The following is a 72,089-nucleotide window of genomic DNA, read 5'->3' as shown; positions in this document are numbered from 1 at the left end:
ATAGTTACAGAAGAATCTCTCTGGTCTTCATTACCTTCTGCAAAGCTATCTGTGCACCTCCTTGCCATCCTTGAATGCAGAACAAAATTTGTCTTTTTTTCTGATTAAAATTAATGTGTTTGTTTTAGAATATGTTGAAAATATAGAAAATTATTTTTTTAAATATTTTAGTTGTAGATGAACATGATACCTTTATTTTGTTTATTTGGCTTTATATTCTGCTGGGAATCGAACCCAGGGCAAGTGCTAGGCAAGTACTCTACCACTGAGCTACAACCTCAGCCTGAAAATAAATTTTTAATAAATATAATCCTTAATGTTCACAGAGATGGTTTTGTTTCTGTCTTTCAGATCAGTTTCCCATATGTAAATATTCAAAATGAGGATCAGAAAATTATGTATTTTAACCTGCCTTTTCCTTAAGCACTGCATTGTGATAGTTTTTCATGGCAATAAACCCTATAAAACATGATCTTTGAGTTGTAAATAATTTATATTAATTCTGTAGAACTTCCATAAATGATAAGGAATCAGTTAATGACCTTTAGTGTGACAGCATCCTGACTTTGAAATAAGTCATGAAGATTGGTCTGACATTAGGTTAACAGAAAAAATCTTCAGTAGTCTAAATTAAAGGTTATCATGCAACTACGGATCATTTTTACCTGTATGTTACCAACATCTCAGATTCTAACAACATTTCTCAACATTAGAAGTAGTTTAAGAAAAAGCCACTGTTATTAGTGAACATTTGCATTTTTTAAATTTACTTTTAAATTTACTGTTATTTAGTTCTCTGAATTTGGGGTCAGGTTACTTGTATTTCTATAAATTTTCAAAAAGACTCACTCATCCTAGTAAATTAGAAACTCACTGGTGCAGGTCCTCTATCTGAAAAATTCAAGAGGCATTTGGTTTATTCAAGATTCTGTTGCTGTTAGACAAATCATTTTAAGTACTGAGTGGAGAAGGTTACAAATAATCTCTAAGCAATTTCTACATGTCATCTCATTTACTCTACACATATCCAGTAAGATAAGTAATATCATCATCGCCATTTTCTTATAGACAGAGTTTCTATAAAAAAGACATCTGGCAGAGTTTAGGTGAAAAGACATTTTATCTCAATATACTTACATTGAGTGGTAGAAAATTTGATTCCCTTTAATGACAACAGAATGTTCTTTAAGAATACTTTTCTGGTTGGTTTCAAAGAAACTTAAGTTCATACAATTAAATTATTTTAACTATGTAGTCACAAACTTTTATGACTTGTGCTCCCAAATGTTAATGATTTGTGCCTACAGCATCTTGAGAGTTAAATCTAATTGTTACTAAATATCTGATCTTTCACTTCAATGTGTTTATTTAAATAATAAAGATCCAATGCAGTTATCATTTGCCTGTCCAAATGAACATTAAAGGTTTGTGTTTGTATTACTAAGGATACTATTCCACAGTTTAGGTTAAGTCAGTCAATTAAAATGTTTGGTAAAATTGTGGGGATAATCATTATGTAAATGTACCTAATTGCCACACTGTATCCTATCAATATATATAATAATGGTCAATTGCAAAATAATTTTTAAAAAATTTTCAGGTTATTGGCTGGGAGTATAGTTCAGTGGTAGAGCACCTGACTAGCATGTGCAAAACCCTGGGTTTGATACCCAGTAAAATACACAAAAAAATATTCAATTTTAAATTCAAGGAAAAAAGTTAATTTTATCATTTGAGTTCTTACACAAATTATAGAAACCAAAATCATAAATAAAATACTGTGTTTAAACCTAAAAGTATATATTGTATATTTATTCAAACATATACTTTATTGATTATCCTGGCCTATAGAAAAAATATACATTCTAATTTTAAGTTTGGAATGTAGTACCTTTGTACTTTAGTTTTAATTGATGTCCTCACTGCTTGTGAACTACTGTGGATATTTTCTGTGGAAGTAGCCAACAAATTAGATGAAGGTTTAAATTTCCATAATATAGTATCTCACACTGTTACTAGAACTAAATGAATTCTCTAATACAATTTTCACTCAATCCAAGATTCCTGTTCTCTAACCCATCTCTTTTTCTTTTCCTAATATCTTCCTCCCCTTACTCATTTTTTTAACATTTACTTCTATTCCTGGGAAACCCTTTCTGCTAATTTTAGTCAACAATTATATGGTAGTATGTACTAAAGATAAAATAAGTATTAATGTATAAATTATATATGATGTATATGATATACATTATTTATACATTATAAATTTTAGCCATATAATGTGTAAATTATATGGCTAAAGACAAAGTGTACTAAAGACAAAATTTTAAAAAAAAACAGAATTTAACCATATCTCTAGGAATGTACACATTGAAGATTATGCATAATTTTAAAAATATCTAATAAAAACTATAATAATTATTTTAAAGTAGAAAATAGATAGGATAGACTAGTATGGAACCTAGTTACCAAAAATTTCCCAGAGAAAATATGACTTGAAATCTCAATAGTAAACAGGAATTAAGTAGTTAAGGCAAGGTGAATGTAGAAAACTTTCCATATACAAATAAGAACATATGCACAGGTCCTGAGGTTGGAGTAATGTGAGACCTAAAGGAAATCCAAGAAGCCTGGAAGGACAGGAGCAAGGGCAGGAGGCTGCTCTAATAAGGTAAGAATCATCTGGAGCAACTGGAATCCATTTCAAGATTGTGAAATATTCTATTAGAATCTAAGAGCAATTGGAATATATTTCAAGGATGTAAGATGTCTATGTTCTAAAAATGTTCTTTCTGGAAAATGTGTGGGCAATAAAATAGAAGGAAGCAAGAATGAGCAAGACAAGCTCATTGAGTTCTCTATTTCAGTCAGACAAAAGGTCATGGAACTTCACACCAGAGTGGTGAGACCTGGGTTGGAAATGATCGGAGGCATTGGAAGATGTTAGGAGATACAATCTTTAAAGTTCTGGTATGAAATGAGAAAGAGGGATGAATTAAGAATAATCATTATTACTGACGTATATTAAATGCTTGATATGAAAAAAAATCTTATTTCTTCAAATTCTCTCTCTTCTCTCTCTCTCTCTCTCTCTCTCTCTCTCTCTCTCTCTCTCTCACATACACACACACACACACAGAGAAAGAGAGAGAGAGAGAGAGAGAGAGAGAGAGAGAGAGCAAATATGAAGTAGAAATATTATGCTCATACTACAAGAAAAAACTAAATGAGGAGATTTTAACCTTAATGGGTGCACTGTGCTGATCTTAATCCTAGTTTGAATGAGTAAATGCTTAGTAGAGTCACTCACTGAGATAAGGAAAGCAGGAAAAAGTTGAGATCTAGAGATAGATCAGAGGTTCAGTGGTGGTCTCAGTGAACTGGAGGCATCTTTGAGATGTCCAATAAAATGTCTCAAAAAGCAGTTGCTATTTGGACCTCAGGACAGAAGTATATACTAGAGACATACATTTTTAACACATCTGTGAATAAAAGGTGTTCAAAACTATGATGTAGATGGGAGTGAATAGAGTAAGAAATAAGGGAACACAAAATCGAACATTCTTAAGTGCTGTAAAATTAATTTTGCTATATGGAAAAGCCAAAAAAGAAGATGGAGACATAAAATAATAATATGAAGAAATCCAAAGAAGCATCAAATCAACAATAATGCAAAATATAAAAATACAAAAAAAATTTTTTTTACCCAACTGTTACTCATAAAAAGACATCCTGCTGATGATAGATGAAACACTGATCCAGCTGTTCTGCCTCCCTCTTTGCATGTATTACACACTCAGAGAAAGAACTGTTTTCTCCCAGGGATATCCTGATTCTTTTGTTTTGCCATTTAGGATACTTCCCAAGCCTACTGTGTCCTGAGATAATTCCTTCTCACTACAAAACACAATTTTCCTGTGTCCTAATCTATTAGGGAGCTGTCACATGGTAAAGTGACGAGATGGAATAATTAAAACAACTAATATGTTAATTCTCTAAGGTTATTTGCCTTGAGACAAAATACATTTTTTTAGAATATTCCTTTTAATTTTATATTCAACCTGCAAGTTTTTCTTCCTGCCCCCATTTCTATCTTCCAATCTTTATGTATTTTTTTCAAAGTTCACCTTAAAATCTACCTTTCTCATCAGTTGAAAATGATGTCTCTCCTCTGGGGAACTCTGAGGCTTTTGTTTAGATCTCAACTATGGCACTTAAACAAAACATATTGATTTTTTTGTAACTTATATTACTTATTTGGCCACAAATCATTTAAGTTTTCTTTAGGATTTGAGGCCAAAGGGATGATGCAGGGAATGTTTTCAGGGGTTTACATCATAGTAAGATCTCAAGGATGGCTGCTCAGGACCTACAGGAACAGATTCCCTGAAAATTCATGAAGTGTCTCAGTCTTGATGTTTTCACTTCTAAGAGACTCAATGCATCTTTTTTTGTTTGTTTGTTTTATTGACTCTTTGAAGTATGTTTACCCAGGGGTACTTTACCACTGAGCTATATACCCACTCCTTTTTTACAATGAGACAGGGGCTAATAAGTTGCTGAAGATCTCGCTAAGTTGCTAAGACTGACATTGAACTTGTGATCCTCCTGCTTTACCCTCCCAAGTACCTGGAATAACAGGCATGAGTCACTCTATCAAAGCTCAGTGCCCTTTATTGAAAAAATAATAATAATAAAAGGAAACTAAGAAATGTAAAATCTTTAAATTGCAAGGATTTCCTAAAAGTTTATTGTCCAATTGATTACTTACATCTGAAATCACATAGTAAGCATGTAAAATAGGCATAGCAAGCATGCATTGATGTTAGATCCCTATGAAAGATTGTTTCTTGTGAGAAAACAAGACAGTGTTTTCCTAATACTATTTTCTGAAATCCAGTGGTGTTTTATCTCATTGTTTTATATATAGTCCTTTATCCAGTAAAGAATCAGTAAGTTAGCACATGTCCACTCTGAGATACAGAAATTTCTCAAAAGGAAGGAATCTCCATGGTTCGCACACTCTCAATCTACTCCTGTCATTCAAAGCATGGGACAGAAAGTTTGAATTTTCCCCTCCCTGGGAAGCCCTTTGGTCATTACACTTCCATCTCCCCTCCACACATACACTTAGTGTGTCATCCAAAAAGCAAGGCAAAACATTATTTCTGAAAGCAATGAACTATAACTAAGCAATTAAAAACTACTTACCTGTGATCAAAACTACATAGCAAAGATTACCATTCAGCAACCTAGAGCCTGATGTGGAACTGCTTTTATGAACACAAGGAGTGGCACATAATAACTATCTCTGCAGACTCTCTGTCAGCTGACTTCCAGCTGAGTACAGAGAGTCTTCTCAACCCCTGCATGTCAGTGGGTGGGATGAGAACTGAGTAAGGACAAGGCCATATATATGTGAAAGATCTCCATATCTTGTGGGAATATTTCAAGGACCCTGAAGACACACTTCTGGGACCTCTGAGCACAAAAGTCCTGAAACTGATAACTCTGATTCCTGCTAAGTCCTGAGAATTTGTTTTATCTCTAGCCTCTTTGCTGCCATTATAGGTTTTCATCAGCTGGCCAGGCTGGCGGGATGAGCTGGGTTCAAAGGAGCTGGCTATATCAATAACTAAGAAGTTGGTGAAGAAACCACACATGAGTTTCTAAAGTCTAGGGCGGGACTGCTCAGTGACACCAAGGGTCAGCTGGGCAGCGCTGGAAAAGGAGTGTGCACCTGGATTCTTTTTATTTTATGAGGGAGACACACATAAGGGAGGTTCCATGGAATGTTCTTCACCAAATAAGGCAGGGAATCCACTGCACGACCAGCACGCAGCTTCATACAAGAGGTTATCAGCATAGAAGTTAACTAGTGAGATCAAAATAAACACACAAACTCAATTTACCTTTTTCTTTGACCAGGTCTGAGACAGCCCTCCCCTCTGGCTACTGCCTCAAGCCACCCTGTGGGGCAGCGAGGTTTACACAGGACTAGCAGGAGAGAGAGACAGAGCACACCAGGGAGTGGCCTTTTATTGGGGAACAAGAAATTCAGGGAGAAATTCCATCCAATGAAGGTCGAGGGGGACAGCATTCCAAGGTCAGGGTCAGTGATTGGTCTCAGGGTCAATGGTCAGTGACACCCCCACACGGATGGGCTCTCGCACCTAGAGAGGGTGGGGATTAGTTCCAACACAGTTTAGCCAGAATACCTCACACCCAATCAGGGAGGTGCCCAATCACGTGCGAGAATGGCTTCCCACAAGGGAATAAGGTTTCAAAGATGGACTCTTACTTTGTGATGTCATGTGGTCACCAGATTGACTGATATCTTGGCAAGTCACACCCATCTCATGTGCTGTGTGGGATCACAGGAAGAGCAAGAGGAAAGGCACATTTGCAGCACACTGCCAGAGCAGTCCCTTCCTAAGCTCAAATGCACATAGCTCACACACACAGCCTCACTACAATAGGTCTGTTTCAGGAAGTCTGTGAAATCAAAACTATCCCAGGTGGATCACACCTCTTTGGCCCATATCTGCCCAATGATAAGCAACCTGCATCCTTTCCCCATCATCAGAGCAAATGCAATTCTCTGGTTTCTTGCTACTTTGTACTCACACAATGCACTCACCTTTGGACTCTCAATTTTCAGGGGTAGATGTCAAGCTCTCTGTTTTTTTTCTTGTTGTTGTTTTGTTTTGTTTTTTTCCACCTTAAATTATATCCCCATTTCTTTTTTATTTTGGAATCACTTTCATTTCCTTCTGGAAGTGGGAAGAGATTACATAGCACACTATATATATATATATATATATATATATATATATATATATATATATATATAGAGAGAGAGAGAGAGAGAGAGAGAGAGAGAGAGAGAAAGAGAGAGAGAGAGAGAGAGAGAGGTATTTCAGCCACAAAGTTGGACTCCTAAATATCCACCTCTTTATAAGTTACATGTAGGTTGGTGAACTAACACTTTGCCTTTGGATAAACTTGCTAGTATCTCTATCTCTTGAGATCTCACTTGAAATGGAGGTGCGATATTTTTAACATCATGTAAGACTTTCAATTTATTGATAAGGGGTGCAAAAAATGTAACTAAAAGTTATTCTGAAGCATAATGTTTGTTGACCATTTATCCTTCCACCATCACTATCAATTCCCCTCTCTATCTTCTTGCTATGATTTTAAGCCATTTCAAAACAATTTAACTTCTAATGCCACCTTGACAGCTTTAGAATATAATTCTGTTATTTCTGAGTGCATATACTGGGGAAGTATATACCTGGGAAGCTATACCATCTATAGCTCAGTTGTGCTAGGGCAGTGAAATAGCTTACCAAGAGATCAAAGAAGCCACCAGGAAATGGGATGTGTGACATAAGATTTATCAAAAAATACTCACCAGGAAGATTCAGTGGTGAAGGGCTAGACAGGAGCTTTTCCATAAAGTCCAGAGGTGAAAGGCTGGACAGGTGCAACTCCATTTCACACAGTGTTTCACCTGAAAATAGTGTCCCAATCCCTCTCAATGTCTGATGGCCAACTGGACAAGCACTTTCCTGTCCACAGTGCCTTTCCACACCAGTTATCACAGGGGTGGGGAGGGAGGTTATGGGTTAAATTATTAGGTTACAGAAGCAGTAATATAATTAGCTTTGATTGCTTTGTCCAGTTTTATGACCAGCATCCCAAGGAACTTGGAATATATGCAAGAAAGTATCTTTCTACAGATAGCACAACTGGCCCTAATTTCTAGCATACTTGAGGGAAAGCCAGTGTCCTTCAAGATAATATTTATCCAGAAATTGTGGCCTAGGCTCATTCTTATGGCTTTCTTAATTTGGCTAGGTTCTTGAAACCAGAAAAGAGCATTTCAGGGATATGGTATTTTTGAAAAACATTTATCCTTTAGTTGTAGGTGGATACAATACCTTTAAATTTTTATATGGGCTGAGGATCAAACCCAGTGCCTCACTCATGCTGGGTGAGCGCTTTTCCTCTGAGCCACAACCCCAGCCCGGGATATGGTATTTTATTGTCCTCTTTTTCTCCAAAGATGACATGGAAGCTAAAAATAATATTAGGATTTTTATAACTATCTTCCAGCCTGGAAGTGCCTCAGAATCAGAGGACACTTCTTCAAAAGCAGAATCATAGAAAAAAATCAAATTTGGCTTTCAGCAAATGATGAATTATGTAAATTTAATCTTCAAAATCTAATCATCTTCTTCAATTGTATCTGTACCATCCCCAGTAATGTACAAGTTTACTAAAGTTACTTGGCATTATCCAATTTTCTAATTTTTGTCAATCTAATGAATATGAAGTAGTGACTCATTATTGCTTTATTCAGATTACCAGCAATGTTGAATATATCCAGAAGATTTTTTTTCAGTTATTTGGATTCCCTGGTGTTTTTTTTTTTTTTTTCTTGTTCTTTTGCAGGAATACCTTTTGACTACTTATAAGTTTGTGTTTCTAAATACTTTCCAGTAATCAGTCCTCTGTACATTATCTAGAATGTATTTCATAAAAAAGAAAATCTTAATTTTGTCATAATAAAATCCATAATTTCTTAGGTTATGAGTGATACTTTGAAGTTTGTTTAAAAGATTATCCCTAATGATAGGTTTAAAATACATACTTTTATGGATTTTTAACTTTATAATTTTAAATTTCAAGATGTTTTTTCTTCATCCATTTAGAGTTCATTTTAAGTGAATGAAGATTCTTAACCCTCAAGAATGTAATTTTATTTTTCTGTATTTAGTGATCTGATTGCTCCTAGCTACTCCTAAACATTGACCATTCATTGTGATATCCTTTTTATTAAACAATGATTTCTACACTTTTCTAAAATCTATTTTGCATGAACATGACTTCATATTAATAGCTTTTAAAATGTTAATGTCATATTCAAAAATTTTATCCTTTTAAATTTTTTTTCAAAATTAACCTAGAAAATTTTGAAAACTACTGCTTTCATAAAATCTTTAAATGCTCATTTCATGGAATTTATAAATTATTTGGAAGAGAAATTCACACATTTAAATGTCTTTCTGACCAAAATCATGGCATAACTCTTAATTTATTCAAATCTTCCTTTATGCCTTTTAAAATACTTAATACTTTCAACATAGAGGTCTATGTATCTTTGTTAAATTTATTCTCAATATTATGTAACTTTTGTTGCTACTATAAATTCTATCTTATTTACTATATCACTATCTAGCAACTTTGGTAAACACCTTTTATTTGAATAGTTTGTTGCCAATTCTTTTTTGTTTTTTCTAGATAAAGCCTCATGGCATGTACAAAGGTATTTTATCTATTTCTTTTTAATTCATACATTGCATATTTCTGAGTCCTTTCTGATAGAACAGATTAACACTTGCAAAGTACATGAAGTGGTAACAATGGTGGTGGACATTCTTTTTTTTTTTTTTTTTAATTTTTTATTGTTGGCTGTTCAAAACATTACATAGTTCTTGATATATCATATTTCACAATTTGATTCAAGTGGGTTATGAGCTCCCATTTTTACCCCATATACAGATTGCAGAACCACATCAGTTACACATCCATTGATTTACATATTGCCATACTAGTGTCTGTTGTATTCTGCTGCCTTTCCTATCCTCTACTATCACCCCTCCCCTCCCCTCCCCTCCCCTCTTCTCTCTCTGCCCCCTCTACTGACATTCGTTTGTCCCCCTTGTATTATTTTTCCCCTTCCCCTCACTTCCTCTTGTATGTACTTTTGTATAACTCTGAGGGTCTCCTTCCGTTACCATGCATTTTCCCTTCTCTCTCCCTTTCCCTCCCACCTCTCATCCCTGTTTAATGTTAATCTTCTTCTCATGCTCTTCGACCCTACTCTGTTCTTAGTTACTCTCCTTATATCAAAGAAGACATTTGGCATTTGTTTTTTAGGGATTGGCTAGCTTCACTTAGCATAATCTGCTCTAATGCCATCCATTTCCCTGTAAATTCTATGATTTTGTCATTTTTTAATGCAGAGTAATACTCCATTGTGTATAAATGCCACATTTTTTTTTATCCATTCATCCATTGAAGGGCATCTAGGTTGGTTCCACAGTCTAGCTATTGTGAATTGTGCTGCTATGAACATCGATGTAGCAGTGTCCCTGTAGCATGCTCTTTTTAGGTCTTTAGGGAATAGACCGAGAAGGGGAATACCTGGGTCAAATGGTGGCTCCATTCCCAGCTTTCCAAGAAATCTCCATACTGCTTTCCAAATTGGCTGCACCAATTTGCAGTCCCACCAGCAATGTACAAGAGTACCCTTTTCCCCACATCCTCGCCAGCACTTGTTGTTGTTTGACTTCATAATGGCTGCCAATCTAACTGGAGTGAGATGGTATCTTAGGGTGGTTTTGATTTGCATTTCTCTGACTGCTAGAGATGGTGAGCATTTTTTCATGTACTTGTTGATTGATTGTATGTCCTCCTCTGAGAAGTGTCTGTTCAGGTCCTTGGCCCATTTGTTGATTGGGTTGTTTGTTCTCTTATTGTCTAATTTTTTGAGTTCTTTGTATACTCTGGATATTAGGGCTCTATCTGAAGTGTGAGGAGTAAAGATTTGTTCCCAGGATGTAGGCTCTCTATTTACCTCTCTTATTGTATCTTTTGCTGAGAAAAAACTTTTTAGTTTGAGTAAGTCCCATTTGTTGATTCTAGTTATTAACTTTTGTGCTTTGGGTGTCCTATTGAGGAATTTGGAGCCCGACCCCACAGTATGTAGATCGTAGCCAACTTTTTCTTCTATCAGACGGCGTGTCTCTGATTTGATATCAAGCTCCTTGATCCATTTTGAATTAACTTTTGTGCATGGTGAGAGAAAGGGATTCAGTTTCATTTTGTTGCATATGGATTTCCAGTTTTCCCAGCACCATTTGTTGAAGATGCTGTCCTTCCTCCATTGCATGCTTTTAGACCCTTTATCAAATATAAGATAGTTGTAGTTTTGTGGATTGGTTTCTGTGTCCTCTATTCTGTACCATTGGTCCACCCGCCTGTTTTGGTACCAGTACCATGCTGTTTTTGTTACTATTGCTCTGTAATATAGTTTGAAGTCTGGTATCGCTATACCGCCTGATTCACATTTCCTGCTTAGCATTGTTTTTGCTATTCTGGGTCTTTTATTTTTCCATATGAATTTCATGATTGCTTTCTCTATTTCTACAAGAAATGCCGTTGGGATTTTGATTGGCATTGCATTAAACCTATAGAGAACTTTTGGTAATATCGCCATTTTGATGATGTTAGTTCTGCCTATCCATGAACAGGGTATATTTTTCCATCTTCTAAGATCTTCTTCTATTCCTCTCTTTAGGGTTCTGTAGTTGTCATTGTATAAGTCTTTCACCTCTTTTGTTAGGTTGATTCCCAAGTATTTTATTTTTTTTGAAGATATTGTGAATGGAGTGGTTGTCCTCATTTCCATTTCAGAGGATTTGTCGCTGATATACAGGAATGCCTTTGATTTATGCGTGTTGATTTTATATCCTGCCACTTTGCTGAATTCATTTATTAGCTCTAATAGTTTCTTTGTAGAGCCTTTTGGGTCTGCTAGGTATAGAATCATGTCATCTGCAAATAGTGATAATTTAAGTTCTTCTTTTCCTATTTTGATGCCTTTAATTTCTTTCGTCTGTCTAATTGCTCTGGCCAGTGTTTCGAGAACTATGTTGAACAGAAGTGGTGAGAGAGGGCATCCCTGTCTTGTTCCAGATTTTAGAGGGAATGCCTTCAATTTTTCTCCATTCAGAATGATGCTAGCCTGAGGCTTAGCATAGATTGCTTTTACAATATTGAGGTATGTTCCTGTTATCCCTAGTTTTTCTAGAGTTTTGAACATAAAGGGATGCTGTACTTTGTCGAATGCTTTTTGCGCATCTATCGAGATGATCATATGGTTCTTATTTTTAAGTCTATTGATGTGGTGAATAACATTTATTGATTTCCGTATATTGAACCAGCCTTGCATCCCAGGGATGAATCCTACTTGATCGTGGTGCACAATTTTTTTGATATGTTTTTGTATCCGAGTGGCCAGAATTTTATTGAGGATTTTTGCATCTAGGTTCATTAGAGATATTGGTCTGTAGTTTTCTTTCTTTGAAGTGTCTTTGTCTGGTTTAGGTATCAGGGTGATGTTGGCCTCGTAGAATGAATTTGGAAGTTCTCCCTCTTTTTCTATTTCCCGAAGTAGCTTGAAAAGTATTGGTATTAGTTCCTCTTTAAAGGTTTTGTAAAACTCTGCTGTATACCCATCCGGTCCTGGGCTTTTCTTAGTTGGTAGTCTTTTGATGGTTTCTTCTATTTCCTCAACTGATATTGGTCTGTTTAGGTTGTCTATATCCTCCTGACTCAATCTGGGCAGATCATATGACTTCAGAAATTTATCTATGCCTTCACTATCTTCTAATTTATTGGAGTATAAGGATTCAAAATAATTTTTGATTATCTTCTGTATTTCTGAAGTGTCTGTTGTGATATTGCCTCTTTCATCCCGTATGTTAGTGATTTGAGTTCTCTCTCTTCTTCTCTTCGCTAGCATGGCTAAGGGTCTGTCGATTTTGTTTATTTTTTCAAAGAACCAACTTTTAGTTTTGTCAATTTTTTCAATTGTTTCTTTTGTTTCGATTTCATTAATTTCAGCTCTGATTTTAATTATTTCTTGCCTTCTACTTCTTTTGCTGTTGTTTTGCTCTTCTTTTTCTAGGATTTTGAGATGAAGTATGAGATCATTTATTTGTTGGTTTTTTCTTTTTTTAAGGAATGAACTCCAAGCAATGAATTTTCCTCTTAGAACTGCTTTCAATGTGTCCCATAGATTCCGATATGTTGTGTCTGTGTTTTCATTAATCTCTAAGAATTTTTTAATTTCCTCCTTGATGTCTTCTATAACCCATTGATCATTCAGTAACCTATTGTTCATTCTCCAAGTGATGTATTCTTTTTCCTTCCTTCTTTTATCGTTGATTTTCAGTTCCATTCCATTATGATCAGATAGGATGCATGGTATTATCTCTACTCCTTTGTATTGTCTAAGAGTTTCCCTGTGACATAATATATGATCTATTTTTGAGAAGGATCCATGTGCTGCTGAGAAAAACGTGTAACTGCTTGATGTTGGGTGGTATATTCTATATATGTCAATTAAGTCTAGGTTATTAATTGTGTTATTGAGTTCTATAGTTTCCTTATTCAACTTTTGTTTGGAAGATCTGTCCAGTGGTGAGAGAGGTGTGTTGAAGTCTCCCATGATTATTGTATGGTGGTCTATTAGACTCTTGAACTTGAGAAGAGTTTGTTTGATGAACATAGCTGCACCATTGTTTGGGGCATATATATTTATGATTGTTATGTCTTGTTGGTGTATGGTTCCCTTGAGCAGTATGTAGTGTCCCTCTTTATCCCTTTTGATTAACTTTGGCTTAAAATCTATTTTATTTGATATGAGTATGGATACTCCTGCTTGTTTCCGAAGTCCATATGAGTGATATGATTTTTCCCAACCTTTCACCTTCAGTCTATGTATGTCTTTTCCTATCAAATGCGTCTCCTGTAGGCAGCATATTGTTGGGTCTTGTTTTGTGATCCATTCTACTAGCCTGTGTCTCTTGATTGGTGAGTTTAAGCCATTAACATTTAGGGTTATTATTGAGATATGGGTTGTTCTTCCAGCCATATTTGTTTATTTATGTTACTAAACATGGTTTGTTTTCCACTTTGATTATTTTCCCCCCTTTAGTGTCCTACCTCCCACTGTTGGTTTTCATTGTTATTTTCCATTTCCTCTTCCTGTAATGTTTTGCCAAGGATGTTTTGAAGAGATGGTTTTCTAGCTGCAAATTCTTTTAACTTTTGTTTATCGTGGAAGGTTTTAATTTCATCTTCCATCCTGAAGCTTAATTTCGCTGGAAACACAATTCTTGGTTGGAACCCATTTTCTTTCAGTGTTTGAAATATGTTATTCCAGGATCTTCTAGCTTTCAGAGTCTGTGTTGAAAGATCAGCTGTTATCCTGATTGGCTTACCCCTAAATGTGATCTGCTTCCTTTCTCTTGTAGCTTTTAAAATTCTCTCCTTGTTCTGTATGTTGGGCATCTTCATTATAATGTTTCTAGGTGTGGGTCTCTTATGATTTTGCACATTCGGCGTCCTGTAGGCTTCTAGGATTTGGGGTTCTGTCTCATTCTTCAAGTCTGGGAAGTTTTCTCGAATTATTTCATTGAATAGATTGCTCATTCCTTTGGTTTGAAACTCTGTTCCTTCCTGTATCCCAATGACTCTTAAATTTGGTCTCTTGATGTTATCCCATATTTCTTGGATGTTCTGCTCATGGTTTCTTAACAGTCTTGCTGAGCTGTCTATGTTCTTTTCAAGTTGAAATACTTTATCTTCATTGTCTGATGTTCTGTCTTCTAAGTGTTCTACTCTGCTGGTAGTATTCTCAATTGAGTTTTTAAGTTGGCTTATTGCTTCCTGCATTTCTAGGATTTCTGTTTGTTTGTTTTTTATAACCTCTATCTCCCTGTATAGTTGATCTTTTGCTTCTTGGATTTGTTTATGTAATTCATTGTTGAAGTGATCTTTCATTGTCTGATTTTGCTGTCTGATGTCTTCTTTGAGACTCCAGATCATCTGAAGCATGTATATCCTGAATTCTTTATCTGACATTCCATCAGCTGCAGCTATTACCTCTTCTAACGTTGAGTTGACCTGCAATGCTTGTGGTCCTTTCTTTCCTTGTCTCTTCATACTGTTCGCGTTCCTTTCTTCTTGGTGAAACTGTTGTGCTATTGAATTTTCCCCCTATATATTTATATTGGTCTTGTATAGTTGCAAAGTCTCCCTCGCAGGCGCGGGCGGCGGCTCTGCCCCTCCTCCAATTGGGGCAATGTGCCTACCACGCCGGCAGGCCGCTGGGCCTGCTCTGCCAGTCGGTAGCAGGTCCGCCGACCTTGCAGGCGCGGGCAGCGGCTCTGTCCCTCTGCGGGCCGCTAGGCTTGTTCTGTCGGTGGTCGCAGTTCTGCCTACTTTGCAGGCGCAGGCAGCGGCACTGCCCCTCTGCAGGCCTCTGGGGCTGTACTGCCAGTGGGTCGCAGGTCTGCCTACTTTGCAGGCGTGGGGGGGGGGCGGCTCTACCCTTCCTCAGGCCACTGGGCCTGTTCTGTCTCTCGGTTGCAGGTCTGACCTGTTCTGATGGTGGTCTCAGTTCCGACTACCTTGCAGGCGCGGGGGGGAGGGGGCGGCTCTGCCTCTCAGCAGGCGGCTGCTCCTCTTCTGCTGGTGGGTCGCAGGCCCGCCTACCTTGCAGGAGTGATTGGAAGCTCTGTCCCGCCGCGGGCCACTGGGCCTTTTCTGTCGGTGGTCACCCTTCCCCTACCTGGCAGGCGAGGGGGGTGGGGGGCGCCTCTGCCCCTCAGCAGGCCGCTGGGCCTGCTCTGTGTTTGGTCGAAGTTCCCTCTACTATGCCGGCGCAGGGGGAGGGGGTGGCTCAGCCTCTCAGCAGGCGGCTGCTCCTCTTCTCGGTGGTGGACATTCTTACCCTCTCACTCTCACTGGCCCAAAGGCAAGTCTCTGTGGTTTCTCATTACATATGGATGCTCAGTTTCTTTGGTATAAAACAATTAGTATCATAGTTAAATTTCCTTTTATTTCTATTCTACTAAAATTTTTGTCATATTAAACATGTGTTGATTTTTATTAATTCTTTTTTATGACAATTAAATCAATTATGACTTCTTCCTTGCAGTCTACTAGTATGTTGATAGATTTTTTTTTAATGTTGATCATAACTGCTCCTCCTCTGGACTTTCAAAAATGAGCTTTTTCGATTAACATTAAACAGATAGATGAGGTGGGATGGAAAGGGAGAGAAAAGGGAAATTGCATGGTAATGGAGGGAGACCCTCATTGTTATACAAAACTACATATAAGAGGTTGTGAGGGGAATGGGAAAATAAACAAGTAGAGAAATGAATTACAGTAGATGGGGTAGAGGGAGAAGATGGGAGGGGAGGGGAGGGGGGATAGTAGAGGATAGGAAAGGTAGCAGAATACAACAGTTACTAATATGGCATTATGTAAAAATGTGGATGTGTAACGGATGTGACTCTGCAATCTGTATTTGGGGTAAAATTGGGAGTTCATAACCAACTTGAATCTAATGTATGAAATATGATATGTCAAGAGCTTTATAATGTTTTTAACAACCAATAAAAAAAAAATAAATAAATAAATTAGAATTATATGCTCACAATAATTAAAAAAAAAAAAAAAAAAATGAGCTTTTTCCTTTCTCCAGGGTAATCAATGAGAGACCAATAACTGACTGACTGACTGACAGGGTGACAAAGGTTAGTTCCTGTACCTCAAGGTGAAACCAATTCTGAGATGCAGTATGCTCCAGAAATCCCACAGGGTGAGACCAAAGTTAGTCTCCATTCTTGCTCAACATCATTTCTTCTTCACTGTCCTCCCTTCCTCGTTCCACTTCTGCCAAGAATGCTGCCCAAATACAACATTTTTCCAAAAATTGTCCTTAAGATCCTCTTAATGCAAACTGACTGGAAGTAGTAGTAATCTTTTATTGAAGGCTAAGAATAAATTTCAGAAACCTCAACTTTATTCTTACCCTAGGTTGAGAATTAGCAGTACAAAATCTCCCCTAAGCCTCTCAACATAAACACATTTGATCCTCCTTTCCAGGTTTATAATCCCCATTTTGTCCTTCTTGGCATGTGGTATCACCATATGCTAATGATATTAAAATAAGGCTCCTCCTTGGGCAAAGCCTAATCTTATCACTGGGTGGGCAATAGAGGATCCAAAACAAGAGAAGTTACAGAATTTTGAACAGTTATGAGATGACAAAATACAAAGGCAGAGAGCAACTTGTCTAGGAAAAGAACTTATGAAACACTGTGTACAAATTAAATAGCTAGATACAAAAAAAATAGTTTACAAATTTAGGGATCTCTGCATAGATTTTTTTACATACATTTGAAAACTAACTATGGATATGAGAGATAAAAAGAAAATTTGAGGGGCTGGGGATGTGCCTCAAGCGGTAGCATGCTCGCCTGGCATGCCCAGGGCTCTGGGTTCGATCCTCAGCACCACATAAAAATAAAATAAAGATGTTGTGTCCACTAAAAACTAAAAAAAAAATAAATAAATATTTAAAAATTCTCTCTTTAAAAAAAAAGAAAAGAAAGAAAATTTGATTTTCCATGTAATTGATATCCAGTAAAATGATTTTTAGTGAACTAGAACACTTTCCTATTATAATTCATCATATAAATTACTTCTGATACTACATCAGTAATATCAAATATCCTTTTATAAATTGATATGTTAGGAAAAACTAAGTAAATGTATGATAAATTATTATATATGACAAATAAATGTAACTAAGACTGACTCCTTTGCAGAAGTTTTTTTTTTTTTTCCTTTTATATAGGTACAAATTAATTATTCAGAATAGTGGGTTTCACTGTGGTAGATATATAGATACATATATCATAATTTGATCAAACAAATTTATTCTTAAAAAATAATTTCAGCTCAATACTTTTTCTTTTCCTCATAAGAGTAGTATGGTAGACAGACTTTAAGTTGTTCCCCAATCATCCCCACCTCCTAGAATTCATCACTTTTTATAATGTCTAAACTTTGAGTACGGACTGTATTTATAATTTAACTTCTTTTGTGGGATGTGTTGCACCATTCCTGGAGGTACTGCAATATCAGGTCTATGCATGGAGTGGACAAAGCAAGCGCCTACTGCTCTAAAACTCCAATTACTATCATATCATATTTTAAATTGATAAGAATAAATGCTAAACTTGATCTTAGCCAAAAGGCCAAGAAGATCCTATTATCATTTAACTTCTAGCAAATAGAATATGACAGAAGTAGTTAAATGACATTTCAAAGGTTAGTTACAAAGACTATGGCTTCAATCTTGGGCACATTTTCCTGCTCAATCATTCTGAAGGAATTCAGTGTTATGTTGTGGGCCTCCTTCTGGAGAGGTCCAAATGACAAGGAACTGAGTCTCTGATCAACAACCAGAGAGTCTGAGGCCCAGTGACACCAATGTATTCTACCACTGAGTTTTGACATGATGTAGACATAGCCAAAACCTTTGAGGCTTGTGAGAAAACTCTGAGTCAGAAGCTACAGCTAAGTTGCACTCAGATTCCTGATCCCTAGATATTTTGAGATAATAAACATTTATTGTTTTAAACTGTAAAACTTGAGGAGAATTTGTTACACAGCAATAGTTAACTAATATAAATACAAGGTCTTTAAAAAATTTAATCTGAAAATCTATAATTCAGGGAAGTCATAGTAATGAACAAAAAAGAGGTAATACAGATTATATGTTCTACAATATATGTTGTGCTCATAGTACAAACTGAGTGTTTAGAGAATAGTTTATAATAAAGGTGTGTGTTCAGTAAGAACTGTTTTACAAACTGCTTTGCTACATTTAAATTTCCATAGCACTATGTAAGGCTAGGTGGTGCTCCACCTCTTTGTCAACACTTGAATTTTGTCAAATTTATGATTCCAGATCTTCTAGAGATGAGTAATGAGGATTTCTTTAGACTTTATTTTCATTTTTCTTTGTTGATAATATGTGCTGCAAATACTTTTTCCCACCATTTGGCTTGTTTCTTCACTTTCTTAGTGACAACTCTTGGTGAAGAGAAATTCATAAATGGAAAGTGGCTATCAGTATTTTCTGTGACCTCAGTAAGAAATATTTTCCTAAATGAGGATACTTCCCTGTGTCACTTTTGAAAGACCTTTATAATGCTTTAACACATTGAGGCGTACAATATTCCAGAATTGAGTTTTGTATGAGATGTGAGACTGGAATCATATACCCTTTTTATCAATTTACACATATTATTTTATTGATATAACTATATACATTAATGAGATTTGTTGTTATATATTCAAATGTGCACATTTGAACAATATAATCTTGTCAATTCCATTTCCCAGTGCCTCTCCTTTCCCTTCGCTTCCCTTGCTCCTCTTCTTTTACTCTAATTGTGTCATTTCTATTTTTATGAGCTCTTCCCTTGACCCTTTATATTTCCTTTTTTATTTTTTCTCTCTGGCTTCCACTTATGAGAGAAAGCAAGAATATGATCCATGACTTCCTGGGTATGGTTTACTTTGCTTAATACAATGCTCTCAAGTTCCATTCATTTTCTTGCAAAGGACATCATTTCATTGTTCTTTAGGACTGAATAAAACACACAAGCATGCCTAGCTATTGAGAATTGTGTTCAGATGCTGACTTTAATTCTTTAGAATAAATATTGAGGAGAGGTATAACTGGATATCATGTTTCCATTCCAAGGAGTCACCATACTGATTTCCAAAGTGATTTACTAATTTACAACTCCACTAATAATGTGTAAGTGTATCTTTTTCTCCACATCCTTTCCAGCATTTATTATAATTTGTATTCTTGATGGTTGCCATTCTAACTGGGGTGAGATATAATCACAGTGTAGTTTTGATTTACACTTCTGTGATTGCTAAAGATGTTGAACATTCTTCATATATTTGTTGATCATTTGTATTTTTTCTTTTAAGAAGTGTCTGTTCACCCATAGCACAAGAGTTAATAACAAGAATCAACAAATGGGACTTACTCAAACTAAAAAGTTTTTTTTTTTTTTTCTCAGCAAGAGAAACAATAAGAGAGGTAAATAGGGAGCCTATATCATGGGAACAAATTTTTACTCCTCACACTTCAGATAGAGCCCTAATATCCAGAGTATACAAAGAACTCAAAAAATTAAACAATAAGATAACAAATAACCCAATCAACAAATGGGCCAAGGACCTGAACAGACACTTCTCAGAGGAGGATATACAATCAATCAACAAGTACATGAAAAAATGCTCACCATCTCTAGCAGTCAGAGAAATGTAAATCAAAACCACCCTAAGATACCATCTCACTCCAGTAAGATTGGCAGCCATTATGAAGTCAAACAACAATAAGTGCTGGAGAGGATGTGGGGAAAAGGGTACTCTTGTACATTGCTGGTGGGACTGCAAATTGGTGCGGCCAATTTGGAAAGCAGTATGGAGATTCCTGGGAAAGCTGGGAATGGAACCACCATTTGACCCAGCTATTGCCCTTCTCGGACTATTCCCTGAAGGCCTTAAAAGAGAGTACTACAGGGATACTGCCACATCGATGTTCATAGCAGCACAATTCACAATAGCTAGACTGTGGAACCAAACCAGATGCCCTTCAATAGATGAATGGATAAAAAAAAAATGTGGCATTTATACACAATGGAGTACTACGCAGCACTAAAAAATGACAAAATCATGGAATTTGCAGGGAAATGGATGGCACTAGAGCAGATTATGCTAAGTGAAGTTAGCCAATCCCTAAAAAATAAATGCCAAATGTCTTCTTTGATATATTGAGAGCAACTAAGAACAGAGCAGGGAGGAAGAGCAGGAGGAAAAGATTAACATTAAACAGAGACATGAGGTGGGAGGGAAAGGGAGAGAAAATGGAAATTGCATGGAAATGGAAGGAGACCCTCATTGTTATACAAAATTACATATAAGAGGTTGTGAGGGGAATGGGAAAAAAAACAAGGAGAGAAATGAATTACAGTAGATGGGGTAGAGAGAGAAGATGGGAGGGGAGGGGAGGGGGGATAGTAAAGGATAGGAAAGGTAGCAGAATACAACAGTTACTAATATGGCATTATGTAAAAATGTGGATGTGTAACCGATGTGATTCTGCAATCTGTATTTGGGGTAAAAATGGGAGTTCATAACCCACTTGAATCTAATGTATGAAATATGATATGTCAAGAGCTTTGTAATGTTTTGAACAACCAATAAAAAAAATAAATAAAACCATAACAAAAAAGAAGTGTCTGTTTAGTTCCTTTGCCCATTTATTGATTAGGTTATTTGGAGGTTTTTGTGGTAAGTGTTTTGTTTATATGAAGGATATTAATTCGCATTGGAACAGAACTTAGTAAAGATTTTTTTCTTTTGCTATTCAGAAACTTGTTAATTTGATGTCATCCCATTTATTAACTCCTGACATTATTTCCTTAACTATAGGCCTGCACCTACAGAGTGTTGACCCTGTATTTTCTTCCAAAAGTTGCATAGTTTTTAAGTCTTTGACCCATCTTGAGTTAATTTTTATACAGGGTGAGAGATAGGACTCATTCTTCTACTATGGATAACCAATTTCTCCAACACCACTTGTTAGAAAGCCTGCCTTTTCTCCAGTGTATATTTTTTGGTGCCTTTGTGGGCCAGATGACTGTATTTGTGAGAGTTTGTCTGTGTGTCTTCAGTTCTATTCCATTGATCTGTATTTGTTTTTTATTCCATGAAGTTTTTGTGACTATAGCTCTGTAGTATAATTTGGAATCAGCTTTTGTGATACCTCCAGCATTGCTTCTTTTGCTTAGAATCCCCTTGAGTATTCTGGTCTTTTATTCTTGAGCATGAATTTTAGGACTGTTTTTACTAAGTCTGGGAAGAATGTCATTGGTATCTTGATGGATATTGCATTAAATCTGTAGATGATTTTTGGAATTTGGGTCATTTTAGCATTATTAGTTGTGCCTATCCATGATCATGAAAAATCTTTCCATTTCTTTCTTCAGGGTTCTATAATTTTTATTGGAGAGGTCTTTTACCTCCTTAGTTTAGTTTATTTCTACTTCTTTCTGAGGCAATGGTTGTTACTGGATGGCATCAGTACCAGCCTGGGGAGGAAAAGGCTAGGTTATAATTATTGGCATCAGATCAATATTGGTATCAGATCTGCCATTTTTAGGTTGGGAGCCATTTTTATCTCGGGACTCCTAAGTTTTGATTGAAGAGTCATTTTATTCAGGGATCCCAGGCTGTGGTGTCCTCAGCCTTCAGGTTATATCTTTCTGTTTGCTTTTCTGAATGTGCCTGATAAAAGGTTAACCCTACCCAGCTCATGACACAGCCCCTAGGCATGCTTGTGAAAGTCCCCTTGAGGTCTATCAAGCTGCTCTGTGAGTGCCGACAGGCTGCTACTCCCCTGAGAGGGACCCCCTCAAAGGGACAGCCTTGTCGGTTTGCTCCATGCTGCTGACAATACATCTGTTGCATGGGATTCTGGTGAGTGGTGTGGTCCTTGAAATTTGCGTGGACTTTGTGAGTGTCCTATATATAATGTTCACTGCTCCAGAAATATTTGAAATCAAATTGGTAGGAAAATGATTTTATTCAAAGCCAGTTTTGAAAGAAGACAAAATAAAACTATTATTTTAAAGGTTTCATCTTCAAAATCCCTGAAGATGAGCAGAACTTTTAAAGGAGAAGAGGCAGTAGTTACAGCAAAGTGAGACAGAAGGTAGGCATTGTGCATATGTAGATATGATTAGCATGTGCTAGATAGGTGGGGGCAGAGTGCAATCTCCACTCCCAACTTCTTGGCATCCATCAGGTCTTTGGGGCTTGGTTTCACTCTCAACAGGAACAAGTTTCTCTTCATTTAGAGGGACCCCAAATTTAGTCTAGTTCATGACTAGTTTACCTTGATACAGTATGTATTGTGTCAGAGCTTGAGGATCCTTTTTTTTTTTAATGCCTAACAAGTGTGGGGGCCTTCCTATAGGTCAGGCAATTGTGCTCTATACAGCAGGGTATATGAGATGCACAGTCTGCAATTGTTCTAGACTGCACAACTCTGTGCATACTCCAAAAGGATATGGGAAAATCTAGACTGAGTCCCCTTCATCAGCGTGGTGTCCTCAGACTTCAGGTTATTTCTTTCTGTTTGCTCTAGGAGTATGGGTGTCCATGAGTGGGACCTGAGGGCCCCTAGCCATTCCTACTTGAGAACTGGTCATCAGTTTGGAGTTTTTCTCTCCCCTATTGTTCATGTTGAAATATTCCTAAAATTTGAGTGGGGCTGGTTTTGTGTAGATCAAGGTGTGCTGTCTCTTGGCTGGGGTGTGGATGTATCTGGTTATGAGTGTAGCTCAGCAGCCAAGTTTCTACTCCATGAATTCAGTGTTAACAGTAGATTCCCAGCACCACACAGAAAGGGGGAAATAAACAGAAGCAACAACAGTAAAAAGAAGGAAAAAAACAATATACAACATTCAAATAAATACTAGTTTCCTACTATGAAATCAAATACACTAATGACCACAGAAACAGGAATGGTGAGTTCAACAATTAACAACAAAACTGTTGTTAATTGTCAAAACTGTTGACCAGGATGAATGTTCACTGCCTGTGCCAGACTGTTCTGCTTTCCATTTCTTTCTTGGCTATGTATCCCTTAGAAAGACAAAGGACTGGGGATTGTCAAACTCTCTCTCCTTTTCTGTTGGTCACCAACCTGCATGCTGGAGTGGCCTGAACAGAAACTGGCTGAACAATCTTGGCTTCCCTTCTCACTGGTGTAAAGTTGGACAGATAGGAAGTACTGTCAATTGGAGTTTTGCCCAGATAGTCTATCACCTTGAGGTTGATTCAAAGCTCAAAATGATAAGTTCCAGAGAGGTTTAACTCTAATCAAAATTTAGGAACTTTGTCAGGTGGTATCTACTCAAAAGAAATTTAGATCCACCCAACCCTGTGACTGGGCAGAGACCATTCTCTGGTGGAAGTGTGAATCTCAGGGTCCACCCAAGAATTCTCACAGGTTCTTTCACCCTCTGCCCTAATTATGGCCTTTCCAGGCTCAACTCCCAAGTGTAACCATACTCACCTGTTCATTTTCCTACCCTTCATCAGCTGGTAGTGTGAGCTCCCAGACTTAAAGGGAAGGCAAGTTGAATTCTCCTCCATGTCTCCAACGTGAATTCCCTGTGGGTACAATCATCTCGGTGCCTGTTTCAATTACATGCTGCCAGGTACATACATTCTAGGCCACACAGTAAAAACTGGTTGAGATAATGTGGCAACATTGGCCATGATCGCCTGGGTTTCTGCATCAAAAATCTCCAGTGTGACCTCCTCAAGATGGCTCCCTGCCTTGGCTCTCTGCTGACCAGTTGACAGACATGACGTAGTTTTCAAACACCAGCTCACTGTATAGCCTTTGATTTGACTGAATTTGTACTGTTTTTTCTCATCTACAAATTTTCCTACACCAAATTTGTCTGCTATGCTTCTCTATCTGTGCTACCCCTCTCCTCTGCAGTGACCTGCTGACATTGTCACTACTGACATGACTCCAATGTACTCTTTATTTTTCTCTATTAAAAATACTCAATTTTCTGGATCTCTTAGTCTCTGAATATCCAATATTGAATTTCTGTGAATTCTGTCTTTTCCATCTTGCTGAGAAGCAGTACAAATGCTGCTCAGCATGTGTTGAGTGTCAGAGTACTGGAACCAAGCTACAAAATTATTTCTAGACCTGCAGTAGGACAAAGGTCTAGAGCCTTCCTTAGGAGTATGAATAAGTGTTTCCTGGTGGGTCCTAAGCAAGTAGGAATGTTCTAAGTATGTAGTTGAAAGTGGCTACAGCCTAGTTACAGAGGATTTTCAGGATCTACAGTCAAATTGAGGTCATAAGACCTGTATTGGAGCATGGATGTATGTGTATCTCATCCAATTCCTGGCAGCTGAGAGATGCTGGAGCCAGGTCATGATGGGTAGCTCAGAGGTCCACAGCCAGTACCAAGGACAGTGCGACTGTTTCCTGGATCATAGTCTTGCATGATCTCTTGCTGGGTTCCTTGGCAGATGATGCTATTGGCAAAAACCAAGAATAAATAGGGCTATGGGATAGGGCTTTCTCCAGGTCTGTAGCGAGTCCTATAGTCAGTAATCCTGTGGTCATTTGGGCATAGGCCAGACATCTCAAAATAACCCCTTTATTTTTTTGTCTTGAGCTCAAAACCATCTTGGTCTCAAAGCTCCCACAAAAGCACTTGTATCCATGAATTACTTCAAATTAATATTGGTGAGGGGAGATACATGTCAGGGAACCAACTATTGTACTATCTTGGTGCAATCCTGATGACTCCATTTTCAAAGCATAAATTTCAAATGAAAATATACTTTATATATCAATATGTAATGTATTATGTAGTATAATATGTTATGTAATATAAAAATATATAAATGCATTATATATTATATGTCATTAAAATGTGACAAAAATTAGCAGTAATTTATTTAAAATCACTCAAAATATATGTATATTTTTTTCTCTCAGGCCTTTCATTGATGTGCAAAGAAACCAGAGTTAGGCAGAAATGGATATTTTATTATACATAAACATTTTCTTGTCATTCTAGTTCAGATACACACAGATACACTTAGTAAACAGATTCCTAGAAATCACATTTCTATGTCTTTACAAAGTCCTTCAACTTCAAAAATTAACTAGAAACTTCCACATCAGGTTATTAAAGAAATTTAGACTACAACTGTAAAAATGAGTATGGTTAATGAGACAAAGAGAAAGAGGTAGAAAGACAGAACTGTAAAACATTTAATTGTGTATGGATCGGTTGTCTATGTATGTAAAGATGATTCGACAAGTGTGTCTAAGAAATATCCAAAGATCAAAAGAAAATAATTGAAAAATTTCATACTTCCAAACATCAATGATTATTTTCACATCATTTATAATGTGGCACAGTATACTTGAGCTATGGTATCAACTGTCAAGTAGGATATTTCTTATGCTTTAGACAATTTGTATTCACTGTAGATTTCATCTTCAATTACCTTCTATAAAATATTCCACCTGCTATATTCTGACTTATTTTCTAATTATTTCTGTTCTTAGTTAATTCTTCATTGTAAAGTATATGTTGCCCCAGACAAAAAACAACATTTTACTATTCTTATGACCTTAAAAATTGAATATAATCATGCTCAGAAAAATCTAAATTATTACAAATAGATTGATAATTTGATAGAAATATTGTAAAGCCTTTAAAAACCATAAAACCTACATGCTAATCTGAAGATAAGTTTTAAAAATATATTATTCTAGGCATAAAAAGCATTAATTAATAGGAAGAAATAATTCCATTCAAATTATTCCCCTGATGTGCAAAGCTAATTCAAACCTATATCAATCATCCTTGTGCTATATTCATAGACTAATTTATTGATATCATTGTCATTTTTCCAGTTAATAAAGATAAATAAAAATGAACAATGATCTTTAGTGCCTCTTGAATTCACACAATATATCTAAGCTCTCAGCAGATACTGAAAGTTTTGTGTTCAAATTCATCCAGAATCTAACTACTTCTCCTATCTTCACCACCATCACCCTTGCCTGCATTACCTTCAATTCTTACCCAAAGGATTAAGGGCATTCTAACTGATTCTCTATTCTCCACATAGAATTTAATGTTATTGTTTAAATGTAGAAGTTATATCAAGTCAGCTCTTTGCTCAAATGCCTCACAGTCATCCAATATCGTGAACAGTAAATACCCAAATCCTTAAAGTGACTAAGATGCCTGTGTCCTGGGTCCACCAGCTGATTAACTTCATGTCTGGCCATTCTCCCCATTATCCACCAAGCTCCAGGCACACTGGCCATCTTGCTTTCCTCAAAAGCAACAAGCACACTCTGTCTCAATGCTATTTCACTTGCTTTTGTCTCCTCATAAAATGACATAACCTCACATATCTGTGTGACCCTCCACCTCATTTCTTTCAGTGTTGTGCCTAAATGTCACATTTTGGAAAGGCCTTTGTTGTTCCCTTACCTTCCATAATACATTCTACCTTCTGACAGAGGCACATTTACTTATTCAGTTATGTATTACCTGCCCTTTCAACAAAAATGTAAGATCCATGTCCTCATTAATGGCCTCATGGACCTTTTTCCACTGGGGTATGTTGTGCAAATGGATCAGGACTTACACAAGATATTTCAAATGATGATTAAATGATTATATGAGTAGTGGTTGAAATCATGTGAATGAAGAACCTGGTTACCAACTAAACAAATATCTAAAATGAAAATAAAATTTTAAGAAATATATTGAATTATTATAGGAAAGAAAATAAATGTCATAAAAATGGCATACAGTTTTCCCGTTTATTATTGTGACTGATTTTCCTCAGGCAAACAGCTTCAGCTTCTTCCTAAAAATTCTGCTCAGAGAAAACATCACTTCCTTATTTTTAAAGGTATATATCAGTAGGTTCAACACTGGAGTGACCATCATGTGTACGATAGCCATAAATTGTTCCTGTATTACACATGCAGCACAGGGAAGAGGGATATAAGTGAGCTCCACAGTTCTATAAAAGAGAACTACCACCATAAAATGGGAGGGACTATTGGACAGAGCCTTGTGGAATACACTGCAGGACTGTCCTTCAACAGAAGAAAGCCTCTTATATAGAAATAGGAAATGAGAGTGAGGAAGAAATCCACCATGGCTAAGCTGCAAGTGACAATGAAAATGAGCCACTCATTAAGACTTACATCACCACAAGCCAGTTCCAAGAGAGGCTTGATATCACAGAAGAAGTAATTGACTTTATGAAAGTGGCGAAAGTCCAGGCATACAGTCATGACAAAATGCATCAGAGCATAGAAGAAGCTAATGAGCCACAGCACATCTGCCAACGAGACACACAGCTGGGGGTTCATGATGACAGTGTAGCCAAGTGGGTTGCAAATGGCCACAAATCGATCAAATCCCATGATGATTAGCAAGACGCCTTCAGTGCAACCAAGAAAGTGGAAGAAGTGTAGCTGAGTGATACAGCCTAGGAAAGATATGACCCTGTGCGTGGAGAGGAGGTTCCACATTAGCTTGGGCATTGTCTCTGAAGAATAGCAAATATCCAGACAAGAACAATTTCTCAGGAAAAAATACATAGGAGAGTGGAGTCTTGGCTCTGAGATGATGATCACTAATATGGCCCCAACTCCAAATAGGTTTGTCATGTATATAATGAGGAAAATGATAAAGATTACAAGCTGTATCCCCTGAACTTGGGTCAGTCCCAGCAAAAGAAACTCAATGTTCTCCATTACTTTAGGGAAGGAAAGATGACAGTGACAATTAGCAAACACATCTGGTACGCTGTGTAGGGTGAAATGAAGCAAGTTTATCACCTGGAAAAAAAAGAAGGATAAACTGTGGTGAACAGCATTCCAGAGGTAAATTCATTTGCAGCATAACTGAGGAAAATGGAAGTACATGACAAGTTCTGAGTTAATGTGATATCTGATTCATGGAAGTCAAAAGGCTACTCAGACTGTATAGTTAACCCTAAAAAGCAGCTCATCAGAATTAAGGTAGATATTCAGAGAAAACATATTAAAAAGGAACAAGATTTAATTCTAGCTTCATCTATGGCATTACAATTAGTATATCTAATTAAAGCATGTCAAAGATATATTGGTAAAGTTAGAAAACACTTTTTAATGAACTTAATAGGCACACATTATTTCTGAGTAGGAGCATGGCAATAGCCTAGATTCAAATCTCCTCACTTCTAAAAAAAAAAAAAAAAAAAAAAAGTCAATCAATAAAAACAACCTGAATATAAAATAGTGATTACAAGAGGTTGGGCAGGTGGGAGCCAGTGGCTAGAGGGAGCCTTGATTTGATCAGTATGCATGCATTTTAAAATCACACTAAATCCCATGAATATGTATAATTACTACATGTTAATCAAAAAAATTAATAAATAAATTCCCTACAATCTAAGCCTTATGAAAGAAAATAAAAAATAGAAAGTCATGATTTCTTTTTTAAAAAATATTTATTTTTTAGTTGTAGGTGGACACATTCTTTATTTTATTTTTATGTGGTGCTGATAATCGAACCCAGTGCCTCATGGGTACGAGGTGAGCACTCTACATCTGAGCCACAATACCAGCCCCGAAAGTCATAATTTCTTAATGGAAGAAATCTCACCAGGAAAAAAAAGTGAAGAAAAAAGCAAAATATAAATGCAAAGTAAAATGTAATGTTAGACAGTTTTAACAAAGATCAAAGTGTTTGACAATGCACCGTATTTGCTTAAGGGTGGTGTAATACAGGTGGGGATATAAATTGACTCAATCTCTAAGGGTCAACTTAGCAATAACTATAAAAAATGAAAATGTTCATATACTTTGAACTAGCAATTCAACTTCCCAGAATTTGTTCTTTAGATGTGTTTGCATATTTCAAAAATCATAATTTACCATGATATTGATTTAAGTATTGAAACTCAAACTAAATGACCTCAGGGAACTTTAATAGTTTAATTTCCAGTGCATAGAAAACTTTAATTTCCAGTGTATGGAAAATATTAAAACAAATACAGTAGCTATTTATTCACCTTAACCATTTACGTGCACACACACACACACAAAAAAAAAAAACACTTATAAACACACACATGTAAATTCATGTAAACAGCTATATCTACTTGAAATAAAAACTGATTAAATAGATGAGTAAATTCCAAGATTTTCTAACTGATGTCCTGTGCCATAAGCCCACTTGTTCATCTGGTAATTTCCACAACCTAAATTCAAGAAGTTTTCCCAAGTGCTTTGACTTACCCATTTAATGGTCTCAATTTGTTTCTATCAAAGAAAAAAAATCATTCCAATTTAACTATCTTCTCCCTGACCAATTCACCATCTCTTTTCTCTTTACATATCTTGCAATAAATAGATATTTTTGTACTTAAGAAATTTTAAGATTCAGGTTATAAAGCTTTGATTGTCTCTTTGAATAGAATTAATAGAGATTTTTGGTTGCTCAAAGCCTTGTTTTGAACTTTGCACAATTAAGTGCAAAAATAAATGACACAAGAATTGGTTTTGTTCATAGTCTGACCACAAAATAAATAAGCTGAGTATCCTCTGACTCTCACAAGTGGTGTCCCAGGCATAAATGTCTTGAGAATCTCCTCTTGGAGACCTTGTTTTGTCTATTTTTTCTTTCTCCAAAAGTATTGATTATTTATTTTTTGTATTATTTTGGGGAATTTTTGCAAAGTTTAAGTAATTGTCATGCAGAGCTTTGTGTTGCTCATTAAAAGAAAAATAAAACAAGAATTTGAAAGAAAGGACACAGCCTTAGCCCTGGAAATTTAATAACTGTTGGATGCAATGTGGATCTTCACCTAGAGAAATTTTGAAAACCTAAACAATGATACATTTAAACTGAAGACTTGGGGCATAAAGAAGTTGCATGAGTTGACCTGAGAAATATGAAACAGAGAAAGATAACAGAAGCAGAAAATAGTTTTAAGAGCAGGATGAAAGATAGAGCCCCTTCAAAGGAGCAACAGATTGTTATACAGTAGGACAGTTGAGACCATTGGCAACAACAGGAAACAGAAGTCAGGGAGAGTAAATATCCATCTATGTAGAATAGCATGTCCAAAGACCATAAGTTTCATAAACTAAAAATAGAATTGGTATATCTTCAAACAAAATATAAATCATAAGACCTGAAACCAGTAAGCCCTCACTTAAAAGAGATTCTGAAGAATATAGTTTAAATGGAAGAAAAGGAGGAAATTCTGAGTTTTAAGAATAGACAAATATCAAAAAAAAAAAAACATAGTCAATGACTAAAAAGTTTAAATAAAATTTGTATAAAATATTATTAAAATTTGTTGCTGCTAAAAAGGAATACATATTTTATAGCATATGAAACAAATTGAGTTTCTACAGTGTTAAAGTGTTTTAAAGTCTTCCTACTGATAAAAGGTGCAAGTCATAATTTTAGGCTAAAAGATAAAAGAAGAAAGCAGAATGGAAAATTTCCAAAATAACAGGAGAAAAAAGAACAGAATGATAAAACATATTAAAATTTACAGTTATGAAGAGAAACAGAATATAAACATAGAACAAATTGGCCACACAGATTAACATTTGCTACAAATAAATTCAAAGGCATAATAATAAGAGAATAAACCACAGTTAAAAGATGAAGTTTACCAGACTGTAGTTTTCAAAACACATGATAATAATGGGTTACCAACAATTATAAAGGACTTTCAAAAAGCATAAATAGGAAAACGAAAATGGAAAAGTTGACAAAGAAAAAATTCACAAAGGAAAACAGTTGACTAATAAATTAGTGTTTACCCACCTTCCCAAAATCAAAATTATTTAAATTAAAATAACATTAAAATATAACTTAATGTCCATCACTTTAGCAAACCTTAAAAGTAATTGGAGTGAGCACTCTAACCTTCTAATCTCTTTCTGCATCATTTTCCGTGGTGACTAAAAATAGTTTTTTATTAACCTAAGCACTTAAAAAATCAAAGAGTTAGTCTGACACTTTTGTAACTATGAATGCATAAATTTACTACTTGCATATAGTTTTTTTTCTCAAGCTGAAGAGAATCTCTCTTCTCAAACCCTATCATTTCTTTAGTGAAAACTTTCAAAGTATTTTCTTCTAGCTTTTTGAAATTCACAGCATATAACTATTATCGATAGTCACCCTACTATGTGATGGTACACCAGAACATCTAGCTCCTGTTTAACTTAGTACTGATTCATCAATCTTTCGTCATCTCTACCTCCCTGCTACCCTCCCAGACTCTGGCAGTCACCATTCTATTGTCAACTTCTGTAAATTCAACTTTTTTAGATTCCACACATGAGTAAGATCAGGAGGTACCTGTCTTTCTATATCTGGCTCATTTCCCTTTTCTAATTCCATCCATGTTGCATATGACGTCTTTATCCTTTTGTATAGTTGAATAGTATTCTGATGTTTATAGGTACCACTTCATCCATTCGTGAGTTGATAGACACTGGTTATTTCCACTTCTATAATAGTGTTGAAATGAACTTGGGAGTGCAGAAGTCTCTTCAACATAGATTTATTTCCCTTGGCTGTATCCCAGGAGTGGGATTGCTGGCTTTTATGGTTGATCTATTTTTACTTTGATGAAGAACTTTCAACACTCTTCCATAATGGATGTACAAATTTACATTCTCCTCAACAATGTGAACGGATTCCCCTTTTCCCCACATCCTCACTAGGGCTTGTTATCTTTTGTTGTTTTAGTAATGATTATTCTTACTGAGGTGAGGTGATGTCTCATTGTGGTTTTGATTTGTGTTTCCCTGATTACTAGCAATGTTGAATAATTTTCATATACCTGTTGGACATTTGTGAATATATTGAGAAATGTCTATTTGAGTCTATTGCTCATTTTTTAATCTTTTTAAATTTTGCTATTTTTTGGAATTCCTTATATATTCTGCATATCAACCCTTTGTCAGATATATAGTTTGCAAACATTTATCTTATTCTATAGGTTGTCTCTTCACTCTGTTGTTTTCTTTGCCATGCAGAAACTTTTTGGATTTAATAATCCCATTTGCTTATTTTTACTTTTGTTTCCAGTGGTTTGGGATTTTATCCAAAAGACTTTCAACATCCCTATGTTTTCTTCTTGTAGTTTCATGTCTTATAAGTCTTTAATCTACTTTGAGTTGATTGTTGTACCAGGTGAGACAGAGGGATTTAATTTCATTTTCTTCATTTGAAGATACACTTTTCCCAGAACCATTTATTGAAAAACTACCTTCTAGCACATGCTCTTAACAGCTCTGTCAACAACCAGTTGACTAGAGATGGATAGGTTTACTTCCATCCATAGAATTTATTCTCTATCCCAATTAAACAGTTCAACAAAGAGGCTGTTTCCTAATGGCACTTTTTATCAATACAAGAATAATCTGAGCCAGGCACAGTGGCATACACTTGTAATCCCAGCAACTCAGGAGACTGAGGAAGGAGGATCACAAGTTCAAGGCCAGCCTCAACAATTTAGTAACATCCTCAGCAATTCAGCAAGATCCTGATTAAAATTTAAAAAATAAAGGGGCAAGGGACTGGGATGTAGCTTAGTGAAAAGTGCCTCTGGGCTCAATCCCCAGTATGGGGGTGGGGTGGGAATAATCTGACAGGACAGATCAAACTCAATGTATGAATTATAAATAAGTCAATGTGTGCTATAATGATTATCAGCATGATATGGAGCTTTTATGTTCTGAGACACAATATACCCCTAGGAGGGTTTTGAAAACCCTATTTTCCTTTTCAACACCTAACTCTCTCAATTGTAAAACATGTGAATCATCTGCAAGTCATGAGCTTGCTTCCCTCTGGGACATCTTATTATGAACAATTCTTTAAAAGCTGCTTGTTATCTAGCCTGCCTTGCAGAGGCAGAGTTTTCTTTATTTGCCAGAGTTTCTTTAATAACAACTAGGAATTTTTAGAAAAGTTATAACTTCTGGGAACTATTTTAATAAGAAACTTGGTGTGGGTTGCAGCATTATTGATCTCTTCAAAGAAAATAATCCCAACAATGAAAACAATTAAGTATTACAGCCTTATGGATGTAAATGTGGACCCATTTAACTTGTAGCACATAATACAAAGTTGCCTACTTACTTTCTTAATGAGGTCCCATGCCATGAACAATAATGTACTACAATGATCCACTCCCCAATAGACAGTTTCCAATGTAACTACTTGCACAGACACTGCTAGGCTCTGGCTCTCCACACAAAATCCATGACCATTTTCAGTGCATCACAGTGCACTAATGTTTCAGGAAACAAAAGCTTTTGATGCAATTGGTCTCTGCTGTGGTCTGTGGCTGCTGAGAACAGGTCTTATAAGTGCCTTCAGATTTAAACAAACTCCTTTTTCTCCTGTCCCAGAGACAACTTCCAACCTCACAAATTTAAGATTGTCTTTTTCACTACTGTTAAATAATCTGGGTTAAACTACTGAATTTTAAAATTACTTGATTTCAGGCCCCGCCCGGACCCTGCTCGACCCTCCAGGGTCCCCAGGACTCAGGACTCGTTAAAAGAAACATAAAACAAAACAAAACAAAACAAAGCGCCAAAATCCACTCTCACTTGTTCACTGCTCAAAGCTCATATGCAGAACAGGCCCAGCGGCCCGCCGGCATGGTTGACACATCACCCCAATTGGCGGGAGGGCCCAGCTGCCACCCGCAAGGTAGGCAGACCACAAGTCCCGGAGAAGGGGCCCAGCAGCCTGCCGGCCTAGTTGAAAGAACAGGCCCAGCGGTCCCCCCCACACCCCGGCCCGGTAGACAGATAACCCCTATTGGACGAGGGGCCCAGCCGCCACCTCCAAGGTAGGAAATCTGCGTGTCCCAGAGAAGGGGCCCAGTGGCCCGCCAGCATGGTAGAGCACCCTAATTTGAGGAGGGGCCCAGCCGCTGCCTGCGCCTGCAGGGTAGGCAGACCTGCGACCTGGAGAACAGGCCCAGAGACTCGCCTGAGTGGTAGACAGACCTCCCCAGTTGGAGGAGCCCAGCCTCCCACCGGTGAGGTAGACAGATCACTGCAACTGGAGGAGGGGCCCTGCCGCCCCCCCCTTGTGGTCACCTGACTAAGCTCTTGACAAACAAAAGGTTTCCCCAACACCCACACCTCATCAAACACCTTATGAGAAAAACTAATGGAACTCATCTTGGAAAATCCCACCAACCCTTAAAACTCACCAACCAGTTGACTGGCATGGCTACCAGTATGGTTCTGCAGTGGATCAGGCACCTGGTTTACATCTCAGAGAATAAGAGTAGAGAGGCCACAGGTGGAAGCTCAACTCCTCTCACACTGACTACCACCACCATCCTGAAATTCTGGGCCTGTTCTCCAGGTCGCAGGTCTGCCTACCTTACAGGCACGGGCGGAGGCTGTGCTCCTCCTCAAATTGGGGTGATCTTTCAACTAGGCCGGCAGGCCGCTGGGCCCCTTCTCCGGGACGCGTGGTCTGCCTACCTTGCGGGCGGTAGCTGGGCCTTTCCTCCAATTGGGGTGATGTGTCAACCACGCCAGCGGGCCGCTGGGCCTGTTCTCCCAGTCGATCGCAGGGACTCAAACTAGGAATAGACAACGCCACCAACTGGAAGAAATGAAAACAGAGTTCTGAGAAACATTTTTTTCTTTCTTTCTTTTTCTCTCTTCTCTCTCTCTTTTCAGCCATTCACCCAGTCTCCTCTACCCTTCCCCCTCAGGTCTTCGCAACCTCAACATATGTGAAACCAAAAATTGTACATGAAAAGGGTCTTTAACAACTGAATCACCAGAATAATATACTATAGAGGAATTGCATATGCCCCACCTCCCTTCCCCCTTTTTATTCCTTTTCTTTTTTCTCGTATTGTCTTTTTCCCACTCTCTTTTTTCTCTCCCTTTTCTTGTTATCTGTTTTCCTCCCTCTTACTCCCTCTATCCCACTTGCAACCCCCTAAATTTTACTATTCGTAAATAGGGTAATCTTATAAATACAGATAGGAATTTGAATCTATACATTCTTCCTTAAATTACCCATCTATTGGTTAGAGCTCTCCAAAGTTACTAAGTTAGATTAACCCCATACCCTCACTCCTTGCCCCATAAACATTACATCCTACACCTGAAATCCAGTTTTCTTCAAGCTACCAGAAAAGGTATGCCTTTCATGAAACTAATGACTATATTTGTAAACGATAATCATAACGAACATTTGTAGACATAGAGTCTCGCTATAAATGTAGTAATAAGGAAAACATGTGCTTAGATGATGTACTATTGATATTGAGAACTGTTAACATTGTGTTTCTCCACAAAAGGGAGACTTTGCAACTATACAAGAGCAATATAAATATATAGGGGGGAAATTCAATAACACAACAGTTTTACCAAGCAGAAAGAAACGTGACCAGTATGAAAAGACAAGGAAAAAAAGGACCACAAGCAATGCAGGCCAACTCAACATTAGAAGAGGTAATATCTGCAAGCAAATGGAATGTCAGATAAAGAATTCAGGATATACATGCTTCATATGATCTGGAGTCTCAAGGAAGACATTAGACAGCAAAATCAGACAATGAAAGATCACTTCAACAATGAATTACATAAACAAATCCAAGAAGCAAAAGATCAACTATACAGGGAGATAGAGGATATAAAAAACAAACAAACAGAAATCCTAGAAATGCAGGAAGCAATAAACCAAATGAAAAACTCAAATGAGAATACTACCAGCAGAGTAGAACACTTAGAAGATAGAACATCAGGCAATGAAGACAAAGTGTTTCAACTTGAAAAGAACATAGACAGCTCAGCGAGACTCTTAAGAAACCATGAGTAGAACATCCAAGAAATATGGGATAACATAAAGAGTCCAAACTTAAGAGTCATTGGGATACAGGAAGGTGTAGAGGTCCAAACCAAAGGAATGAGCAATCTGTTCAACGAAATAATATGAGAAAATTTCCCAGACTTGAAGAATGAGACAGAATCCCAAATCCTAGAAGCCTACAGGATTCCAAATGTGCAAAATCATAAGAGATCCACACCTAGACACATTATAATGAAGATGCCCAACATACAGAATAAGGAGAGAATTTTAAAAGCTACAAGAGAAAGGAAGCAGATTACATTTAGGGGTAAACCAATCAGGATAACAGCTGATCTTTCAACACAGACTCTGAAAGCTAGAAGATCCTGGAACAACATATTTCAAATGCTGAAAGAAAATGGGTTCCAACCAAGAATTCTGTATCCAGCAAAATTAAGCTTCAGGATGGAAGATGAAATTAAAACCTTCCACGATAAACAAAAGCTAAAAGAGTTTGCAGCTAGAAAACCATCTCTTCAAAACATCCTTGGCAAAACATTACAGGAAGAGGAAATGGAAAATAACAATGAAAACCAACAGTGGGAGGTAGTACAGTAAAGGGAAAAAAATAATCAAAGAGGAAAAACAAACCATGTTAAGTAACATAAATAAAAAAATATGGCTGGAAGAACAATCCATATCTCAATACTAACCCTAAATGTTAATGGCTTAAACTCGCAAATTAAGAGACACAGGCTAGTAGAATGGATCAAAAAAAAAAAAAAAGATCCAACAATATGCTGCCTACAGGAGACGCATTTGATAGGAAAAGACATACATAGACTGAAGGTGAAAGGTTGGGAAAAATCATATCACTCATATGGACTTCGGAAACAAGCAGGAGTGTCCATACTCATATCAAATAAAATACATTTCAAGCAAAAGTTAATCAAAAGGGATAAAGAGGGACACTACATACTGCTTAAGGGAACCATACACCAACAAGACATAACAATCATAAATATATATGCCCCAAACAATGCTACAGCTATGTTCATCAAACAAACTCTTCTCAAGTTCAAGAGTCTAATAGACCACCATACAATAATTATGGGAGACTTCAACACACCTCTCTCACCACTGGACAGATCTTCCAAACAAAAGTTGAATAAAGAAACTATAGAACTCAATAATACAATTAATAACATAGATTTAATTGACATATATGGAATATACCACCCAACATCAAGCAGTTACACTTTTTTCTCAGCAGCACATGGATCCTTCTCAAAAATAGATCATATATTATGTCACAGGGCAACTCTAGACATTATAAAGGAGTAGAGATAATACCACGCATCTTATCTGATCATAATGGAATGAAACTGGAAATCAGCGATAAAAGAAGGAAGGAAAAATCATGCATCACTTGGAGAATGAACAATAGGTTACTGAATGATCAATGGGTTATAGAAGACATCAAGGAGGATATTAAAAAATTCTTAGAGATAAATGAAAACACAGACACAACATATCGGAATCTATGGGACACAATGAAAGCAGTTCTAATACGAAAATTCATTGCTTGGAGTTCATTCCTTAAAAAAAGAAAAAACAACAACAAATAAATGATCTCACACTTTATCTCAAAATCCTAGAAAAAGAAGAGCAAAACAACAGCAAAAGAAGTAGAAGGCAAGAAATAATTAAAATAAGAGCTGAAATTAATGAAAATGAAATTAATGAAATCGAAACAATTGAAAAAATTAACAAAACTGAAAGTTGGTTCTTTGAAAAAATAAATAAGATCAACAGACCCTTAGCCATGCTAACGAAGAGAAGAAGAGAGAGAACTCAAATTATGGGATGAAAAAGGCAATATCACAACAGACACTTCAGAAATAGAGAAAATTAGAAATTATTTTGAATCCTTATACTCCAATAAAATAGAAGATAGTGAAGGCATCGATAAATTTCTTAAGTCATATGATCTACCCATATTGAGTCAGGAGGATATACACAACATAAACAGACCAATATCAATTGAGGAAATAGAAGAAGCCATCAAAAGACTACCAACTAAGAAAAGCCCAGGACCGGATGGGTATACAGCAGAGTTTTACAAAACCTTTAAAGAAGAACTAATACCAATACTTTTCAAGCTACGTCAGGAAATAGAAAAAGAGGGAGAACTTCCAATTTCATTCTATGAGGCCAATATCACCCTGATTCCTAAACCAGACAAAGACACTTCAAAGAAAGGAAACTACAGACCAATATCTCTAATGAACCTAGATGCAAAAATCCTCAATAAAATTCTGGCGAATCAGATACAAAAACATATCAAAAAAATGTGCACCATGATCAAGTAGGATTCATCCATGGGATGCAAGGCTGGTTCAATATACGGAAATCAATAAATTTTATTCACCACATCAATAGACTTAAACATAAGAACCATATGATCATTTCGATAGATGCAGAAAAAGCATTCGACAAAGTACAGCATCCCTTTATGTTCAAAACTCTAGAAATACCAGGGATAACAGGAACATACCTCAATATTGTAAAAGCTATCTATGCTAAGCCTCAGGGTAGCATCATTCTGAATGGAGAAAAATTGAAGGCATTCCCTCTAAAATCTGGAACAAGAGAGGGATGCCCTCTCTCACCACTTCTGTTCAACATAGTTCTCGAAAAACTGGCCAGAGCAATTAGACAGATGAAAGAAATTAAAGGCATAAAAATAGGAAAAGAAGAACTTAAATTATCACTATTTGCAGGTGACATGATTCTATACCTAGCAGACCCAAAAGGGTCTACAAAGAAACTATTAGAGCTAATAAATGAATTCAGCAAAGTGGCAGGATATAAAATCAACACGCATAAATCAAAGGCATTCTTGTATATCAGCGACAAATCCTCTGAAATGGAAATGAGGACAACCACTCCATTCACAATATCCTCAAAAAATAAAATAAAATACTTGGGAATCAACCTAACAAAAGAGGTGAAAGACTTATACAATGAAAACTACAGAACCCTAAAGAGAGAAATAGAAGAAGATCTTAGAAGATGGAAAAATATACCCTGCTCATGGATAGGCAGAACTAACATCATCAAAATGGCGATATTACCAAAAGTTCTCTATAGGTTTAATGCAATGCCAATCAAAATACCAACGGCATTTCTTGTAGAAATAGATAAAGCAATTATGAAATTCATATGGAAAAATAAAAGACCCAGAATAGCAAAAACAACGCTAAGCAGGAAGTGTGAATCAGGCGGTATAGCGATACCAGACCTCAAACTATACTACAGAGCAATAGTAACAAAAACAGCATGGTACTGGTACCAAAACAGGCGGGTGGACCAGTGGTACAGAATAGAGGACACAGAAACCAATCCACAAAACTACAACTATCTTATATTTGATAAAGGGGCTAAAAGCATGCAATGGAGGAAGGATAGCATCTTCAACAAATGATGCTGGGAAAACTGGAAATCCATATGCAACAAAATGAAATTGAATCCCTTTCTCTCGCCATGCACAAAAGTTAACTCAAAATGGATCAAGGAGCTTGATATCAAATCAGAGACACGGCATCTGATAGAAGAAAAAGTTGGCTACGATCTATATACTGTGGGGTCGGGCTCCAAATTCCTCAATAGGACCCCCATAGCACAAGAGTTAATAACTACAATCAACAAATGGGACTTACTCAAACTAAAAAGTTTTTTCTCAGCAAAAGAAACAATAAGAGAGGTAAATAGGGAGCCTACATCCTGGGAACAAATCTTTACTCCTCACACTTCAGATAGAGCCCTAATATCCAGAGTATACAAAGAACTCAAAAAATTAAAGAATAAGAAAACTAATAACCCAATCAACAAATGGGCCAAGGACCTGAACAGACACTTCTCAGAGGAGGACATACAATCAATCAACAAGTACATGAAAAAATGCTCACCATCTCTAGCAGTCAGAGAAATGCAAATCAAAACCACCCTAAGATACCATCTCACTCCAGTAAGATTGGCAGCCATTATGAAGTCAAACAACAACAAGTGCTGGCGAGGATGTGGGGAAAAGGGTACACTTGTACATTGCTGGTGGGACTGCAAATTGGTGCAGCCAATTTGGAAAGCAGTATGGAGATTTCTTGGAAAGCTGGGAATAGAACCACCATTTGACCCAGGTATTCCCCTTCTCGGTCTATTCCCTAAAGACCTAAAAAGAGCATGCTACAGGGACACTGCTACATCGATGTTCATAGCAGCACAATTCACAATAGCAAGACTGTGGAACCAACCTAGATGCCCTTCAATAGATGAATGGATAAAAAAAAATGTGGCAGTTATACACAATGGAGTATTACTCTGCATTAAAAAATGACAAAATCATAGAATTTGCAGGGAAATGGATGGCATTAGAGCAGATTATGCTAAGTGAAGCTAGCCAATCCCTAAAAAACAAATGCCAAATGTTTTCTTTGATATAAGGAGAGTAACTAAGAACAGAGTTGGGAGGAAGAGCATAAGAAGAAGATTAACATTAAACAGGGGTGAGAGGTGGGAGGGAAAAGGAAAGAGAAGGTAAATTGCATGGAAATGGAAGGAGACCCTCATGGTTATACAAAATTACATACAAGAGGAAGTGAGGGGAAAGGGGAAAAAAAAAACAAGGGGGAGAAATGAATGACAGTAGATGGGGTAGAGAGAGAAGACGGGAGGGGAGGGGATGGGGGATATTAGAGGATAGGAAAGGCAGCAGAATACAACAGACACTAGCATAGCAATATGTAAAACAGTGGATGTGTAACTGATGTGATGCTGAAATCTGTATACGGGGTAAAAATGGGAGTTCATAACCCACTTGAATCAAAGTGTGAAATATGATTTGTCAAGAACTATGTAATGTTTTGAACAACCAACAATAAAAATTTTAAAAAAATAAAATAAATAAACATATTTTTTAGTTAGTAGTAAAAAAAAATAAAATAAAATTACTTGATTTCATACTCAATTTTCTGTAGAATCTCCAGATTTAAAATTAAAGCTTAGAGAGCAGCATTTATAATCAGAATGTTGAGGTTTGTAATCCCAGCCCATCCTCACTGACAAGATAACTTTCAGATAGTTGCTTAATATCTCCAATTTCTCATTTTTCACTATGACTCACATCCTGAGCGCAATGAATCAGGATCACTCTGCGTGGTTTGGGCGGAGATGAAAAGACCACAGACATGGAAGTACCTTTTTCTCTAAGTGGAGTTGGGACGGCTTTGCAGGAAGGCAAGAGAGCAAGCGCACCTGGAACCCCTCTACATATTAAGGAAAAGACGTTCCATAGAATACTCCACGCAAATAAGGCAGGGGATAATGATACAGAAAAGGGGGGTTGTCCTGTCCCATTGGGTAACACTCAAGCCCAGAGCTGAAGCATTTCCTTGCCCAGCAAAGGTAAAGCCCACTTGCTTCTCGCACAGCTTGTGGCATGTGCTGCCAGTTCAATACCTTCATCACTCAAGGCTGATGGGGCTGGTGCTTAGCTCATGTGCTGGGTAGACCCTGACATTTCACTACTGTAAATTTAACAAAATAACATCATATTTAGTTGAGAATGGTCTAGATAGATACTAATACAATAGATACTGATACTAATACAATAAGCACAAATAGTATCTATTTTATATTATCATATGCTATGGATTGAATGTATGTCCCCCCACCCCAAAATTCACGTTAGAATATAAGACCCAATGTTATAGTATTAAGAGATGTGGTCTTTTGGGGGGTCAATAAAGTAATGAAAGTGGAGTCCTCGTGAATGACCTTAGTGGCCAGAGTCCTAAAACCTTTTGCCCTTCCATCTTTCTGCCATGTGATGACACACATTTGTCTCCTCTGGAGTGACATTTTACAAGCAGAGGGCAGCCCTCACCTACATCAAACTTTCCAGTGCTTTGATCTTGAACTTCCCATCCTTCAGTAACAGAAGAAGGAAAAAAATGCTTTTGTTTTCAATTACCCAGTCTCAAAGATTTTGTTATAGAAACACAAATGAACTGAGAAGGAAATTGGTGCCAAGAGTTGGGTATTGCTCTAGCAAACAGTTAAAATTGTGGAATAGCTTTGAAACAGGGTACAGGGTTAAGGCTGGAAAGGTTTTGAGGTACAGGTAGCGAAAGGTGAGATTGACAGTAATAGCATTAAAGGCAATTCCAGTGAGGATTCAGGCTCAGAAGAGAAGAGTTGTAGGGAAATCCTCTCTTCTCAGAGACTACTTAAGTGGTCATGAACGGAATGTTGATAGAAATAAGAACAGTAAAGCCTATCATGACGATGTGTCAGGCAGAAATGAGAAATATATTACTGGAAACTGGAGTCAAGTCAAAGAGCTTGACTCAATTTTGTCCTTGTCATAGTCTTTTGTGAAAGACAGAATTAAGAGACTCAGATATCACATAAAACTTAATAATATTTTAATAAAACATTATCAGAATTTTAACAAAAATATTTATCTGAACAACGCAGAGCACTTTGTACTTTATAAAATACCTTTATCTTAGTATTTCCAGAAATCTTGTGAGAAAGGATTCTCCCCATTTATTTAAAAAAGAAAAATAAAGTCCAGAAAACAAGGAGCTTATCTGAGATTATGCAGGTAGTTATTAGTAAAATCAGATTCTAAACCCAATTGTTTTTTTAAAAAATATTGTATTTATATATTTAAGGTACACAAAATTGTTATGGGTAAGTGGGGACCGGAAGCTTCAAGTCTCATCTCTTGTGTTCCAACAAAAGAAAATGTAAAGTCAGACACAAAAAGTGAAGCAAGAGAATTTTATTTTAAGTGAAGCAAGTTTCAGGCAACAACAAAAACACTCACAAGAGAGAGTGAATTGTATCCAAGTGGAGGAAACATAATGCTTCTTCCAAATTTATTACTGTTTGATGTTTGCCAGGAAAATGGGGGTCCACCTTCTGCAATCATCACCATCCTGACACTTAACTCCTCCTTCATGTTGAGCAGGGTTGTTTTTTGTCCTTACAGTAACTGTTATGATGACCATCCCATTCAGGAGGACTTGATCCACAAGTCCAACCTAACTTAACGTGAGTACTGGGATTGACCACCAGGCAAACTTTATCTTAGTGCCCCTGTGCTACTAATGAAATTTCCCTTCTGGTATACTTTAAGAAACTCATAGCTATAAATCCTTCCTTTATAATGATCCAGTAGAATTAGCTCCACAGAACTTTTCTTCTTGACATATTTTTAATTGGCCTTGTTTCCACCTGTTTATTTCCAGGGTTAGTACACCTGTTGTTTTTCTACAATTTACTTGACTATTCATTGGTCTTAAAGAGAATTTAAAAAAAACATAACCCTGCTATTTTACTGGTTTTTATTCCATTATTCATTACTAAATACTACCTAAAAACATAAGTTACATATAAAATGGTAAAATGGTACTAAAATGGTTACTATACTGAAGCCAATTCTAAGTCTTCAATCCCAGTATGATCCAAGACCATGTCCCCCTGGCTATGGAAGGAGATCAAATATGTAGGACAAAAGATTCCTGAATATTTGTAATCCCCTGTTCATTGTGTTCACTAAGTATTCACTTCAATAGATGTCTTCAGTGGCTTTTCATGGCATCCTGGAGTCCAGCCATGCCTACTTCTTGGGTAGCCCAGCTAGCTATTAAACAATAGATGCAGTATCTTGACAAGCATGCCCACTAAGGACCATCCAGAACCTGTCTGTGCTCACTCTTCTATCTTATTCTGTTTGCGCTTTAGAAGCATATTGCTTTGCTCAGCTAGACGTGTTTTATACAGTTTTTCATATTTAATGTCTGTCACCTTATAACTATAGAAAAATAATTTTGAAAAAATAACTGAGAGTGTAATCCAAACCAAGAATCCAGAGCTCCTTGGATTCTCCAACAGCATCAAAGTCTCTAATGTCTTCCTTATCATTTCTTGGTTGTCCTTTTTCTATTGGTTTCCCTTCCATAAGAAGATATAAGCCTGTTTTCAAAGTGGTTTGAATAGCATGGGTTGCTTTCCTAGACTGACACAGAATTAGAGAAATACTTCAGCTCAGGGAGGACTGTGGTAGACACTGCTTATTCACCAATATTTCAATTTTTTTCATTCCTAGAAAGATTGTAAAATTTTTTAACCTGCTCAAAATTAATCTTGTCAATGTATCTTAATTTTGCCAAAGATAAAAGAGCCAAAGTGGTTATGATTCTGCGAAGTGTTAATGAGCTGGAGATCAATTCTGTATGCTTTATTCTTTAACCTGTCAAACAGAATGAAATTAAGGGCTCCTCTAAAATTGAGGGTCACTTCCTCATATTGAAAGTGAAGGCTAAACAGGCTGACTCCTGGCCTGAGGGACTGGAAGGAAGCTAAGAACAGAGATTTCTCCCTCTCCTATCCTGCCTAATACAGGCTAACTAAATCTGCATATGTACACTTCCTACCTTTCATCTCACTTTGATACCTCTTCTCTTTCAAAAGCTTTCCTCACCCCCAGAAACTCCTCAAAATGGAAAATTGAAACAACAACAATAAAAATGATTCTTCTATTTTCCTTCAAAGACAAGCTTTGAATAAAACCTGTTTTCCTACCAATTTGACTACAGATATTTGTGGATGAATGCAATGGAGCCTAGACTCTTCTCCCAGGGTGCAATAGTATGTCAGGTAACACCTGGACATGTGAAATATAAGAGTCTGTGATGATTGATTAACTATTGGCTCTGTGCTCCAGAGCCACATTTCTCTTTATTGTGTGATACTTAGGAATGAGTTCTGAAAACTTTATTTTTTGCCATTTGATTTTGCATAAACTTCTTCTAATAGGAATAACCAGTGAAGTTCTAAGGGCAAAAGTAGATTGAAAGCAATTTAATTACATTTTCCTGTTGCTGCCCTCATCACAACAGGGACCTCTTCCAAGTTCCTAGAAACAACCCAAGCCAGGTGCAGTCCCTGGCAGAGGTGTGCACATTAGCTCTGCAGTGCTTCTCCCCCACATTTCTTCATTTTTATACCAGGTCTCTTTTTCCTTTCTTTTTTGACCTAGCTCTAAGGATGGCAACTGCTTCCCACAATTATTACCTATGGGTTCCCTATTTTTGCCCTTAGATCTTTTTCTAACAAAAAAATAAAAGTGTTAAAAATTTAGAAAGGACAAATGATCAGTAAAAGTAGCAACATGAACAAATCTCAAGAGCATCATGCTGAATGAAAGAACCCAAATATAAATTTCCTGTTGTAAAATAGCAAAACAAATTTATAATGACAGCAGATTAGTGGTCACCTGAGGTTCTGTTAGGGGTGGGTAAGGAGGTTAATTGCAAAGTAGCATATGAAAACTTCTCAGTATTAAAAAAATGTTTTAAATATTGATTTAGGTGGTAGTTACATCAAAGTATATATTTGTCAAATTTCATCAAACTGTACACTTAAAATGGCTACATTATTATATGTAAATTATTCCTCAATAGACTTAACTAAAAATCATAGAGACATGTCCTGAGATGAAGCTGGACCTTCTTCGGCCTGCCTCATTCTAAGCATAATCAACTTGGTGCCTCGTCAAGATGCATTCTATGTTCAAATTTAGAAAGTTATATATTAGCAAATCTTTATATATTATCAAAACTTAGAAAGATTTCAAAGACAAAAATAGACCAATACAGAGTCTAGTATAAAACAAAATCCTACAAAATCCCTCTAATGACAGTTTGAGTCATATCCCAAAGTTGTCCTATCAGGAACTGAAGCCTTTACATCCCACATTGTCACTCACTATTTAAAGCTTATCACTTATGGAGGATAAATTCTCAGGCATGTCCATCCCTTTTGATGTAAAAGAAGTACAGATTCTTTTCTGTAGTTATTAAATGCCTACTGTTTTATGCTTCTAAAAAAAAAGAAGAAGAAGAAGAAGAAGTACAGATTCTGGCTGTCCATGGTCAATCCTCTGACAAAAGATGAAGTTACTGGATATTGAGAGTAAAAGAAAAAAGCAAAACAGTGTTAATAATAATAATAATAATTTCTGAAAGAATATAGACAGAGAATTAACAGAATTTGCCATATTCTCCACTTGAATCACTCAGATCCATATTAAGATCCTCATTTTAACTTCACTTATTCTTCTGAATTTAGATAAGGCACCAATTTCTAGGGGAAAATAATCACTAACAGAAAAAAGCATGTAGGTAGAAAAACAGCCTTCACTCCTATAGGTGAACCTTAGGTCATTACTGATATTTATAATTTCCATCTTCTACCATTAATTTAAACTCCCTTAACCATGCCAGCACTCCTGTTTATCTAAGTTTTCATCTTATTTTATTATTTTTTTAATCCAAAGGACCTGAACCACTATTTATTTTTCCCTTATTAGTCTATGGATGCTAATTTTGTCATTGTTGCTTTAAACCTCACACCAGAACTTCAAGTGATTCGACACTGGATCCCCTGAGTTTCAAATATACTGCTGTGATCCATACTATGCAGCAGTAATTCTATCACCTCTGATGATTAAGGTCAATTATCATTATGGTAATTCTTTGTCTGCTGATACACCATATGAATATTAAAAAGTGACTAGATAACATCTATAGTTTTGGGGTTAGTGAAAATCATGTTGTATCTGCTGGTGGAAACATTATCCTTCTTAGATAGAACCTCTGCTTTCATTGAACTTAAACTTGCAAGGCAAGAGGCACAAAGCACCCAAGAGAAAATAAGTAATGATGTCATGGGCCACTTGTACTTTCATACCTTCTTATATTCTCAACTGTGTAGCAGGAACAAAGTAATAATATCTATTGATAACACCAGTGACTACATAGAAAGGTGAGTTCCTTGCTGTGAAGTGTTATAATACACATAAGACCTTCCCTGAGCCATCAGAAATTGGTGCTGACACAAACCCTGTAGGAAGAAAACAAAACTAAGCTTGTTCTCTCTGCTTGCAGGTCATATACTTGGGAGTAGTACCTAGATTAACCTTGCTGGGATATAGCTTATGCAAATGGGCCCACATATAGCTTCTTTCTTTGTAACCACAGATACTCCATTTGTCACTTAAAGTTGAAGCACTTGGCAGTTGAAGGACAACAGCTGACCAAGATCCAACCTTCCTGTTGTCTTTCCTGGGATACGACATGGAATTTTTATCCATACAGATAATACTAGTACTTTGAAATCTCCTAGATCTTATCACTTAATTATCACTCTAAGCAATATTGTCATTTGTATAAAATCTGGACTGCCTGAAAATCCCTCTTTTATTCTGGGCTCTACTCAGTGCTGTTGGTCTTCTAAGCATCCAATAAATGGGCCAACAAAGTACTCCTAAATATAACTTATGCTGTCTCCAGAACTCAAAAAATGTCTCTAGGTTATAAAAGGTGCCAGATTTGATGACATTTTTTTTTCATTAAAGAGCATGTGTAACATTCTCCAGATGACTCTACACCTTTAAACACTTCATCAGTTAGAAGAGAGTTTATCCCTCTACATGTGGAGTACATATTTCTTATGAAAGCCTGCACCCCTTCCAGCTCAATAGGTTCAGTAATGCTTAGTAAGCCAGTAATGTTTTTGACTCAATTTTCAGATGATCAATAGCCCATTGGATTGTTCAGTGATAGAGTCAGAGAATTAATATGGCCTTGAGACAAGACTGTGGACTGTTGTTCATCTCAAGTAAGTACAAAGTACTTCTGATCCTTCTTACTAATGAGTGCTGAAAATAACGCATTCACCAAATCACTCATGACAACTACCAAGTATACGCAACTCAGTTGTATGGTCAGAAACCTAGAAATTGGTAGTGGTGTCCTGTGGAAATTGTGGACCCACTGTGAGGTGGAATTAGAAAAGTGATCTTTTTATCACCTGTCCTTCAAGCAGCAACACCTACTCTCCAGTCTAACAGAGGACCATAAAAAGAGTCTGTGCTACCTGTTGCTGTGTTGGTTAAAGCTTTGTAACAAAAGCTTCTAAAATATCTGAATATTTCTCTTTCCAAAGTGTGCAATCATTCAGATAAACAGACAAAGCTCTTTTTTGGACAACAGCTAGAAAAAAAATTTGTTACTATATATTCTTTCTGTAGCACTGCAGGTCTTCCTTCACAAGTACCCTGCATCTCCATCAATTGACAGCCCCTGAGAACTGTCTCAGGACCAGAAACTAAGTGAAGGAGGAATTGTGATTTTTTTTTCATTGAATCAAATTTAATATTAACTTTCAGCTCATCCACTCCTGATACAGAGCAAGCAGTCAATATTCATACTGGTTTGAACAGAACTTTTCCCATAATCAGTTTGTCATTAGCATAAACCATGTAGGTCAAAATTCCCCAATTGTCATTCTAACTTTGCTGCCTGCTACAATAATTTCATCCATTTTTGTCTGACAGTTTATTCTGCTAATTGCATCTCTAAGGGAATACAGTGTTTCTCTCCACCAACAACCAGCTCATGCCTATGGGCCAGCATCATCATATTATCAAAATAACATATGGCTGAAAAGTGTAGAAGAATTAAGATAGTTTAAGGATATGGGGAAGTACACGTATGTGCACATAGGTACATGTGTCTGTGTAAGAGAGAAGAGTGAAAGACTGTAATGACTTCTGATACCAACTACTTGAAATTAGACCAAATTTCACAGGTTATGAGCACAGTCCTCCAAAAGACTGTCCTCATTCCAGGTATAATCTATAGGTTTGGGGATCAGAAATGAACATCCTCACCCATGGACATCTGGCTACAAATTTGGAGGTCTCTAGCACACTCTCAAGTGACTCACAGGACTGAAGAAAGTGATATACTTATGATTACAGTTTTATCACAGAAAAAAATACACAAAGGGGAGACACACCAAGCAAGCTCTGTTAGGGTCCCAAACACAAACCTCCTGTCTTGTTAAGGTATACCCTTCTGGCATACTGGTTTTCAAAACTATGGACAATTCTGCCATCTAAGAAGCATGCATGAACTTTAGTGTCAAGTTTCTACTTAGTCTTTCTTACATAGGCATAGTTGATTGAATTATTGACCATGTAGCTAAACTCAATCTTTAGCCTCCCTCCTCCTCTCGTGAAAGTCAGGATACTATCACCATGATTCAAAACCCCAAATCTCCAATGACATGGATAATCATTTGGGCATGATCAGCCCACATCCTAAGCTATCCTGGGGCCTACCACAAATCATGACATGAGGATAAACAAGTATGATCCAGATGGTTCATGAATAACAAAGACACTTCTGCCACTTGGAAAATTCCTAGAATCTTAAAAGCTCTATACCAGGAACCCAGGACAAAGAACAGACAAATTCTTTATTATACATCAAGTACCTACTCTCATCCTTCCCTTTTCATCCTACTCTCTTAGTTCTCCATAGGTCTTAATTACCCTGATAAGGGGTACTTATGGGTTTGTTTATTATATTCCCCCACTACATTAAAAGGTAACTTTTATGATATTGTGGAATTTGGTTTGTTCATTCCTATGTTTGTTAAACTCCATGATATAATGCATGCTCAACATTCCTGAGAGAAAAGTAGGAAATCAAATAAAAATTTATTATAATGAAGTCATGAAAGTCTCAATGTAAAACAGATATAAGTCTCATTAGTCCCCTAGATGCTAATGCAGTCTTTAAAGAGCTTCCTCCCAAAGATTTTCTTCAGAGCCAACATCACTCCTTTATTCCTAAGGGTGTATATCAGTGGATTCAGCACTGGGTTGACTGCACTGTATATGATTGCCACTGTCTGTTCCTCACTCATGGATGTGGCTGAAGCAGGAAGAATATATGTAAAACTCACAGGTCCATAAAAGAGACACACCACCATAAAATGGGAGGCACAAGTGGACAGAGCCTTATGGAGTATCTTGCAGAACCTGTTCTTCAATACAAGGAAGCCAATAATGCAGAAGTAGGAGAAGAGAGTGAGGAAGAAAGCTCCCATGGATAATGCTCCCTGTGACAACAGAAAGAAGTCACTGGTTGAGTTCTGTGGTACTGCAGGCCAGTTCCAGGAAGGGTTTCACATCACACAAGAAGTGGTTGAGTTTCAGAGAATGGCAAAAGTGTGTGCAGTCATGACAGAATGCATCAGAGCATTGAAGAAGCTAATGAGCCAGGCCACAGCTGCCAATAGAACACACAGCTGGGGGTTCATGATGACAGTGTAGGGAAGTGGGTTGCAGATGGCCACAAAACAGTCAGCAAGATGGCCTCAGTACTTCAGTACTTCCCAGAAAGTGGAAGAAGTGTAGCTGAGTGATACAGCCTAGGAAAAATATGGCCCTGCACATGGAGAGCAGGCTCATAAGCACCTTGGGCAGTGTCACAAAAGAATAACAAATATCCAGACAAGAAAGTTTTCCCAAAAAGAAATACATAGGATAGTGGAGTTTGAGCTCCAAAATAACAATCATTAATATTGCTCCATTTCCAACCAAGTTGATCAGGTAAATAATTAAGAACCTCACAAAGAAGACTGGCTGCAGCTCCTGAACACTGGTCAGGCTGAGTAAAAGAAACTCATCCACTGTAGTGACATTCTCCATTACTCTAGAAGTAATTTAGTAGCAAATAAAAAACTAATTAGTTATTTTTTCTAGTGCTTAATTTTAAACTGTGGGGCTTAAGTTAAGCAAGTTTACTACTTGGATTAATCTAGAGGTGAACTACAGTATCAGTAATGTTTAAGAATAGCAAAGGGATGGGGATATAGCTCAGTGCTAGAGCACTTGCCAAGCATGCTAGAGATCCTTGGTTTCATCCCCAGCACTGGAAAAAAATAGTAAAGCTGGTTTACAAACAACAAAATTAAGGAAGGTCAGCATACCTAGTACATCCATAAAATGACATTAGACTACTAAAAGCAGCATATTATTAATAGATCAGATATGGATAAAGGGAACTTTTTATATATGTGGCACCTGTCCATAACCTCATGTATAGCATTAGAATTAGAGTTTAGATAAGTTTTAAATATACAAAGGAAATAGCTATTCAATTTGTGATTACAGATTCTATTAGTAATATAGATGTAATTTAGTAGGAATTTCTCCACTTCTAAGGTGCAAAAATTTCACAGGAGATAGACACAGCCTTCCTGACAACCTAAACCTTCAGTGAAACTAAGAGACATAAAAGCCCACAAAATTCAAATATTGTATAAATAGAGGGGGTAAAAAAAAAACATCAGAATTTGCATCATTAGCTATGGAGAACCAGTCTGAATCATTTGCATCCTCCTTCCCTGAGCAGAGAGGTTCTGACTGTCACTACATCTTGTAGTGACCTGGACATTGCCCGGGTCCTGGAGATTGAGAAAACCTCTTCAGATGTAGGTGTGTCACCTTATGGGTTGAGCTATGCTCATCTGTTCCTTTTTGATATTACCCCTTTGCCCTTTTTGGGATAGAATGTTCCATGGAAACACCCTTTGTGTGTCCCTTTCTCTTTCTCTGACTTTGGGTATGGCCTTCCTAGATGTCAGTCAACCTGCTGACAACAGACATCATGAAGCTAGACTTAGCCCCCTGAAATCTGACCCCTTGCCTCATTTGAATGGCTTCTCCTCAATAAAAGGGTTCAGTGGGTGCTCTCACTCTCTCTCTCTCTCTTTTCACAGACCCCTAAGGTTAGAGGAGTTATCATAAGGCCAAAAGAAAAAGGTATTTCACTGTGTCTGTGTGATTATTTTATGCCAGCCCAGTTCACCTGGAGTGACCTTGAGTGTTTAGTCAAGAGACGCAACAATCTAGAACTTGATAAAGAATTCTTAAACTTTAAGCCAAAGGCATGACCCATAAAGAAGAAATTTTAAACAATGACCTCACTACACACACACACACACCCTAAAAAATATTGCTCTGCAAAACACTCCACTAAAAGAATGCAAAGAGTCAAATTGCAGACTAGGAGAAAATATTTCCAAACCACATATTCCATAGAACTCTCAAAACTCAACAGTAGAAAACCAAAAAGTCCAATAAACAATCAGCAAAACACATAAATAGGTATGAACAGAAAATGACATCAGATGGCAAACTACCACATGAAAAGATGTTCATTTTTTCATTAGCACAGTGCAAATTAAAATAATGGAAAGGTATCACAACACATCTATCAAAATGGCAAGAATAAAAATAGTGATGACACCAAATGCTAGTAAGGATGCAGGGAAACTGGATCACAAATTTAACATTAGCCAAGATGTAACATGCTTAACCATATTTAAAAAAATGTGTCACTTTCTTACTAAATTAAAAATGAACTTATCATATGACCCAACAATTGTACATCTGGGTATTCTTCCCAGAAAAAAAAAACTGTGTTTATAGAATTATTAGTCATAATATTTAAAGTTGGAAATAGCCCAAATGTTATAATATAACATTTCTATTTGAACCATTTTAATATCTTCTAATTGCATTTGCTTACAAACCCTCCAGGATCCATCTGTGGCTTATCTCTGCAGTCTAAGCTTTGCTATTCCTCAGATCTGACATCCTTGGTAGTTTTCAATTCCACAAATGTGCTAAGGTTTTCTCAAACAGGGATTTCACTCATGCTTGCCCCTTTCCTTGAACATCCTTTACCTCCCCTCTTCCTTAAGATTCAATTGTCTGGTGATCATTGCATCCTACCTTAGCCACTTTCTCCTAATTATAACACTAGATTTTGTCATTATTAATAATTTCAACCCTCCATAATCTCAATACCTATTTCAAATTTTTTATTAGTGTTTGAAATTTATCAAGATATCTAGGCACCACCTTCTGTACTCTTTGCCAATAAGTTGTTCGACTTCTCCTTCACATCAGATGGTGGAGTTTTGACCTTAGTTGATCCTCTCAGGAATTGTCATGATGGTCATCCTATCAGGGAGGCTTTATCTGCAAGTCAATTGCATGTTAATGTGGGTACTGGGATCAATAACTTGTCAGAATTTACCTTAGTGTGCCTGCACTGTGAAAGGAATCTTCCTTCCCAGACAAATGGAGAGACCTATAGCCTTAAATTATGGCTTCACCTCAACATCAATGGACAGTGTCAAGAGTTAGTCCCATTAATCCTTTTCTTTTGACATGTTTTCCCATTAGCTCCTTTGCTTCTGTTTATTTTGTAGAAATTAACTACCACCCTTTGCTTTCTCAGCCATTTTGAAAGTAGTTTAAAGAAGACCCTAGCCAGGTGCAGTGGCACATGCCTGTAATCCCAGCAGCTCCAGAGGCTGAGACAGTGGGATTGTGAGTTTAAAGCCACCTTCAGCAACAGCAAGGCTCTAAGCAACTCAGTGAGACCCTGTCTCTAAATAAAATAAAAAATAGGTCTGGAGATGTGTCTCAGTGGTTGAGTACCCCTAAGTTCAAACCCCAGTACCCTCCCGCCCAAAAAAAGACCCTAAAGTAATTTAAAGAACACTTGTGACATAGCCATGTATTTCACTGCCCATTGCTAGCTACTGCCTAACAATGGGTTAGGCTCTCATAACCCAATCATTTCACCTCCGTCAATTCTTGCATTGTCGCATACATAAAGTTTTAGGGAATACCTCACATCCAAACCATAACAATTTTCCTTTGGTCCCCAAAAGCTCATGACCACTCCAAAATGCAAAATACATTTTGTACATTTTCAAGAGTCCCTTCGATTCTTGCTCTTATCAATTCCTATACTTCTCCCTCGCATCCCACGTTGGCTATGAATTTTGGGTTTCCCTTGTGTGAAATGTGCTGGCTGAGAAATATAGTGAAAAATCACATGACACAGAAATAATTTTGAAATGCAGGAGCAGAATGGTCTGCAATCTTAAGGGTCCTGCTTCAACACTGGAAGGAGAGAGAGAGAGAGAGAGAGAGAGAGAGAGAGAGAGAAAAGCTGCATTTTCAATATTTATACAAAGGGGGCTTCAAAAGGATTTTGATGGAATATTCTTTTGCCAAATAAGGTAGAAAGTGGGCTGTCTAAGCCTAATGGGTAACATCCAAGTCCAGGGCTATGAGAGCTGCTCCATTGATACAGTGAGGGCAGAGATCTCACGCCTTGGGCAGTCTACACACAGGAATGCCCAGGATCATTTCCCAAGGGGAGATCTATGTCCCCATTGCTCAGTATCAAGTAAAAGACCACTCAAGTAGCTTCATGGGTGGCATACCACAAGTCCCCATAGTCTCAACAGTTGCATATTGTCCAAAAGTTCAAGTCCAAAGTCTCCTCTGAGACTCAGGACAAGCTTACATTGTAAACACCTGTAAAAATCAAAAATAATTTATAAGTATCCAATATATAAAGGTACAGAGTAAACTATTTCATTCACAAATAGGGGCATAGAAAAAAAGGATAGGACCAAAGCAATACTAAAATTCAACTGGCAAACAAATCTTATAGCTTGACATTTGGGATCTGGGGCACATGGCATGGGGACATTCTGTCTGATTTTAACTATTTCCTTCTTCTACTGATTTTGGTGTTGGTTTGTTCTTCTTTTTCTAAGGCCTTAAGCTGTCATGTTATTTTATTTACTTGATATCTTTCCATTCTTTTAATGTATGAGGTCAATTCTTGCTTGCATCCTGCACAGGCAATGAAATGGGCTGGCTGAGAAATAAAAGCTAAGAAAAATAGAACAAAGGAAAAAAATACACAGGATATAGAAAGTTGGTTCAAAAGTAGAGGCAAGCCAATCAGACGGATCGAATTTCTATACTATGGCAAAATGGAGCCCATGCCTGATATATATATATATATATATATATATATATATATATATATATATAGAGAGAGAGAGAGAGAGAGAGAGAGAGAGAGAGAGGAGAGAGAACCCTCATGTAATTCACCCATGGCTTCCTGCAGTCAATGCCATGAACTTTCCTCTTAGAACATACTTTTCCAGAGATTTTGGTACATTGTATCACTGTTCTCACATCTAAGTATTTTTTATATGTCTCCTAATTTCTTCTGCTATCTATTCATCATCCAAGAGTATATCACTTAATCTCCAGGTGTTAGAGTAGCTTCTGTTTTTTTATCTTATTGTTTGTTTTAGTCAGCTTTTTTGCTGCTGTGGCTAGAGGATCTGACCAGCACAATTATAGAGGAGGATCTGATAAGAATGCAAAGTGTTACCTCTATTGTTTTGCATTTGCTAAAATTTGTGTTGTGACCTAAATGTGGTCTATTTTAGAAAATACTCCATGTGCTGCTAAAAAGAAAGTGAATTCAGTCATTGAGGGATGAAGTATTCTAAAGATGTCTGTTAGCCCCAAAGTATTCATTGTATAATTTAGCTATATAGAATCTTTACTTAATTTTTGTTTGGATGATCTATCCAGTGTTAAAAGTCACCCAATATTATTGTACTGTGGTCTATATGATTCTTAATGTTGAAAAGGGTTTATTTAATGTAAGTAGATACTTCATTGTTTCAGGCATAAATATTTACAATTGTTATATCTTATTGATATATGATTCTCTTAAGCAGTATAAAATGATCTCATCTCTTATGATTAATTATGTCTTTAAATCCCTTTTATCTGATGTAAAAATGGCAACCCCTGCTTGTTTATGAGATCCAAGTGAGTGGTATGTTTTTTTCCCATTCTTTCATCTTCAGTCTGTGGATTCTTTGCCTGTGATGTGAGTCTCTTGCAGACAGCATGTTGTTGGGTCTTGTTTTTTATTTCAATATGCCAATCTATGTCTTTTGATTGAAGAGTTAAGATGATTTACATTCGATGTTATTATGGAAAGATGATTTTTATTTCCTGCCATTTTGATATATTTCTAATGTTTAAGTTGAATTCAATTATCCTTTGACTATTCTTCTAGTGTTGCTCCTCTCTTTGCTGGTTTTCACTTTTATTTTTCATTTCTTCTTCACAAAATATTATATTGAGTATGCTTTATAGTCCTGGCTTTCTAGTTATAAATTCTTTTTGCTTTATTTATTATGGAAAGTTTTTTTTTTTTGTCCTCAATTATGAAGCTTAATTTTTCTGAGGATAGTATTCTTGGTTAGTATCTATTTTCATTTCAAGCTTGGTGTATGTTATTCCAAGTTCTCCTTGCTTTTAGGGTCTGGGTTGAGGAATCAGTTGAAATCTGGACTGACTTACTTCTAAATGTGACCGGTCATTTTTCTCTGTGAGCCTTTTAAATTCTATTGTTATTCAGTATGTTAGGCATTTTCATAATAATGTGACTTGGAGTGGCTCTGTTTTGATTTTGTGTATTTTGAGTACTATATACCTTTTGTGTTTTAATTTCCATTTCATTCTTAATTTTTGGAAATTTTTCTATTATTTCATTGAAAAAAAAATGTGTGTTTCTTTAGTTTGTATATCAGAGCCTTCATCTATCCCAATAAACCTTAAAATTGGCCTTTTAACGATATCCCAGATTTCTTGAATAATCTATTTGTGGTTTTGTAACACCTTTTCCTTATGATCAACTGTAATTTCAAGATTACATACTTCATCTTTGAGGTATGAAAATCTGTTCTCAAAGATGTCTAGTCTGCTGGTAATGCTTTTCATTGAATTTTTAATTTGATTTATTGATTCCTTCATGTTAAGGATTTTCATTTTAATTCTTTTTCATAATCTCTCTTTATTGAAGTAATCTTTAACCTCCTATATTTCCTCTCTGATTTCACTCTTTACATCATCTTTTAGTTCATAGAATGTTTATGAATTTTCTAAATCTCTTCTCTGACATTTCCTCCACTGTAGTGTCAATGAGTCAATTGTTGGAGCATTATGGGCTGTTTGGGATGGTTTGTTCCCTTGATTTTTTATATTGTTTTTATGTCTACCCATCTATCAGTATAGTTCTGACTACTTCTTTTAAGTGAATAACTAGTATGGAGCTTCTATTTGTTAAGAGCCCTGGGTTGAATGGATGTCTAGATAATAATACTTTAATTCAATGTGTGACTTCTGCTGATCCCAATACCAGCTCCACTTTAAGAGATACCATCGAGCCCTCTTAAGTATAATCACTTCTGACCCTAATCTTGTATGATACAACCTTGTAAGAACAAAAACTTATTGCAATTATTCACTGTAGTTCCTCAAATTTAGGTATAAACCTATAATAAAGTTCTGGAACAGGTGAAAAATTAATCTAGTAGTTAAATTTAGTACACTTACTATAAAAATTATATAGTAAGTAAAATTACATTAATTATATAAGAATTAATTTAGTAGTTAAATTTAGTAAACTTACTATAACCTTAAGAAAGTTCTAAAAGGTGGGAGGAAAAAAGTGTAGGCAAATGGGGGAGGGAAAAAAACAGAAAAAAAAAGGGTGAGTGAAGGGGGTAATTAAAAACTATAAAAGGGTACTTGCACAAAGGTAGAAAGGAGAATAAGTGAATGCGTATATTTAAGGTAGTAGCAAGAGGAGGAGTAGGGGGTAAGAGAAGCAAGAATAAACTAGAGCTAGAAAAACAATGCTAGGAAGATTGGTTCCAATTAATCCTTTATACCATTACATGAAATATATTCAAATGGGTTGGAGATACAATGTTGACTATTGCATTAACAATTATCATTCAAGTTAAGAAGTTATTTATATAATCTAAGTTGACACTATAGTTGTTCATACTCTAGGAGGGTGTAGTGTTGTGAGTGGGCTGATTCTAATGTTGCAGAAGTTCAGGATGCAGACTCTGATGTGCCCCTGCGTTTGCTATTGGTCACCAGTATTTGTTCCCCTCTGCTACATTCTTTTCATGGTATTGAAGATCCTGATAGCCTTCTGTGTGTGCAGGAACACTGGTTGTGGATTTTCAACAGGTGTTCTGTGGTTCAGAGGTGTTCCCACTGCTGCCTCTGCTCTCTGAGATGCTGTGATGAAGGGTCTCTGGTGGTTCACCTGCAATCCAGTTTACATTCCACCAGATTATGAATGGTAGGTATTGATTCTCTGTGCTTAATACGTCTGGTATAAGTTCCTGCAAATATCCAAATAATGCCCTGTCACTTGCCAGTTGTGATCAAGGATCAGGCCAGGCACCTATTGTGGATAGATATCCAACCCTTCCTACTGTGTAGCCTCTGCCAATTTCCCACTGGGTCTGTTAGTCACTGGATATTCAGGCAGCTTACCTCTAATATGGTGCTGCAATCCCAGGGACTATCCCTGGGCTTCCCATGATGCTTCCCTTAAGTACTAGAGGTCAGGGCCTGGTAAATCAACTTTCTTTGGTTTGGGGGCCAAAGGGGCTTCATTGTAGCCTTTGAGTTCATTAAGTCTGTGCAGAGCTTTTTGCCCTTGCCTGGGTCCCAGGAGGCTGAGCAGGGCTAGGTACACTTGCCCAGCCCAGGTCCCCACCAACTCACTCCATTCTTCTGTTCAGGGAGAATTGGACAGTAAGGAGAGACTTTCAGAGATTTATGACTAGTAGAGGTCGCTCTAGAAGTAATTTCTGTCCAGATCCTTAAAAAAGCCCACTGCAGTGGGGGCTTCCCTCTGGTTTATGTTGCAGCTGTGTGGGCAGGGAAAGATGTTGTGCTGATTTAAGAGGATAACTGGTGGGCTGCAGGCTCCAAAAGATATCTGCACCACACCCTCAGCTTTATCTTTATGATTTGGTTTTAAGTGGTTTGTGCTATTTTCAAGTACTTTCTGAATTTTAAATTTTGTTAATCTTTTCTATAGTTTTTCAACAATTGTTTTAAGTGAGTGAGTTTAAAATAATGTCCATTCCCCACTCTCTCTTTCTCTCTCTGATGTGCCCAACACACACACACACATAATCCACAGGTTCAGGTTAGAATACTCTTGAGTTTTGTTTTCTCCTCTGGTAACCAACCTTTCAGTCTATCCAGGTCTCAGACTATGTAGTTGAGTCTTAGACCATTATTTTACCACCCACCTCTAAAGTCTGCTTTTATTCTCTGCCTCCTTTCTTTGTTGGGAGGAAATCATTGGGACTTGCTGCTCAATTCACTTCTGCCATCCTCCCCCATCTAACATTTTATGAGACCTAAGCATCTGTGAATTTTTATATCCCTGGGTTGGAGGGTGGCCCTGAAACCAATCATTCATGGACCATATGAGGGTTGTACTTCAATCTATAAATCACAATGTACCTTTTTTTGGAATAGGAGATTGTAAACTGAAGACTTCATATAAGCACTGTCAAAAACGATATCTAGTAGTTACATATGGCTATTTATATTTAAAATGAATAAACTTTAAAAAGTGAACTGTTTAGCACTCTAGCCACATTTCAGGTGCTCAATAACCACATGTTAACTGTGGTTATCATCCTGGACTGCAGATAGAGCACAATTCATTATTATAGAATGTTTTCTTGTACAACAATGCTGAAATGAAATGACTGAAAGTTTATGTATCCCCAAAATTCATATGTTAAAAGATAATCCCCAATGAGATGGTATTTGTAAGTAGGATTTACTGTATGTGATTGGATCATGAGAGCAGAGCTCTTATAATAGTTCTTATGATAGTTCTAATCCCATTCATTATAAAATCTCCCTAGCCCCTTGTTCACCATCCAGTGATACAGTGAAAAAACAGCTATTTATGAGGAAGAGGGTACTCACCACACAGATTATACAAAACCTTGATTCTGAACTTCCTGACCTTGAGAAATGTGACAAATAAATTTCTGTTGTTTATAAGCTACCCAGTGTATAGTACATTTGTTATATATAGCAACCTCATGGACTAAGTTAACTGCTCTTGATGCTATCTGGGCCACAGGTTAAGTAAATAAGATCCATTTGAAATGAAAGGGCCAATATTATTTCTTGCACAGATTGCACAAGATTTCTGTCTGGAGTATGAATACATAGAACTAAAATGGGTCATAAGTGAATCTCTTATCTTAATGCCTTTAAAAACAAAGGGTCCCCAGTTCCAAAAAGAAAAACACATGTTCCTTAAGTTCTATTCCCAGACTGAAGACACTTTGTTGACATCAAATTTTTAGGGGATGAATTTTCCTCTAGAAGAGTCCAGGGATAGAGCACGAAGTTTGAGAAGCAGGAATCCATCTAAAGAAGAGAAATTCTGGGAAATGAAGTGGCAAAGAGGATGGGGGCAGTGGAGTACTCTCTGTGGTTTACTCAGAGCAGCAGTTCTCAAAGTGTGGTATATGGAACCCTTGAATTTCTGAGATCCTTTCACAGGATCCACAAGGTCAAAACTATTTTTATAACATTACTAAAACATTATTTTCACTGAAATAAAATTCAGCAAGAATGAAGCTACAATACTAAACTTTAAGAGTGGTTATTGTAATTTTTTACCACCTCTTAATTACAGAAGAAGAAGTCACTTTCATATAAACATGTCCAGATTGAAGGATTAAAAAATATTAACTACAGTAAATCTCTAGTCTAGAGTTCACATTTTTAAAAATATCTTATATTATTAAATGGGAAATACACATAAAGCCTACTACATTCCAAATTGGGATGTTTATGTCAATGAAAACATTTTATAAATAGTATCAGTTTGTTTTATAGAATATCACTTTTACTTGAAATGATAGAAAAACTATGATTATTTAGACTCGTATATCTGACTGACATTAAAATATATAGACACATCTATAGATTTTAATTCAACAGAATATCAAAAGTTCAGTGACAGTGTTTCAGGGTCTGCATTGCAAATAACCTTTAAGAAGTTGACATGTCATTTTAGAGTATTTATTTAAAGATGAATACCCACAATTATCCAAAAACATTATTAAAATTGGCTCCTCTTACATATTGGTATGAGGTTAGATTTTTTTTCATATATTTCAATCAAAATTATAGGTTAAATGCAGAAATAGATAAAAAAATACATAGGTCTTCTAACAAAACAGACATGAAAAGGACTTATAAAAATGTGAAATGTAAAGAAAATCCAGCTTCCACTTTATTACTTTATTTTTTAAAAACAGTATTTCTCTAAAACTATTTTTCTGTTAACACGCAATAAATTATTAATTTGCTAGATAGATTATTTTAAAACGGTTTAATTTCTAATGTGATAAATATTGATAACTATAACACACATAAACAAAATTACTTTGGGGGGCCTACTTAATTCCTAAGAGCATACAGAGATCCTGAAACTAAAATGTTTAAGAACTGCTGACTTAGCACCTGAGGCAGGACTCTGAAAGACTATGTCTTCATGGCAAGAAGAGAGAGCTTAAGCTAGGCAAAATCCCCAGGTCCCGGGCATGGCTCTCAGGGTCCCAGGACCTAGGAGGGTGTGTAAAGAAGCCTAGAGTTGGGGAATACCTTGGGGATTTCCTCAGGTTTCACTTTTGCTTCTGCCTGGAACTCGTGACAGGGCCCCAGTACTCCTATTGCGGGTAGGATTCATAGAGAAGCCAGTCAGCGTCGCCCGCAGTTCCTGGTTATGAAATCCAAAGGGAGGGACCGAGACTGATTGTCCCCAAACACGAAGGATCAGAGCCATGGAGCCCCGAGCCCTTCTCCCACTGCTGTTGGGAGCCCTGGCGCTGACCGAGACCTGGGCTGGTGAGTGCGAGAACCGGAAAAAAAGAAAAAAAAAAAGACCTCTGCGCAGGAGAGGTAAGGGGACAGCTCTGAGCAGACGCAGGACCCTGGGAAGCTGGGTCTTTTTGACCGCAAACCCAGACCCCTCCCCGGGTCCCCATCTCCTGAGTAGTGAGTGGCCCCTTCCCTCACTCCCTTCTGCCTCCCCGCGCTTCCCGTCTCACAAGCCCTGGCTCCCTGCTACTCCACTCCAGGCTTTCTCAGCCTGGGACCCAAGGTCCCGCCCGAGGTCTCAGTCGCTCCCCTCCCCCAGGCTCCCACTCTCTAAAGTTTCTCATCACTGCCATGTCGCGACCCCTCCGCGGGGAGCCTCACATCATCGAAATGGGCTACGTAGACGACACGCCATTCTTGCAATTTGAGTTTGACGCTGGAATTCGGAAGATGGAGCCACAGACGCCTTGGATGGAGCTGGAGGGGCGGGAGTATTGGCACCGGGAAACACAGTATGCCAGAGGGCTACAGCAGATTTACCGAGACGGCCTGAAGATTCTGCTCAGCTACTACAACCAGAGCGACAACTGTGAGTGACCTCTGGCCAGGGTTCCAAGTAACCCCTCCTCTTCTCCCACTTTTCTGCCAAATCCTCCAGAATCTCCTCGGGGTCTGAGACTCATGGCGATAGTGTGAGACCGGCTCATTTTCATTAACCTATGAAAAATGTGGGGCTCTGGTTTTGTTTACTGTTTCGAGTATGGAAAAGATCTCACTAGTCACCTCCAGTCGTCTGAAGCGAGGGCTGGAGTAGGTGGGGGGGAACCTAATCGCGGGATGGGATCAGTGTCTCACACCTTCCAGAGGGTGTACGGGTGTGACGTGGGACCAGACTGGCGCCTCCTCAGTGGGTTCTGGCAGTACGCCTATGACGGCACCGATTACATTGCTCTGAATGAGGACCTACGCTCCTGGACCGTGGTGGACATGGCAGCTCAGATCACCCAGCGCAAGTGGGAGGCCCAGGGAGTGACGGAGACAAACAGGGCCTTCCTGGAAGGGAGGTGCGTGGAGATACTCCGCAAGCACCTGGAGAACGGGAAGGAGATACTTCAGCGCGCAGGTATCAGCAGCGGCGGGGCAACTTGAAGATCTCCTGTACATTCCCCCATGCGCCTCTTGCAAAAAAAGGAGAATAGTGTCCTCCCTCTGATCCAAAAGGGTATGAGTTCAACTTGGTTTCCAAAAGCTGTACCAGAGAGTGACTCTAAGAACCACTTGTCTCTTAATTACACCAAGGGGTCGTAGGGCTGGAGGGAAGACAATCCTTAAAATAAGTGATCAGTTTCCTTTGACTCTGGCAGCAACCTCGGGCATCACAGGGTGACTTTCAGGCTTTGTTCTTTATCCCAACACAATGACTTTGGAAGTCTGAGGCCATCTTTTCCTCAGCTGTCAGTCTCCACTCAGGTCAGAATCTAAAGTATTTCTTAGAAGCTTGGAGCATCTTCCTCTTGGCTGTCTCACCCTGATTCTAGAACATAAGAAAAAATAGGAATATTATCCCAGATTCCTGAATCCTGCTTAGTGTCTGGGTTTTATGTTCCCACCTCACAACTATTGTCTTGTCCATTCTTCAGTGCCCCATGCAAAATGTCCCAATTAACTGAGTCTTATCTGCAGATCCCCCATTGACATATGTCACCCACCACCCCATCTCTGACCATGAGGTCACCCTGAGGTGCTGGGCTCTGGGGTTCTACCCTGCGGAGATCACCCTGACTTGGCAACGGGATGGGGAGGACCAAACCCAAGAAATGGAGCTTGTGGAGACTAGGCCTGCAGGGGATGGAAAATTCCAGAAATGGGCAGCTGTGGTGGTATCTTCTGGAGAAGAGCAGAGATACATGTGCCATGTGCAGCATGAGGGGTTGCCTGAGCCCCTCATCCTGAGATGGGGTAAGGAGGGATGAGGGCACAGGGCCTGTGGTCAGGAAAACAGGAGCCGTTCTTTGGAGATCCTCAGCAGGGTCAGGGCTTAAAACTGAGAGCCAGGGTCACTTATCCTCCCTTCCTTTCCCAGAGAGGTCTCCCCAGTTCTCCATCACCTTTGTGGTAATGGTTGCTGGCCTGCTTCTCCTTGGAGCTGTTGCTGCTGTTATGATGTGGAGGAAGAAGAACTCAGGTAGGGTAAGGGTGAGGTCTGAGTTTTCTTTCCCAGTGGGGAATTCCAAGCCCCAGGTACTTTTTCTTGACTTTTTAACTAAGAAGGGTTTGACCCACAAAAGACATGATACTGAAAGCCATAATCTCAAATGTTTAAATCTCCAAAAGATTAAAACTCCCAAACTATAAGTCTGGGAAAAAATTTTAATTCACTGAAAGACATTTATTTGCATTTTCAAAAGGGATTTATTTTAGAGACATGACAGAACATGTCAGAAACTACTTTACACCATAAAATATGCAATAACATATTTTTGCATGAATAAATTTGCAGCTATACTAACAACAGTTGCACAGGTATAACAATTATAAGCAGATGAACCATATTCCTAAATAGGTGAACAAGCAAAATGTGTGAATACCTATCACTATAGTTAGTAACTGTGTATCCCAGCTTTATACCTACAGTAATCTGAAATACTGTATTAGACAACCTAAATCTTTTAAAGGTAAATCAGAATGCACAAGAAATCACCATCAAATATGCAGTTATCAAAAAGAAAGTCAAAACCTTGAGAAGTTTTTGTCTTTCACAAATATAGATATGCAAAAAAGACATTTCTCATTTATCAAGAAAGTTTCAGTGTTTTTACATACATGTTACAATGCTTACACCCAGCCAACATTCTGATAATGTACTTTCACAGTCACATTTGCAAAAACCATAAAATAAATTGAGACTCTCTGAAAGCCTTATACAGTTTATACCTCCATTATTAGATGTTGTAAAGATGAAATAAAAAACAGGAAAAAAATTTAAATAATGCTGATAATTTTAAATAGTGGGGGAAAACTAAGAAGAACTTGAAATGTGAAGAAAGTATATTACAGGGATAGAAAACAATAATTAATGGACATAGTTCATAAAAACTGGTACACTTTCATGATCATTAACTATATTCTGAAGTCTCATATCATAATGAGTAGTGGCTCTTTTTTTTTTCTTTTAAGCTGTGGCTTTTCTTGGAGAATATGTTCACATTCATTTTTTATGTGGCAATACTGCTTTTAAATTCTTCCAAGATTTGATATACACTGATATAATAATTATTTATTGATTTTTGCAATCTGCTGTGCCACACTTCTGTGTTGTTTGGGGTGTGTGGAAACCCATCTGTATGCACTCAAAAACACCATAAACTGAGCAGAAGCAATACTGGTGATTGAACACCATTAAATAAACGTCTTCCTCTGCACATAATTATCAGTAACATCACTGGCTCCTTCAGACAAAAACATCTTTAATTCATTAAAAGCTTCTGGAATTTCATCAGCTGAAGAGATGCCAATGTAGACAAATGACACACTCTTATACACATTTTTGTTGTAGCTTGTATTGCTTGGCCAATTCCCCAGAATTTGGCTTTCTACCCCTCTAATATAAGTAGCCTTTTTCCCACAAAGAAATTTACAGTGGGAAATCAGCTTTCAGCATTTCAACATTTGGGATTTTAATCATTGAGAGTTATGATTTTTGAGATTTTAGACTTTAGAGACTTTAATGTTTCAGAATTCAACACATGAGTTTAGCATTCAGGATTGTGACTTTCAGAATATGATCAGCAAAGACTGGGAAGTACCATCCATGTACAAGTGCTTACCCAGCTTGGAGCCTGTTTACTGATATTTACATTACTGTAAAGCAATGTGAAAATGAAGGACAAATTTATCACCCGGTTATTGTAGTGACACAGACCTGTTTCCCAAAAGCCAGAGGTCAGAAGAGAAAGCCCTGCTGAGGTCAGACTTTCAGGAGGACAACTGGTTCAGTTCCTGCACATCTCCTGTCCTCGTGCCTTCTGATCCTTCCCTGGGTCTGCAATTACAGTTCTGAAAACTTCCCTAGGTCTAGGATTTGCACATCCTGTACCCTTTTGGCCTTGCCTCCTCTAGGCCTCTCACATGATTTTTTTTTTCTTTTTAAAGGTAGAAAAAGAGAGAGCTATGCTCAGCCTGCCTGTAAGTTTAAAGGGGTTGATCCTAAGACCTTTGGGATAGTGTATTTGGGAGTCCATGGGGGAGTTAACCCACTCCATAATCTCTCCTTTAGCCATATCTCCTGTGGGATCTGATAAGTCACTCACAATTTGAAGAGGTGAGTCACTGGAAAGCATGAAGAGGGAAAGAAGGTGGGGCAAAGAGGACATGACTGGGTTACAGGGACTCTCTAAATTTGAACCTTTCAGAATGTTGCCACTTATAGGTACTGATCTGATTTGTTCATGATTACTTTATTCTACAGCGCAAAACAGCTGTCATGGGTAGAATTGAACCATACAAGATTTGTTCACATCTCTCCATCCTGATGATGGTTTCAAGAGCTCCTGATTTCTCATTGTGAAGTTCACATCTGACTATATCTATGTGTCTGTGTTGCTATCAGCATAATGTAAGGAAATAAGAACAGTCCATCCCTGATCATCAAGACCCCTGCCCCACACTGATCTGTGTTCTCTTCCCCTGTAGCAGACACAGGGCTGGGATACCTCTGTGTGGACAAGTGCATGGAGTATTGCATACATGGCATATATTAAGGGCCTCTGGTGGTAAACCACTCCCCTTGTGCTAGGCACGTAAGTGACAATCCGCTTACCCTATAGGCACAGCCCTGGGCATGAAGCTGCAGTTGCAGTCCCTGTGCTTGCTCCAGGGTCTGCTCTTTGATTGTTCACTGCAAGGACAGTTAGCCAGAAATTGTATTGGTGGCTGTCTGTAATCTACTTAGCTACTGCCTGGGTATATATAAATGGTAATTGCCGCAATAAAATCAGACCTGCTTCCTGCTTGTCTCTGGAGGTCTTGATTAGTGACTCCACAGCCACACTCTCCTCTACCCTGTTCCGTGGACCTCCTCACTGGATGAAAGAGAGCCCCTGTTTTAACTTTATGTTGTGCTGTGCTGCCACTTCTTACTTCCCTGTTGAAAATGAGAATCTGAATATGGATTTGTTCTGTAAATTCCAGCTATGAGGTGTGGTTGATGGGTTCATTAAAGGAGAGGAACATTCTCCTTTGAAAGAGAAAAAAAATCTGAAAACTTTGAGAATACATGTTACTTGTTGTACTGAGTCCATTAAATGTAGGGGCAAGAGAAGGCTGTCAAAACCCAAGTGTGGACCAGGCTATGTCCTTTAAGTATTCAGTCTGTCATGGGCTTAGATATGGGTGCTGCCTGGCTGGGTCATCTTCATCTCCTTTGTCCTTGTCCCTTATTAGAATATTATTCCACCAGGACCTGTGATTATAAGGATACAGAGTTTTGTCCTGTGTCTGGTACCAGAGGCAGTGAGGGATTTATGTGGCTGGCTCGATCTTGGCTCAAGCCTAAGCCCTGATCTTAAGTCTCCATCTTTTATGTGTTTTTGTTTTATATAGGGGACTATGCCTGTTCTTGTTATTTGTAGAAGTTTTGATCTCATTCTCCTATGAGTGTGCCTATCTCTGTAGCAAGAGGAAGCACTTTGCCATTGGAGGAGCCCAGGACAGCTCTTGCATGCTGTCTCTGGTGACAAGTGGTGAATTTTCAGACTCCTCCATCTTGTGACTTCCTTTAGGGGTATTTTCTGGATTGTATTTTTCATCTTTTTCTCAATATTTTAAGAGAACCAGATTCTAAAATTAGCAGAGAGAATGGATTTTATAATATTTCATCTTAATATATTTTTAATAACTCAAATTCCTATTAGTTTTCTGTCTTTTCTGATCACCTGTCCTTTTTCCCTGTCTTTAGCTCTAACTAGCCTAGCCCTTGTTCCAATTCAACCTGTGGATTTATAAAACAGAGTCTAATTTAGATTTTTATTTGGTTGGAATATAAGATGTATGAGTCAATAATTGAAAATTTCTGAAGAGAAAAATGAGTCCTATGCTGTAGAGTGCGGGAAGGGCGGTATGAAATAGTGGGAAGAAGGGAGTGAAGGAGGAGGGAGGGCAGCCCTTCTAAGAATAGCCTAGTTGGTCCTGACCTCAGTGTGAAAATGAAGGACATTCACTACAGCTGCCTCAGAGCAGTGTTTGCTCCTCTGAGACTCCATAAATAAAGATAGTGTCTCTAGAATAAGGAGGTGTTCTACAGGAGTCATTCATTCAACTGGCATTTGTTGAGCATAGGCTATATGATATGCTATATTTTCATCTATAATGCAGCAGGAACTAAAAAAGAGTTTAAAACTTCCAATGTTTTAGAGCATGGGTTCTGGTGGGAAGAGGCAGATTAAATAAATACGATTAAATAAATGCTCTGATTAAATAAATAAGAACACTGTTCAGGTTAGGAGATTGTAATTGTTATAGGGAAGGTGATCCTGAGTGTGGGTGTATGGAGCCTGGGAAGATGGCTGTTTTACAGGACTGGCAGAGTGATTGTCACTGGCAAGGTGGCCTTTGAGGATATTTGAAAGACATGAAGGAATTTGTCAAAGAGTCTAAAGGAAGCTTTTCCTAAGCCAGAGGAGATTGGGGGGATTCCTTATATGCTGATACCCCTAGGGTAGGATCCTGTCTGTGTGTTCTGGGGAGAACAAAGAATCTAGTGTGTCCTGAACATAATCATTGAAAAATTAGATGTATGGCCAGATCCTGGAGGTATGGCCAGCTTCTAGGTCTGGAGGATACTAAAAAAGTTCTGTTACCACCTCAATAAGGGAGTCACAGACATTTCTGTGCACAGCGATCCCCTGAGTGTCACCTTGACACATGGTCTAAGGTACAGCAGGAGATTACTATGTATGGCAAGGTGTTACTGATGCTGCTGGTCTGCAAATCATACTTGCAGGAGCAAGAATATAGAAAAGGATTCCCCAGTTATGTTTCTCCCCTGTAAGACTTATTAAATAAGTGAATCCTAGAATCTAGAACCAATATTCTGACACAATGGGTCTGTAGAGAGACTTGAGAATTGTTTAATAAGCCTCCAGCAATCCTGGTACTCAGATGGGAATTACTGAATTCAGTGATCAGAATGGCTAGAGTGGAGATTCCACATTTAAATGTTATTTTTTTCCTGGGGAAAAAAGAAGGAATAAATGTTTTGCCAATTATGAGACATGTTGTTCAGAGAAAAATGCCATTTTCTCTACAGGGGTGCAGCCAAGTGGAAAATACAGAAAGAAGCTCTCAGCTTAGGATAATGTAAATCTCAAATTTTGCTGTCCCAAACCATTTCCCAGACTGATCTCTCACACCTTGCAATAAAGAATATAATGCTGGTTTTTCCCATTTAAACATAAAGGATTTTATATATGTAATATTGCAATTTATTTTATTTTGGAAAATTCCACAGAACCAACTGGCCTTAAGGCTACACAACCAGAAACAGATCCATAATACCACTCTAGGTCAAGTCCCATTTAGGCTTCACCATCCCTACTGCCAGACACAGATGCCACTACTCACACCACTGACATCTTGATGCTGGACACTGGACCTGCAGGTGGAACTACTTTCCTTCTGCTCCTGAAAACTAGGCATCACTATTGCCATTCACACTACCCTTGCTAAATTATTCTGCACAGTCCCAGCCTCTCCGTGTCATCAGGTTGAGGGACAGAGTTCAGATGTGGTCATCTGACCAGTGGAATTAAAGCTTCATGTAGTATCTACTTTCAAGAATGTTTAAGAAAGTGAGTTGCATCCCTTATGGAGGGAAGAGGTATTTGCCTCCTTACCAAGACTCCCTAAGTGTGAAGTTTCCCTAAGGTAGAAAGAGAGTCTAGGAGCTAGAGGTAAAAGAATGAGGGATAGAAAAAGAATGGTAAATTAAGGGCTGGGGTGTAACTAATGGTAGAGTGCATGCTTAGCATGAACAAGGCCCTGGGTTCAATCCCCTGTATGAAAAATAATAAAAAGGAGAACTAGAAGACAAATTAGGATTTTTAAAAAAAACAGGTCTGTAAAATACCAGAGGATCCATTTTGTGTTAATTTTTATGTTTTGTTGTACTTGCACATATTTATAAGGAGAGTTGCCAGAAATTTGTAAGTTTTCATATGACTTCCAATGAAAGTCTAAAGCACTGTCCTAGTGTTGAGATGTTATGCTACTCAAATGTGTATCCACAGCTGAAGACCAAACTGTTTTTATATGAGGAAAAAAAAGTAGAATTCAAACAAAGTAAAGGGAAAGGTGAAATTACAGTTATCCATTGCCCTTCCTGGATAGTGTTTCCAGAACACAGTGCAGGAAGGAGGATCCCTAAATATCCCAGGTGTCTCACTTAGTTAAAGGTATAGAGTTTATAAATCTGGAGAGTCTAGGATAGCCAGAATATGCAAAATAAAGACACATAGAAAAAAATGAAAATAAAAAGCAATAGTAATCCTCAGATAGCACATCTAAGGTTCTCAGCTCATCAGTGAATGAAACTACTCAAAGATAGAGAAAAAATAGTAATTCAAAAGGATTACAGGGGATGATGGTATCTAAAGATTTATAGGGTTGGAAGTAGTGCCAGTTACCACTAAAATACTGGAAAGCTTTGTAATTTGCTAGCATTGGATAGAGTATTAATAAGGTCTTCTTTTAATAGTGGTGGTTACTTAGTCCTAAACTAAATACTTTCTAATTTTACCCCCCAAAAAGTGTTAAAAGTAAGTCACAAGTGAGTCAAATAGCTCCTAATTAGCCTCATTTGTCTCAGTAATAAAAGTTCAAGAATACTCATGAAATTCAAGAATGTTTAGCAACATAACTGGTAAAGTTATAATGTCAGGCATTGATGCCCAACTAGCACAAAAAGAAAATACTGTGGATAAGACAGAGAAAAGTAATCAATCTAAATTATTCTACTACTGACACAGAAGTTAAAATAAACAGACAATGACATTAAAATAGTATTCTACATATTCAGAAAGTTGCAAAAGAGACATGAAAGGTATATTGGCTTAGACAGAGGGGAGTGAAAGGAGGGGCTGTAGGGATGGGAAGGACAGTGGAATGAATTGGACATTAACCCTATGTACATATATGATTACACGACCAGTGTAATTTTTCATCATGTACAACCAAATGAATAAAAAGTCACACTCCATTTGTGTATGACGTTTCAAAATGCATTCTATTGTTATGTATAAATAATTAGAACAAGTTTTTTAAACAAAAGTGTCTGAGATATAAAATACACTAGATGTGATATAGGATTAATGGTAGATTCTGTATTGCAGAAGATCAGGAATCTTGAAAACTTAGAAATATTCCAAAACTACATAAAATAAAAATCTATTACAATATATTGTACAATGTCAACAACCCAAAGAAAAATAGTTAGAGCTATGGAGAAGAACATCACTGTATCACAATTAAATTAAGTTAGTATAATAATGATATTCCAGATTTATACTTCCTGATAAGACAGGACATATATGATAAGTCATAGAACAACCTCTAAGAAAACTATAATGAAATATTATTAAAGGAGTTACCATATTATGATAATAAATATCCATTTAACATATGCATAATCAGTAAAGAAAAATATAGAGAAAAAGACATGAGAAACTGTGGTAGCTTTTCATTACTATGACAAAATTTCTGAGGAAAATTTTTAAGGAAAGACTTATGATGATTGCAGTTTATAATAATATATTGCATATTTCAAAATTGCTGAATAAATTTCACTTTTCTTACTAGAAAAAAATGTTAAACATTTAAAGTGATATAGTGGATGTCAGGTGGCAGGTTAGAGGAAGGCTGCATTTCCAGTTGCTACACAGCACAGGAATCAAATAGCCAGAGGACTGATTCTCAGAAAGGTGGGTATGAGAGAGATTGCACTAAATTTCAATATTGAACCATCAAAACCTCTTATGGACTCAGAAATTTGGATACATTGAACAAATGACAAGCAAGAATATGTTATAGTCAAGCCAACAGCAGCAGTGACAGTAATGCTATTTCACCACAGAGCGGAGAAATAACAGAGAAAGAAACAAAACAAAAAGATTCAGCATGAAGAAACCTGTAGATAAGAAAAGCAGCCCCAACTTTTCTCATCCAGAGGTTGCAGAGTGAACTGGTGTTTGAAATCTGCTCTGTATTTTACAGCTGACAAGGCTGCAGGAGCCCAGAGATTCTAGCCTTGAGGCCTCATGTGATCCAATGAACAGGGC

General features: G+C 37.4%; 1 protein-coding gene and 3 pseudogenes across 8 annotated transcripts; 1 reads left to right on the top strand and 3 right to left on the bottom strand.

Moving 5' to 3' along the window:
* Positions 1-17,765: 17,765 nt before the first annotated feature.
* Positions 17,766-17,927, bottom strand: LOC114083608 (U2 spliceosomal RNA; annotated as a pseudogene).
* A 9,237-nt stretch (positions 17,928-27,164) lies between these two features.
* LOC114083604 (olfactory receptor 12D3-like) lies at positions 27,165-28,090 on the bottom strand (annotated as a pseudogene).
* Positions 28,091-49,886: 21,796 nt separating this feature from the next.
* LOC114083605 (olfactory receptor 12D3-like) lies at positions 49,887-50,823 on the bottom strand (annotated as a pseudogene).
* A 10,805-nt stretch (positions 50,824-61,628) lies between these two features.
* Positions 61,629-66,773, top strand: LOC114082877 (patr class I histocompatibility antigen, CH28 alpha chain-like). Of its 8 annotated transcripts, XM_071613601.1 has the most exons (8): positions 61,629-61,839; positions 62,078-62,347; positions 62,606-62,881; positions 63,442-63,717; positions 63,842-63,943; positions 65,911-65,943; positions 66,035-66,079; positions 66,227-66,773. In XM_071613601.1, the coding sequence occupies exons 1-7, from the start codon at positions 61,722-61,724 to the stop codon at positions 66,073-66,075; spliced, it is 1,116 nt and encodes a 371-aa protein (XP_071469702.1). In that variant the 5' UTR covers positions 61,629-61,721; the 3' UTR covers positions 66,076-66,079; positions 66,227-66,773. The 8 variants fall into 8 exon arrangements, with proteins under 8 accessions (XP_071469702.1, XP_071469699.1, XP_071469701.1 ...); XM_071613598.1 differs by having other exon boundaries at positions 65,911-66,079; XM_071613600.1 differs by having other exon boundaries at positions 61,629-61,785; positions 65,911-66,773.
* Positions 66,774-72,089: the final 5,316 nt, after the last annotated feature.

This window comes from Marmota flaviventris, chromosome 6 (genome assembly GCF_047511675.1).
Source record: "Marmota flaviventris isolate mMarFla1 chromosome 6, mMarFla1.hap1, whole genome shotgun sequence".
Classification (NCBI taxonomy): Eukaryota; Metazoa; Chordata; class Mammalia; order Rodentia; family Sciuridae; genus Marmota; species Marmota flaviventris.
This window is presented reverse-complemented; position numbering and strand designations above follow the sequence as displayed.

Coding starts and splice junctions, on each gene's coding strand:
- LOC114082877 (XM_071613598.1), top strand. CDS start 61,722: ATGGAGCCCCGAGCCCTTCTCCCACTGCTGTTGGGAGCCCTGGCGCTG. Junction 62,348..62,605: donor CTACAACCAGAGCGACAACT/GTGAGTGACCTC, acceptor GGATGGGATCAG/TGTCTCACACCTTCCAGAGG. Junction 62,882..63,441: donor GGAGATACTTCAGCGCGCAG/GTATCAGCAGCG, acceptor TCTTATCTGCAG/ATCCCCCATTGACATATGTC.